The following is a 72,089-nucleotide window of genomic DNA, read 5'->3' as shown; positions in this document are numbered from 1 at the left end:
TTGCTCTGTTTTTTTTTTTTTTTTTTTTTTTTGTTGGCTGTAGTCAACGAACGTTAGATATGGTTGAACTATCTATTATCAAATTTCCACATGGAAAAGACATCTACTATTTATTTTTCTCTCTGCCCCTTCTCATTGTAACAAGGGAGATAGCTAGATGTTTTTGAAGTTCTTGCAAAGTAGACCAATTCTGCTTCCACATGTAGATTGAAGAGCACACCCTTGTTTAAGCTTCTAATCGCACGCTTTTGACATCTTGCTAAAATTTTCCAAACACATGCTAGTTGCCAGTGCAATTTTTATAATACTGCTAGGGAGCAAGGCACATGCCTTGAATGTGCTTGTTTACAGCAAATTAAGATTTCAATCATTTACTACAAAATAGACTCAAATATGGTGTAGTTAAGGTAAAATTGGAAAGTCACAAATTTTGTTTATGAGGTATTGAGGTATGATGTTTCTTTGTGTAGCTTACTTGCCTTTGCCATTGTATAAGGTAGATGCATTTTTCAATTATGTTTCATGTCTATTTGTATCCTTTTCGTCTCTTTATCTTTCCAATGCTGATTTTGTTTGCTCTTTTTATATCTTCTGGTTGGGGAGTGGGGAGACTACATTTATTTTTGCATTTAGAATTTATTTGATAGTTTGATCTTGATATTTCAGCCTAGAGGCGGAACATATACTGTTGGTGATTTTATGACAAAGAAGGAGGAACTACATGTTGTAAAACCTACAACTACTGTTGAAGAAGGTATTACTGATATTTGGGCTTGTACTTCTGGGAATATCCTATGATTAATTCAGTGTTTTTATTCATTGTCTTTTGTTGTTACAGCTTTGGATGCTCTTGTAGAGAAGAGAATAACTGGTTTTCCTGTTATTGATGATCAATGGAAATTGGTAAATCTATTTTTGTTTTAATTATGATAGGAAAGAAAATAAATAACACACATGTGCACACACACATATATGGCATAATACGATGCAACATCTTTTGGCATATGAACAGTTCATTATTTTAAATCTTGAATTGTAGATATGTATAGTTGACAACATAAATTATATTGTTGTTTGATGTAATGTTTTAACAGCAGCTATGTTTCTTGGAGATAGTTATCTGTGGAATGCTAAAGAATGATATACAGAAAATTATGATATTTGGTTTGTGCTTGATATATATTTCCTAAAATAAATATGTCTGAGTGCCAAGTGCTGGAAGCAAAATGTTGGCTACCATCTTATTGCATTAGAATAAAAATTTTGGCACTTCAATTATGTGTTAAGCACAGTAAAACTTGAGAAAAGAGAGGAACAATAGAACCTTTTTATGGGGTTGAATGCCAAAATCATCTTCTCAAGGAATCCATTTTAAGATCATTAGTAGCGTCTGGATTCAATATCCACATCCCACGTTTTGCATTTTTGGCTTTTTTTTTTTTTTTACTAGCACCTCTTGGTGCATTAAGGCAAATGAATAGTAACCCAGCAGTGAACAGTAACTTTATTATTATTATTATTTTTTATTGTTTTCAGTTTTTAGCAAAATAAGTAGTATCCAAACAGACCCTTTGTATGATTAATTGACGACTTTGGATAGTATCCCCGCATCATCTTATCTAGAGTTTTTAGATCTTTTGAATCTTAATTACCAAGGGAAAAAAAAAAGGTTCAATGCACATATTGTGTATCCAAACAAGCTCCTCTTTCAAATAAAATTATTTATCTTACAAAAATAAAAATTTGAGAAACATTTTCTGTTGAAAATAGAGATTAGGAAATTTTTACTTATGAGAAAAAAAAAGGAAATAGTTACTCTGTTTGGAAGATCTGGGGAAAATGCCCTTTTGCTCTATGGCTGTGAGATATCTCCTGTAGTCTTGTTAATATTGTTAGGACTATATGAGTTAATGAAATATTAGGAGAGTGCACCAAGTTAACTGTGAAAATGTTTCTTTTAGAGTGTTTATAGAAGAGGGAATTTGAGCCCTTTCTATGTTGCACCAAGTACAATGTGAAACTTGCATGAAGACTGAGTATCAAACATGTTGAATCGAGAACATTGTTCTGGTGACAATATGGTATGTTGTATATGATCTTAAATTATGTCATTATTTCCTTCTCTCTGCTGGGGCTTTCCCTTGCAATATGAGTTTTACAGATTTTGGGGAGTTCGTTATGCTTTGTAGACAAGGAAGTGATGGGTGTGCTGTTTCCCCTTTACTCACCTTTGCTAGAACTTTGAGTGGATTGCCATGGGTAGAAGGAGATGTGGAAGTGTGGATGTAGGGAATGGGTAGGAGTGAGGATATGAGCTAAAGTACTTATGCCATATAATAGAAATTTTGCAATGATCATATAAATACCTTATCTAAATTGGAGTCCAGAGGCTGGGCATGCTACTTTTGCCAAAAGCAGTGGCACAACCACCCTTCGTGGGCCCCCAAAAATTTTAAATTTTTTTCATAATACACACATATATAAAGGTTGGCCCCTTAAAATAAGAGCAAGTCCCCAAGAATTTGAGTTTTATTTAATATAAATCCTACATTTACTTGATTTTATCTTTTGAGCAAACTTAGGACTAACAAAATACTTCTGTCCAAATTGTGAACTCCCTTGGGTTGACTTGTTAGTTTTAGGGTGGTATGATATTGAATTAAGAACCTACTCAGCTTAGTATGTAGATGATAATTAGATCCCTTTTAAAATATAACGAGCTAGTATCCAATTTTTCTTGTTCAAGATGGTACCTTTAAGTGACTATGGATGATTGATTTTCTTTTATTTTATTTTTGGTTGATGAGATTTTTATTATTGTCCACTTCTATTGGTAAGTTGATTAATAATAATAATAGTAATAAGTTGATTAATAATCAATTATAAAAGTTGATTAATAATAATAAAATTATTATTATTATCTGAATGGGTCAAATAATTAGTTCATATGAGTTTGATTTGCCTCAAGGCGTTGACTTGTGGTTGTTTTTATGAGGCAGGTTGGTGTCGTTTCAGACTATGACCTGTTAGCACTTGACTCGATATCAGGTAGTATGGAAACTATGACGCCAAATTTGAGATGTTTGTGGAATAATTAGATACATTTCATTAACTTCAAATAAATATATATATTTTAATTACAATATCAGAAGACACATGATTAGAAATTAAATTTACTAATAATTTGTCACAATAACAATTTAGGCCTGTCCGTCACAATAACAATTTAGCTATCAATTTTTTGTAAAACAGCTACTTATTTGTTCTTTTATGAATATTAGGTGGCAATCAAAGTGACACAAATTTGTTTCCTGATGTCGATAGTTCATGGAAAGTACGTAAGAATGGTCCTCTTCCAAATACTAGTTCTCTATCATGATTAAATTTTGTCCATTGCTTGTGCTGCTATGGGATTCTTGTTGGAGGAACTTTGGGAATGGGTAATACTTAGGTGCAATACATTTGGTTCCCCAGTTAGATTCAAACACATGTTTGTATTATCCAATATAGTGCAAACAATATAATTTTTTGCCAAGTAGAATTAAAATCTTAAAATCCACTTATGTGTTTAAATTTAATTGGGGAACCTTTTGTATTGCGCCCAAGGACCTGTACCTAAGTTTTCTCCTTTGGGAATATGGTTGAAGTTGATGTTGTAAATCTGCTAATATTCATAAAGATGCAGTATATTGACCCGCCTTGGACATGAACACACGTGCAAGTGCATTGTGTACACAATGTACACATGTGAACACTTGTGCATGCACACATGGTCCTCTTCAGCAAGACTGTTGGAATTGAGAATCTTCTCAAGAGGAACTAACTTCTATGTTTAGGGGTGTAGGCTACATGATAGGGGGCACCATGAACTTAGAAATAAGAAGTCAAGATAAAAACCATGGTTATGCCAGCATTTTATTGCAGCTGCCATCCGTTGATATTTTGAAGTAGGGTTGTGAGTCATACAGCCATTAGAATTGCCTGCTTAGAGACTGTAAATCATTAAGATTTTTTTACGAGTTCTATATATGCAATGAGAAAGTTAAACATCAATTTTCCTAGTCTTATAATATCATGGATTTTTGTATAAACTATACCATTTGGGTACAAGTGATAGACATACCTTGTTACAACATGACTATCTTTTTTGCATGTTTCCTTTCAAGTTCTTGGAGCATTGCAGTAACATAGTTGCTGCCTAATCTGTTTGAGGAGGTGGTATCTAATGAGACCTTCCTCTCACAGCATGTGGGACCTGTAGATGTTGGATATCTAATCTGCAACTTAACTATTCTTGCCTTTGTTCTGGCTATAGTCCATTAGCAGCCTTAAACTCAACTGACTGGGATTTGTTATATGGATCATTATATAACAGTATTCACTGTTTAGGGCCATATCGCTAGTTACCTCTCTAAAAAACCTTAACTTTTATTTGTAAGTTCTACCTGTCATTTTGGCCTTTGTTTTGCTTTTTTTACTACTACATCACAGCATTGGTAAAAGGGGATTTAAGCGCAATGTGGCAAAGTGCCAGGGGTGAAGCGCTTTTTACACCTAAACTGAAGTGAATTTGAAAAGGCATACCTAAACTGCACTTTTGTGCACTTTTTTTGTTCTTATGAAAAAGATAAAGAACTTTTTAAATGTAATTGTTAGATCTTAATACTAATGATATGGGCCCCTGATTTCTTACATGAGTTACATCTTTTTTATGGACTGGCTCAATCTCTCTCAAATCCATTCCCCTGCCCTGCCTATTTTGGACTGGCTATATCCTTTCTCTCTCTCCCAAAATCCAATCCCTTTTTTTCTTCAAGAATTTTATTTGGGTGCACCAGACAAATTTCTAGGAAACCTGCCAGCCCCATTATATAACAAATATTGGTCTGTTTGAAGCTGTTTGGATGCCATGAAAATTGTTGGAATAGAAAAGGATCAGGATTATGAATGTGCTATTTCAAGCTTTTTTTTGAAAATTTGTGTTTTTTATTTTAAATAAATTTATTGTTTATTAATAACTGTTTAAAAAAAATGTGTTGTGCCTAGGGTCCTGGAGGCCTTCGCTAGTGAGTGCACCTCACACTTCACCGCCTGTATTGCACATATCTAAACCATCTCAATCAACTCTTGCTTATTTTATCCATAATTGGTGCCATCCCATGTTATCATAAATAAAAAGGGTCATGAAACCTTTGGAATCCCAATCACATTATTTTTATAACTTATAAGTAATGAAATTTTATTTAGAAAAAGGGGATTATATGAGAGCAATGCAACAAATTAAGACCTAAAATTACAAAGATCCATGAACTCTAAAAGAGAAAAACAACTAACATTTCCAATATTTCTCTACCAATCAAACAAAGATCTAAAAAGGCAGAGACTCAAATGAAGCAAAGATGCTTCAATCCCATCAAATGATCTAGCATCGCATTTCTTCCAAATAGACCATATTGCACAGGGATATAAACTTCCACATGTCATAGCTAAAATTGCCTTTGAATCTGCTTCTTGAACAGACTAGGAGGTCTTTCCTCAAGCAAGGCATAACCTAGGAAACATCAAAACTAGAGAAAACCATAGACTGTACCTCCCAACCAATGGCACAATGAAGGAAAAGATGATTTATATTCTCCCCATCCACTTTGCAAATATAACTCAATCCGTAATCCATTGTAAGTTTTTACCACATGCAGCAGTCCAAGTGGAAATCAGTCACAATATTCTCAGATAACATGTAAAACTTGAATTTATTTGAGAATTTTATTGCCTACTTTAGGGATTGCAATGGACTCATGCCAGTTGGTTTGATATGTTACAGCAAGTTTTTTTTTTTTTTTTGGAAAAAATATAAACATTAAAGAGCAACTGAAAGTTATGAAACATGTTTGGCCTAGTTCATGCTATATAGGTTTTATGTTCAATTCTTATTTGATTCAATTGGTACAATCACTTTCATGATGACTTCGTAATTTTATTTGTAACTTATTTTGTCATTTGGGTGGATTTGGTATGGGCAGCTATGTCACTGCAGTTTTGACTGTGTTAGAAAATTTCAGATGTGAAGTAATTGACTTATATAACATGAACATGACTTTACTCAAGTGCTTGATTTAACTTTGCAGAATAAAATATATTGGTCATTAGTATCGTCCCTTTTTTTGTCAAGCCAGAATCTTTGTATATGCAAAACAGTCCTAATTAATGTAGGCTGCACTTCACTTGCTAAAATCATATGCCATGTGTGAGTCCACTAAGATGGAGTCATACCCTAGCCTAGAACCTAAAGCCATCTTGTTGCTCTTTGTTTTGTAATTCTTGAGCTTACTCCTCAGATAGAAGAGATTCCCTCTCAATGAATTCAATGAATTGTGTGAATAATTTCTTACTTCTTGCAATTCTGGATAATTTTTGCAGACATTCAATGAGATACAGAAATTGATTGGTAAGAATAATGGTAAGGTTGTCGGGGACTTGATGACTCCTGCTCCACTTGTTGTTCGTGAATCCACCAATCTGGAAGATGCTGCTAGGTATTATTATTGTTATATATTGTTGATTCTATAATATATATATATATATATGTATGTGTATATATATATTTTTAAATGTTTTTAAAGAGAGTTTTCTGTGAATTTGTGAGTGTATATGTTTAGTTCTCTGTCACATCATATTTTTTACGTGATAATTCACTTGCACAGCACCATATTTTGCACTTTCTCAAACATTCTATGAACTGTAGCAGGGATGGGACTTATTGTTTCTTACAAATTTGTGGTTTTGTCATTACTATGCATATGTTTTCTACAAATTGTGACCCCAAACCACATGTTTAATATGAAATTGATGATGTGCTGAAATGTGCAGTTTGACACAGTTTATGGTGTTGGTCTTTTTCCTGTCTATGTAAAAAATTGGAACCCTGAATGCTCTAAAATTTTGTTCCCAATTCCAGGTTGTTGCTTGAAACAAAATACCGTCGATTGCCTGTAGTAGATGGTGATGGTAAACTGGTAAGAATTTTACTCTCATGCTTTTCTGTTGAAATTTCATTTTAGAAGCTTGGCAGCAGTGGGTAGTTTCTGAATGGCATGTGATTAAATGTGGAAGGTTGGAATCATAACAAGGGGAAATGTTGTTAGAGCTGCGCTTCAGATAAAACGTGCCAGTGAGAAGTCAACATAGTTGAGCATGATTTTGGTGGAATTGCTCTGCTGATAGAATGCGAGTCTGAATAGTTGCCATAATTCATAGATGCGAAAGATATGTAACCTTTGAATCACATTGATGCAACAATCTTTTGGCATCGCAGTTGTGCAGTCTCTTGCTCCAGAGTTGTTTGTTGAGCCAACAATATCATTTGGAGGAAGGTGTATAATTGCTGTCCTAGTTATCTTCTTGGCCATTATTTTAGAGGTAAGTGATTGATTGATTCCCGTCCCTAGGCCTTTTTATTATGCAGTGGTTTATAGCAAGCTCGCGCTAGTCATCTTCAGTTAATGTCCTTTTTAAGTTTGGTTAAATTGCGAAATATTGGTTAGGAGCAGAGTTGATTTGGTGCAGTGTAAGCTGACTTTTATATTGTAATCTGCAGTGTGTTACAATTTACATTTATGAAAGTATATATATATATTTGTTATAGTCCAAATTAGTATTACAAATTTAAATAAGTAAAAAAAAATTGCAAATTTAAGTAAAAGTTCAAATCTAGCTGACTGCTACTGCATTAAGGTCGCTGACTCCAACCATACAGGGCTAGCAATTTTAGCTAGACTGACTCTCAAATGGTGCAGGTAAAAAGGAAACGATTGTAAGAGTGGCCTCTGCAGCAACCTAGTGATACATGGTATAGTTATTTCATTTATTTAATATAAATAAATACTAGCCATAGAAAGAATCTAGTCTGATATTTTGAACGATCCCTTGATTTTCAATAGCAAAACTTCTGTCTAACCCATTCTTCAATCGAGGTCTCCAAGAGAAGGCACTTTCTATTTCTATTTCTATTGAAGAAAAGCGAGAAACCTCTTTTAGATATGAAGATTATTAATTCTTAGGTGAAACTTAGTGAGTTGAAAGTGTCACATATGTAGCCTTTGACTAAGAATAAAAAGGAAAATCGACCATACTTGTGCTGATAAGGAAGGAAATATAAAAAAAGACAAATTTGAAATTAAGATGGTATATGAACTTATTTCTGCAAGTGTGGTCATCCGCATAATATTATAGATTTTTTAAATGCAATATGCCCAAGTTTTACCATTGAGATTATATATTATCACAAGTATACTCAGCGTAAGAACTTAACCAATTCAAATTGCCTAAGGATGCTACTTTGGACGGGCATGTTCAGACGTGACTTTCTTGGAAACTTGCCTTGCTTAGCTCTGGCACAGCTCCTAGAGATCGCTTATGGTCTTGAGGCTTCCAAAGCCAGAAGAGATTGAAGATTGGCTTCCCTTGGGATATGAAGAAAGGCTACTGAATACTAAGAGAAGGCTGTTGATAAATGGTTGGGCACCACAGTTGCTGATATCAGAACATGCGGCTGTGGGAGGGTATGTGATGTATTGTGGATGGAACTCTACCATGGAGGGTGTGAGTGCTGGTGTGCCAATGATCACGTGGCCGCTTTCATCAGAGCAATTCTTCAATGAGAATTTTATCACTGATGTGATAACGGTGGCGGGGGGGAGGGGGGGGGGGGGATTTCAATAGGGAATGAGGAGTGGGTATCATGGCATGCTGAGCCTTAGGTGACTGCGAAGAGGGAGAAGGTGACCATGGCAGTGTATGGATTAATGGGGTAACAATGAAGTTGAGGTGGTGGAAATGAGAAAGAGAGTGAAAGAGTTGGGGGAAAAGGCAAAAGAGAGCTGGTGAAGAAGATGGCTCTTCTTATGTCAATGTGGAGTCTTTCATAGAAGAGCTCAGGTCTTTCCTGCAAAGAGAGAGTCTGGAAACTGCCGGAGATCAGATCAAGAATGATTTGTTGGTGGTTTAGTGAGTAACTGCTTACACTGTCGTTTTTTGCTTGATTAGTAATTAGTAATTACTATGGTCTTGAAAGCATTGCATTTTGTTTTTCACGACATAATTTCTTACGAGGACCACTACTGCCAGTGGCAACTAGATATACGGGATTTCTCTTCCTTCAATAAAACATTAAACAAGATGAGGATATGATCATGTGACTGACTAAAAAAAATGCGTCCTCTGTCTTATTATTAAAAAAAAAAAAAAAAAAAAAAAAAAAAAACCCAACTGGTGATGTCTATTTCAACCTCTTTTTGATTGCATTAAATAAGATTGTTAGGCAGGGACGACCCAACATAATTTGGAGCTAGGTAAAAAAATTTATTCAGGGTCTTTAATATGTAAATATTAATTAAACAAAATTATTTAATACTAATCAAATTAAGGTTAATTTGATACATTAAATACATAAATAATACCAACTAGACTAATGTTAATTTCATATAGAGAATTGAATATCATTGTTGAATTATAAATATTAATAAAAAGAAATAAAAATATATTGCGATTGAAAAAGATACTTTATTTTGGATATAAGACGATGCATAGTTAAATAAAGTTGTAATCTAATTTTTAATTTTATAATAGATATTATTTGATGTATGGTTTTGTAGAATATTAGTTTACAAAAATCAAAGTCTCAAACTATTAGGGGAGATTAATCTATAATTGATGATTTAACACATTTGCAATATCTTTTTGAAATATTTTAGGGTTTTAATTGAGTTAAGGTTCTATTGGTCTTGTACTTTGAGAGTCTTAATGGAAATGAAAAAGAAAAATGCGCTAATTAAAAGTACTATAAAATGTTCAAAATATAAGGTGATATTGTTTCTCATTGATGAACTTCATCAATTTAACTAATGAATGTTTATATCACATTTTTTGTGATTAATAACATGACAATTTGGAAGCTAATAGTAAAATTTGTACATCACTAATAAAAAAAATTGTACAACCTTTAGAAAATATATATAATTTTATAAAAATTTGGGCCTTTAACTATGAAAAATGGGGGTCTTTTTTTCCAAGGAAAATTTTGTTTTTTAGTGGGGCCTTAGGCCTAGGCCTTGAGCCGGCCCTATTGGTAGGGGACAGAGGGCCTCCCTCATAATATACTTGAGGTCCGTTTGGATATAGCTGAAAACTGAAAACTGAAAAACACTGTAGCAAAATAATTTTTAAATGTGTAAATAGTACTGTGAGACCCATTTGTAATAAAAAAATTGCTGAAAAGTGAAATTTGTGGGTCCATAAACAGTACACGATGTGCACTGATTGGTCCAAAAAAATTTGAAAAGTCAAAGTTTGCGGCTACTGTTCATTAAACAGTGCATGAACAGTAGCTGCAACACTCAAAACGCTCAAAAACACGTGAAAAAAAATAAAAATAAAAACCAAACAAAACGCAAACGCAGAAGTTTTCATCCCAATCCAAACGCAACCTTGGTCTCCTAAAACTGAAAATTGCCCAAAAGAACCCAACAAATTATTAGTTATACTTAAGTTATATTTGGTAATTGTTTTCATTTTCTTGTTTTCAAAGGAAAAAGAAAAAAACATTTTTTTTTTCTTTTCTATTTTCAAAATGAAAAACATGCTTGGTTAGTTGAAAGGAAAAACACATTTTCCAAAAACAAAATTCAGAAAATTTGTTTGGTAGTTGTTTTTGAAAAAGTTGAATATTGTTTTGTTTTGTTTTTTTTTTTTTTAATTATTTTTATTCTAATTCAAAAACACATTTGTTTCAAAGTATTTAAAATCCTTACACCTAGAGGAATTATAAAATCAAATGTTTTGTATATAACATTCAAGCTTGAAACTTTAATCATATAAGTAAGACTAAAACTATAACACTTTAATCAAGTGTTATAAAAGATAATCAATAACTAAAGTTTACAATGTGGCATCAATGACAGAGAATCAATTTCATCCAAAAATTAAAATAAAATAAAATAACGTGGCATCAATGATGCCTATTATTTGCTAACATTAATCCTGCGATCTGATCCTTATAAGTTGCCATAGCTTCAGCGGCTTGATCAGTTAAGTCAATAGTGTGCAATGGCTCACCCGAATTATTCCTACCTTGGTTATCAAATATTGAACAGAGTAAACAAGTGATCATTTCTTGTTGCCATTTGAATGAAGTTATGAATTGTGCAACAAGCTCTCATTACATTCCCTTATCGACATGGTTTATAATAGGGCATCATTTTTAAGACTGGAAATGGTGCCTTTAAAATGCCAAAACATCTTTCAATTACATTACAAAGAGAGGAATGTCTATAACTGAAAAGCTTTTTAGCACCTTCAAGACAATCCCCACCTCAAAAGTCTCGTAGATGGCATCTTTCAATATGATACGGAGGTAGAAACCCCAAGGTGCATGGATAACCAGAATCCACTAGATAATAGCCACCTAACAAAAAAAATAATAAGATAGAGACAAGTATGACATGGTGAATGAGGAAAAAAACGGTTACCAAACATAGTTTTAGTCTCCTAATTAGTTTGGTGATTTATAAGAGAATATATGTATATTGAATGATGAGTCATTAAATCATCTAAATAAGTCATGTGATAAAAATACAAATGACTGGTCTTATGAATCCCATGTAGTGAGTTTAGAGGAATTCCCTTTGATCTATAAGTGCTACGATCTATTGCATGTTGTCACTCACTATCTTGTTTTTGGTGGACTGTAAATTATTGACCTTGAGATCCTCAAATGGTGTTACGGAGAATAGCAATCATTGCAAGGACTAATGCACTTAGATGTTTTTAATTTTTAATTTGGCCAAACTGGTTAGTTTTAGGGAATGGCTTGTGTCCAGTGGCCACTGGCCACTGCTCCCCCCTTAGTTTTATAATTTGATGAATATTAGATATATAAGGATAAAATAAATATGACTTTTACTTAATTTTTGTAGATTGTGGAAAAACCAAGTACAATATTTATCATTTTCTAAAGAAAAATACAAATAATTCAAAAATCAATTCTAGTGATGCCATAATGTCAAGCTCTAATTGTTGATATCCCAAATTTTGAAAATCCTAATACAAAATCTTGATAGATTGAAATAAATGAAATTAGTTTGTTGGATTGTGATCCTTAATTGTTAGGTGTTTGTTTTGTTTTTGTTTTTCATAACTTATGTTCAAAATGATGTTGTTTCAACTTTTATTTATTTATTTATAAAGTTTAACTACAAAATTGGTTGTAACATAAGACTACAACCTTATTCAATAAAATAAATATGATTTACATATTTTGAAAATCTAACCGTTAAATTGCATATTCTTTATGTTTTTAATATACATGTCAAATTTTATATCAATCAGATATTATTTACTATATGATCTATAAGTTTATATTTTATACACAATTTTAAACTATAAAAATTTGCAATTTAAACAATTTATTGATGACATAACTATTAATCTTTAATTTTCTAGAAATTTTGTAAGTATGTAGGATGTAAAAAGAAGACATAATCTAATAGTGAATTGGTAAAAATTCATCTCTAATAAAAAAATATTGAATAAGATTATAACTTTTTTTTGCTACCAATAAGATTATAACTTTAAATTATAACTAATTTTATAACTAAATTTTATTTTATTTTATTTCTTAGAGAGGTTGCAATGGTTTTGACTGTTTTGGGATAAAGAAAGTTTGGAGGAGTGAAAAGCCAAGATTGGATTATTATTATTATTTTTTTCCTTTTTTGTGCTAAATAAGCCAAGCTTGGATTGGAATGCTTGGTATGTGGGCGGGATTAAAGAAAGTTTGGAGGAGTGAAAAGCCAAGATTGAATTTTTTTTTTTCCCTTTTTTGTGCTAAATAAGCCAAGCTTGGATTGGAATGCTTGGTATGTGGGCGGGATTAAAATTAATAGCTCTTTGCCGTCTTTTATTTTTCATTTTTGTAACGCACGTGAAAGCCACTACTGTGGTCAACTCTTTCATGTGAGTTTAAAGAGGAGTCCAAATCTTCTGTCTCATCAATTGTGCTCCACTTTATACTCCACCAATAAAACTTAAACAACTAACCTCTCTCATTAAATGAGATAACTTTGACTTTAACACACACCGTTAACGTTAAAATCCCTTTCTTTTTCTTTCTTTCTTTTTTTTCTTTTTTTTTTTCTTTCCGTAGCTTTTGTTCTTCTCTCTGTTTGCAGCTTTTGGTTTCTTCTTTTTTTTTTTTTTTTTTTTTTTTTCCCCTTTCCGCAGCTTTTGTTCTTCTCTTTATTTGCAGCTTTTGGTTTCTTTTATTTCCTCTTCTCCATGTGGCTGACGTTAACAAGGAGTCCAATAAGTTTTGTCTATTGAGAAGCAAAACCCATGTTACTTGCTTTGCATTTTTGCCTCTACTTTTCTCTACAAGCCTGAAGGCAGACTTTGGACCATCAATCTCCACAACTGAGAAATCTGGGTTATCCATTGTGACTACCACTGGGTTTCCTTTGCAGGTATCTTTTGCCCACCAGTTAGAAAAGTCCAATCTTGGAGCCATTAAAGTTTGGAACTTGGAACCTCAAACTGAAAAAGTAACACAAAAATTAAGAACCTTTGAAGAAAAAAAATTTCAGAATCCAGATCTCAAAATTGAGAAATGAGCAAAACCCATTTGAGAAACCAGCTAAGAATCTCGAACAAAACTCATTGGACTCCTTGTTAATGTCAACCACATGGAAAAGAGGAAAAAAAAGAAACCAAAAAAAAAAAAAAAAAAAAGGAAGAGGGAAAAAAAAAACCAAAAGCTGCAAACAAAGAGAAGAACAAAGCTGCAAACAGAGAGAAGAACAAAAGCTGCGAAAAAAAAAAAAAAAAAAAAAAAAAGAAAAAAAAAGAAAGGAATTTTAACGTTAACGGTGTTAAAGTCAGAGTTATCTCATTTAATGAAAGAGATTAGTTGTCCAAGTTTCATTAATGGAGTATAAAGTGGAATACAATTGATGAGACAGAAGATTTGGACTCTTTAAAGAGTGGTCGACCACAAAGTACACCTTGACACTTTTTCTCAAAAAAAAAGTACACCTTGACACACTCACCTCTGCAACCGAAAGTCTTATTACATAGGATTTTGGTTAATGTTTGGCCTTAGGATCCATATTAAATTTTCTATTTTTAAAAATATTTTTTTTTAAATTAAAATAGCAGTCATTATTTTTTTAATTTTCAATAAAATTTTTTCTAAAAATAAAAATTAATGCGTACCTTAAAAATAAACATTAGTAAAATCCCATTACATAACATAAATCTGTGTCACTGAATGTGAAAAGGATCCTATCAATTTATATTACAAACCAATCATAGCATGACTTTTATTAGGCATGAAAACAAGCAACCAAAAAAGACAAAAAAAAAAAGAAAAAAAAAAAAGCAAGAAAACTGAAAATCTCAATCAAAGTATACGTCACTAATGACGGTAGCATCAAAGTTCTTATCTGCTAACTGATTGAGCATTCACGTCGGCAGAGGCAAAAGTTTGACTATTTTAGCATTTATAAAAGTTGTTTTATTTATTTTATATTTTTACTTTTTAATACACCAAATCTCAATAAATTTGTATTTTTAACTATTATATTAAAATAATATAAAAAATTCATTAAAATATAATATAATAAAAAATATCTTTCACCCCAGCCACAACATCCATGTGCCAACACATCCACAACCATAACCCACTGTTACAACCAAGCCCAACACAGCCACAACCACCAACACAACCCATGCCAACCATAACCACAGCCATCAAACCTACAGGAAAAAAAAAAAAAAAATTCAAACACCCAAATTCCGATCTGAGCAAAGATCAACCAAAAATCAACCAAGCACACACAAAAAAACCCAATCAACCAAATTCAGATCTAAGCAAAGAGAGAAAAGAGATGGATTCAAGGACGGTAGCAAGGGCTTGATCCACGGGGTGACCCACGGTGTGATCCACGGCGTGATCCATGACATGATCTAATCCGACACGAGAGAGAGAGAGAGAGGGATGAGAGAAGGAGGAGCTCTGGTCAGAGTCTCAGAGAGGGGAGTAACGGGAGAGAGAGAGATGAGCTGAAAGTCTGAAAGAAAAAAAATAAATAAAAAAAGAAGCAAAAGAATAAAAAAAAAAAATTAAAACAAGTAGCTACAGTAAGCATGTAGCTAAAATTTTTTAGCTATAGCATCACTAATCTACAATATTAAAAAAAATATTTTGTAGTTTGAGGAGGCAAAAATATCATTATAGTAATATGCTTCCATCAATGCTCTTATATATTTGTATTTAAAAAAAAAAATTAAAAAGTTATACATAATAATCTGTAACTAAATACACAAGTATAATGGTAAGATTACAATTTTTATCATAATTTCTTCTTCACAACTATGTATCTGCTGTCAAGACCCATTACTTTTTCTACATGACTTGGGGCTTATCGCATTACATTTATAACATAGTTGTGGTAGAAAAGGTGTGATCCTAAATTTTTTTTTCTTCATTTAAACCTATGCTTTTTATCTCCATTGAAACGAAAATTTCTAAAACCATGTCCTTTTGTGCCACAGTTTTGTCATAACTTAGCACACGGTAAATACTAGTGGACTAGTAGTAAACAAAAATGTCGAGTGAAAGTGCAGTGAGTCACATTGTAACACATAAGATTGTGAAAAATAGGTGTAATAGGGTACGGTACCAGAATGACTCCTATCAAAACCGGAACACAAGGATTTCTCATTTGTTATACTCTCTCAAAAGTCAAAGCAGCCATGGACTCAAAAACTCGTACAGTCGAAATGTTCTTCTTTCCCTTCGGGGGTGGAGGCCACCAGATCCCAATGGTAGACATGGCAAGACTTTTTGCTTCCCATGGAGCCAAATCCACTATCATAGTCACTCCCACAAACGCTCTTCACTTCCAAAACTCCATCCTTCGTGACCAAAACTCTGGCCACCCAATTTCCATCCATGCTCTCCAATTACCAGACGGTGTAGTTTCATCTGAATCTGCCATGTCTGCAACCCCTTTCACTGACACCACAGTCCTCCAAGAACCTCTCAAACTCTTCCTCATTGAACACAAACCCGACTGCATTGTCTTCGACATGTTTCACCGTTGGGCTGCTGAGCTGTTCGATGAGATTGGTATTAGAAGGATTATCTTCAATGGTAGTGGGTGCCTCCTTGGTTGTGTTGCAGAGAGTTTAAGAAAGTATGAACCACATGAGAAGGTGGGTTCAGATTATGAGCCTTTTGTAGTGCCGGGCCTTCCTGATCGGATCGAGCTCACAAGGTCTCAGCTTCCTGACTTTGTTAAAGACAAATCTGGGCGTTTAGATAAGATGGCAAAAGATGAAGAAAAGAGCTTTGGGTCTGTGGTTAATAGTTTCTACGATTTGGAGCCAGCTTTTGCAGACTTTTCCAGAAAGGAGATGGGAAAGAAGGCTTGGCTTGTAGGACCAGCTTCTCTATGTAACACAAATGTTACTGATAAGGCCGAGAGAGGCAAAAAAGCTGACCAAAGTTGTTTAGGTTGGTTGGATGAGAAAGAACCCAATTCAGTTCTTTATATTAGTTTTGGAAGCAAACCCAGTTTTGCTCCAGGACAGTTTGTTGAGATTGCTCATGCTCTCGAGGCTTCCAACCATTCATTCATTTGGGTTGTTGGAAAAGCCTTCAAAGATGAAGAAAATTTCCTTCCTGGTGGATTTGAAGAGAGGATTAAGGAATCAAAGAAGGGTGTGATAATAAAAGGGTGGGCACCCCAGTTATTGATATTAGAACGTGGTGCAGTGGGAGGGTTTTTGACCCATTGTGGATGGAACTCTATGTTGGAGGGAGTTTGTTGTGGTGTGCCTATGATTACATGGCCACTCTCTGCTGAACAGTTCTGCAATGAGAAATTGGTTACTGATGTGTTGGGGATTGGAGTTCAAGTTGGGAGCATAGAGTGGATGTCGATTAAGTCTGAAAAGAAAGCGTTGGTTGTGAGGGAGAAGGTGGAGGTGGCAGTGAAAAGGTTGATGGGTGGTGGTGATGAGGTTGTGGAGATGAGAAAACGAGCTAGAGAGCTTGCAGAGAAGGCTAAGAAAGCTGTTCAAGTTGGTGGATCTTCGTATATGGATGCTGATGCCTTAATTGAGGAGCTTAAATCCTTAAAAGAAAAATGAGAATTAATGGAGGAATATTGTATTCACTTGCCAAAAGAATAAAGTATGCTGTACTACTAAGGTGGAAAAGAAATAATGAAGATACATGAAATGAAGTTTGTATTGTTTTTCTGATGAGCAGTTGACTCTTTTTTTCTTTTGCTATTTGATGTGAAGTTGACTCCTGGTAAAATATAATCGAAGGACTAGTAAATTTTGGCATGTTAAGTACAGTTGATTAACACTGTAAGCTGCCACTTTGAGATTCAGTTAACAACAAAATATTTATAGATATGCAAGAGAAGATAGTGCATGGTCCAAGACAATTGAGTGTCTAATGTTACGCAAGCCAAATGTTCGATAATATGCCCCACATCTCAACAGCCCGAATAAATGCTCACAAGCATTCTAGAGTGAAAAAGCACAAGAAAATCCCGTTTTGGTTGGGCCCTTCTCTCTGGGGTGTATCTCCTCTAGATTTGAACAAAGATCCAACTAGCTGCTGATTGTTGTGGGATTCGTACCAGGCACTAATATGTCCTAATGCCTACTGATCTGATGGAAGGTGATTCGGCCTTAGTCCAATGGTAAATTTGGCCCGTTCTTAGGTTAAAAGAGTAATAGATTTCAGTTAACTTAATTAGTAAAGTTTTTTGTTATCAAATAAGAGATTTAATTTTTTTTTTTTTTGAAATAAGAGATTTGAAGTTTAAACCAAACATATATCAAATATTAATTAATGTTTTTATCTGATGATAAAGAAAAATTATTATTAAGTAGGCGTCATAGAGGTTGAAATTCTATCCTACTGATAAGAAAGATTTAAAAAACAAGAAGAAGGTCAATGAGTTCTTGTTGTGGTCATTAGCGTGACTCAAAGGAGAGAGGCAGGTGAGCGAAGAAAACAAGGTAACTTTATAGGCAGAGTGAGGCTTTTAAGACACAGCTAAATCTTTAATTTTAGCTTGTGCAACACGTGCAAATGGATTGCAATAGGTAAGCAAGTTGCTTATATTGGCCATTGTACCCTAAGAGACCATTCTTAAATTGGGCAGCGTGAGTGTCTAATACTTTCTTAGTCTATAACATAACATTCAAACTTAATCCTTTTTCTTTTTTTTGAGAATCCATCCAAACTTAATCTAATAGACATAAATTAGGATTATCAATATAATTTTCTATTTATTTTTTTATTTACTATATTGTAATTACACCATAAAGTAGGGGTAGCTTTACATGTAAGCCATGGTGTTCACATCAACACTATACATAATTATTTTTAAACTAACCTATTTTGTATATCCTGAAAAAATATTTAACACCTTGATTTGAAAATTTCAAGAATTTGAGTTCAACAAAAATAAGAATAATGTTAGCCGCACAACAAAATGTCACAAAATTTTTAGAATATTCTTAAATTAGCTTGCCAATTAACACATGGGCCCACCATAATCTCTAATTAAATTTTTTTTGGAATACTAATTTAGAAATGTCAAATTGTTGTGACATTTTGTTGTATCCCTACTTACAAAAATAATATTGGCACCTAAACATAATCCTTAACCTCTTAAATTAAAGAAGGAGTACAAATAATAACAATAAAAATAGTCCAAATAACAGTAAAAATAGCTCAAACAACAATAGATGACCTAAAAAAAAAAAAAAAAAAAAAAACAATAATAGATGACCTAAATATTTAACAAAAGTCCATTCAAATTTGTAACTCATTCAACTCATTCCATATAATTAATCCCCAATTTTATTTTTCCTAAAAAATGTTATCAAGAGAGATACTGTGATTTTGAGTTCTTCTTGGTGGCCTTGACAACTTTATTCTCCTTGCCAACTCGGCTCATAGTCACAGTAGGTTTCATTGTTGCTCTCTATCTTCTTCTCACATTCTCCATTTTTTCTCTTCTCTATTGTCATTTTTATATTATCTCTCACTTTATTACTCTCATCTTACCATTCTTAGTTCTCACTTTATCTCTCATTAGTCCCTTTTTTAGTTTTTGATTTTGTTAGTAGAAGGACAATTTAAATCTTCATGTATTTGCGTGTTTTTTTTTTTTTTTTTGGGTGTTGATATATTTAAGTTCTTTTTTGGTTAGATTGTTTATAGTTTAAGGTTCTTAATGACTACTTTAGAAATAATTTTTAGAGCCGCCACTAACATTATATCTTTTTACTAGATTGTATTCAAGACTAAGGCCATGTAATTTTGATTTATATGATATTTCATATAATTTTTTACTATTCATTAATCAACTTTACTTTGAGATTTTCTCAATTTTTCATTTAATTAAATTAAATGCCGACTCCATGTAAGTCCCTAAGGTTAGAGGGAAATGTTTCTCTAGTTGAATGTCCACTTTGAGATTTCTAGAGAAGGATTTTGTTTTACCATTAGAAAAGAGTCTTAGTCCCATTAGGTCACAGTTCTTGTAGTAGGAATAAAGATAATAAATTCAAATCGACTATGATTGCAATCTTAGTGGTTATAAGAACTTTGTAGACTTTTTTTTTAAAATAGACTTCAAGCTCATTCCAATTTTTGGGAGACTGAGGTGGAGAGTAAGAGTGGGAGAATGAAGTTTTGGGGTTGAGAAAGAGTGGAAATTTTGGGGGAATTGGTCATGTGATTACTTAAACAAGTGGGCTAGGTATTTTGGTCCATGTTTTTTAAAGAAGTAAGGGTTATTTGGTAATTTAGCATTGTGCAAGGGTAAAAGAGGGAAATTTATTTTAAAATGGTGAAGTGACTTGCATGCTATAGGTCATTTAAATTGACTATGATTGCAATCTTATGACAGTCTGAAGTTGCTGCAATAAGTCATTAAATTATGGGCTATGTTATAACCTATAACGCCGGTTTTAAAACTGCCATAATAAGTGATTTAAATTTTTTTTCTTAATTTTGAAACCCTATAGCGGTGGTTTTAAAACCGCCATAATAGGTCATTTTAAAGAAGAAAAAGAGTTCTTAATGTAAAACCTATAGCAGCAATTCTAAAACAACTGTAATAGGCTATTTAAAATACAAAAATAAAATAAAATAAAAATATTAATTTCAAACCTATAGCAGTGGATTTAAAATTGTTGTAATAGGTCCTCAATATGGGCAAACCTATAGCAGCAATTCTAAAACTGCCATAATAGGTTATTTAAAATACAAAAAAAAATTAATTTCAAACCTCTGGTGACGGTTTTAAAACTGTCGTAATAGGTTCTCAATATGAGCAAACTTATAGTGGCGGTTCTAAAACCGCTGTAATAGGTCATTTAAAATATCCAAAAAAAAAAAAAAAAAAATTCAAACCTATAGTGGCAATTGGAAACCATTGTAATAGCTCTACCTATTGTGGCAGTTTTTTAAAGTGTCGCAGTAGTATATTTATAGCAGTGGCTTAAAAATTGCCGGTTTTAAATTGCCGTAATAGGTTAACCTATTGTGGCAGTTTCTAAAAGCACTGTTTTAGGTCTCCTATAGTGGCGTTTTTAAAACCATTGTGAAAAAAATGTGGTTGTAGAACCAATTTTTTGTAGTGATATATGTGAAAGACTTGAAATGTGCTGCATACTTGCACGACTCAAGCCTTAAGTAGATGTTTAGAATGGAAAACATTGAGCTTAAATAAATAAATAAATAATCAAAAGGGAAAATGTGTGGCCATACTTAAGAATTTGATAATAACGTCCTTTAGTGGTTCAGTTGGCTCCATATGGTCTCAGTATCATCAAATCTTATCTTTTCTCCCTCTGCTGCACATAAATGGATATGAAAATGTATCAAACTTTTCTTTTCTCCCTCTATTGCACAATTGGGTACCATGTGCATGCTGCTCCTTGACTAGCTGACCCATCCTTTTCACTCCTTTTGCTGCTCCTTGACTAGCCGACTCGGTCAGGGTGTTATGTAGGGGTGTTCGCTAAATCACAAAAACCGCACTAAAACCGCTTGATAAATAGCATAACCACACCACAAGTAACACTATTATGGGTACATTAATGTATGCCAGACATGCTCTATTAGAAATTTGTGTGCTTATAAATAGCCAGAAGTCACCCACAATACTCTTCAGCTTACCGAATTCGGAAAAAAAAAAAATTGTTAAGACTTAAAACACAACCCAGAGCTCTATCATTGTCCTAGACCTCAAAACAGTACTGTAAAACACAACCAAACTTGTCAAAACACAACCCAGAACAATGTCCTCGACTCTCTCTGAGTTCTCGGATCCCTTTATTTCAGTTTCTTATTGGCCCTCTTCATTGCCACGTTTTTTCACTTATGAGTCAAGGATAGATGGCTTAAAAGATGCGCGGCCTTTAAATTTTAAAGAGGAGAATGCTGGACTTGGTGAACCACACCTAACTCCATTTATTAAGAGTGAGCTACAGCCAAACTATTTAATACGTTTACCCTTTTTTTTTGCTTTGTTTTGTTTTTTGCTCTTGTTCTTTTATTGCACTTGTTTTATTTATTTATTTTTCAGAATTCTCCTCAATTCTTGCACAAAATTCCGTTTGGTTCCCCTAATATTACATGGCAATGACACGCAAAGTTTGGTGTCAAAAGCTTTGGGCCTTTTTTCCTAAATATTTTCTTCGGTGCTACTCATGATGTCCTTTTCTCCTTCCATAGGAAAAATTCTTTTTCCGGAGATATTATTAATAGGCTAAGAATCCGTTTGGATCTGAGTGTGAACCATCCATTCTTACCTATGAAAGGATATAAGTGTCATATTCAAGGTTGGAGAAACAACATGATATAGTTTCAATGGCTTGTAGGTCAGACTATCAAAAAGTTTATACCCAAAGCAGAGAGGTATATCTACTTACTGCTTGTTTTCTCTGAGATATATCTCCGCAGAGGTTTAGATAACCTTTACCATATGTTTTAGTACTACAACCTCGTCTTTTACTTAGATCTGGAAAAATTTGTTCTTGTTCATGCATTGAGGTACATCATAATTCAAAATAGGGAACATTTTACAACATTATTTGACCTTGAAAAATATTGAAAAAAGTGTAAAACAATGTGATAAAGCTGAGTCAAAATGACCTGTAGTAGAGCTATGATAATAGACTAAATTGTAGGTAGCTTAAGTTAGGTGTTATTAGTGGAGTTAGTTATTGATACAAGTCCACGTGTCAGCATCTGATTCATCTATGCACGTGTCAGGGCCTGATTAGTTTATGCTATAGTTTGTTAGGATGATTCCACACTCTACGGAGTTGGTTATGTATATATTGGAGTCTGTAAACAGAATCGAAAAGATCAAGAACTAAAAATTTCATTTTATCAAAATCTCTCATTTTCTTTACTCTGGTCTTCTACATTTTCCTTTTCCTTGTATTTGCTTTTCAAAAAGATCCCAGTGATTTATCTTGGAACACAAAAATAGACTACTATGGTTATTAACCGATAGTGGGGTATTTCACACCAATAGCCACAAAAAAAACCAATTAAATCACTCAATTGAAATGGTTTGGAACATTATCCCATTTTCCTGGTTAGAACATCAGCTTTGGTGGTCTTAAAATATTTAGCATTTAACAACTCAAAAAGATATTTTATCTATTTTAACACCCCACTTTATAATACATTATTCTATTTTTTTTTTTTTTTTTACACTTCATTTAAATATTCATCCTTTAATATTTTTTATTCTCTCTTCCTCTCCGTCTCTTTCTTTTCTTTGAACTAAGATCAACGAAATGCCCACTGCCCACTGCCCAGCCACCCATAACCCACACATCACATCACAACCTAGCCATAGCCACTGCCAAATACCCATTGCCCAGCCAAATACTCATTGCCCAACCCACTGTTGGATTGCCTAGCCAAATACGCCATTGCCTCACTTGACAAAAACAATCCCTGGTGTTGTCTAGCTTCAAACTCAAAACCCCCACCACCACCAACACCACCTCCTCCATCTCCATCTCCTCACCGTACTTCGAACCCAAACTTGGAACCCGAGTCTTCATCTAGCTTTAGGATCCAATTATTTTTGGGTAGTCTATCACCTGTAATGGATTTCACACCCATTTCAACAACAATAACAACAATGAATGGTCATTATTCATTCCTGTCAAGCTTCACCAAATTCAACTCCGCACTCATAGTGGGTCTACTATACTTGGTGTCACTACCTCCCCTACTCGATAAAACTCGATCTAGCCTGACCCTTTTCGAAATGATGGCCAGTGAACTCGATATCCATCCCATTTCACTGTCTCAAATCCCACAATACCAAAATGTGATAGAGGAGGGGAGAGATGCTTCAGGTAGAAAAAGAGAGATAAAGTGAAGAGAGATTCTTGAGGTGGAGAAAGATGGAGAGAGGGGAGGAGAAGTGAGAGAGGATAGAGAAGAGACAGAGAAAGTGTGTGCAAGAATAAGAGAAACAAAGAAATAAAAAAAAAAAATTTAGCAAGTTGCTATGGTAAACTGGTACTAATACTGGTTTACTATAACAACTTGCTAAGTTTTTTAGTTTTGGCACCATTGATGTTGGGCTCTTGTTGGTGTTTGAAGTGGTAAAATAGTTGCTATTTTACCACCGTCAATACTGATGCTCTTATAAAAACTTGGAAGTAGTTAGGAACTCTATAGCTTAACTAGTATGAAATGATATATATATATATATATATATATATATATATATATATATATATATATAAAATATATTTTTTTTCTAGGACCAAATTGCCATTCCTTTTACGTGTATTTATATATATATATATATATATATATATATATATTTATATAAAACAACTTATAGAGTAAAGAAAAGGAAGAGAAAGAGAGTAATACTTAGGTATTCTCAAAGTATGGAGAAATGATACTCTCTCTTCTTACATTTATGGTCGACCCTATCATGAATTTAATGAGTGGATCCTACCATAAATGTGAGAAGAGAGTACCATATTCCATGAACATTAAAAAAAAAAAAAAATCATTCATTGGAACACATATAACATGTTGCATTAAATTTAAATTATTATATAAGTTTAGAATTGTAACTTTTTTCTTTTCTTTTCAAATATAAGTATAATATCTATATTATATAGAAATCTGAATTTTAAGGTAATCTTTTGATTATTTATTATGTTTTTAAGGTTCATATCTCTAATTTTTAATGACTATATTTTTTTAAGCCCAAAACTAAAGAGTTTGACTCAAATAAAATAAAAATTTTCATATTTTTCAACCCTTTTTTTTTTTTGAACCCAAAACTAAAAATGCAACATACAAATAGAATTAATTTAATGCTCAATTAGACCGAAATGGACCGAAGTGAACCGAATGGACTGAAGTGAACTTAATTAAACCAAAATGTTACGCTGATGTGGCTCACGAAACAACAATAAATATTGCGCTTCAATTTTTAAATATTATATAGATACTCCTGAATGTATGGGTAGTAGAAAAAAATAACATCAAGTGTATGAATTATGTTAGGTAGACCTTTAAAAAAAAAAAACAAAAAAAACAAAACATTTCCAATTCCCATTCAACCATTTTGTTCCATCTCTCTCTTCTTCTTTTACATTTTCTCCATGTAATCTCTTATCTCTCCCATCCGATGCCTCATCCTTAATCCCATATATATATATATATATATATATATATATATATCGAAGTTTTCAAATCCACACACACAAATTGTATTCCTAAACTCTCTTTTTGTATATTAAGTTTAAGATTTCCAAACCAAAAACCAAGCCTCACTTTAACAGTTAAAAACACACACAAAAACACAAAAACAAAAGGTAAAGTAGCAAATTTTGTTTTAATTTTTATTTCACTATTCACCATGACAAATACTTTTATGCTATGTTTGGAAGTTTGGAAGGAAATGAGAGTAGAGGGAAGTAGAGGAAAGGAGAGTAGAAGTGAATAATTATCCCCTACCTTATTTGGATGCTTTTAAAATTAAGTAAGGAGAGAGGAATAATTAGCCTTTTTATAGTTTGTAATTTTGTTAATATGGTTAGAGTAAATTTGGTAATTTATTTGGTCAAATATTTCTATGCTCTACTTTTCCTCCAAATCTCTCTAATTTGAGAGAATTGAAAATAAGGGGTTAGAAGTAGTTAGAACCTCTCCAAATCCCCCCTTCCTCCCTTAAAAAATATCTAAATAAGATAATTTAACTTACTCTCCTTCCCTTTACTCTATTCTCCCTCCATCCAAACAAGCTATTAAGTTTTCTTGTTATCCCCTTCCCCAAACTGCAAAATAATATTAAGACTAGACAACCTACATTGAAAAAATAACACGCAAAAATCTAAAGGACAATAAATATACATGAAATATGGTTAATATTTTTGTACATCGAGTAAACTGTTGTATTAAGGGCACTACCCTAGAAGTGGAGCGATAGCTTAATAATCTATTACCCACCCACCCGCTTCATCTATTGTTTTCTTTGCAACCAAAACTTCTTTGCTTGGAAAACACATCTATATGTGTCTTTCTTTCATTTTGTTATTAATGGTTTTTTTAAAACTCATGGTTTTCTTTTTTAATTTTATGATAAAGTTTTAATCTTTTGGATGATATGGGGGTGTTTGTTATTGTTATTTAAACAACAGTTTTCAGTGTTTAAACAATATTACATGTATTTCTACACATTTTTTCACTTATATATATTTTCACAAAACAACGATATTATTAAAAATCTCTTACCAAATTAGCCTAATTATATCCTGTGCAAGGGAGAGAAGGTTTTTTTGAGTTTTTCCTTCTAAAAAAAATCCATGATCAAATCGCTTACCCACCAAGAACTTATCCCAATAATGATAAAGGCTTCAAAAGGATTGATCTTTTGTTCTTTAAAACTTACCTGTATTTGTATTAAAGGATAAAAAAAGAAAAAAAGAAAAAGATCTTTTGTGCAAAAAGTTGTATGAAAATCACAATCAAAGTATATGTCACCAATGACGTTAGCATATGTCACCAATGACGTTAGCAAGCATAAAAGCCTGCTTGAAATCTATCTACGCCCTCTTCAAATCAAAAACTCTATCCTGTTAAATCAGATTAACCTGGAACATACAAAAGATTCTCTTTTTATTTTTCTATTTCCAACTCTCTCTGTCTCTTAGAACATCCATGGACTCAGAAGCTCCTCAAGTAGAAATGGTCTTCTTTCCCTTCGTGGGTGGAGGTCATCAAATCCCAATGATAGACATAGCAAGACTTTTTGCTTCCCATGGAGCCAAATCCACAATCATAGTCACTCCCACAAACGCTATTCAGTTCCAAAATTCCATCCTTCGTGACCAAAACTCAGGCCACCCAATTTCCATTCACGCTCTCCAATTACCAGAGGGTGCTGTTTCACCTGACTCAGACATGACAGCCACCCCTTCCACCGACACCACAGTCCTCCGAGAGCCTCTGAAACTCTTCCTCACTGAACACAAACCCGACTGCATTGTCTTCGACACGTTTCACCGTTGGGCTGCTGAGCTTTTCGATGGGCTCGGAATTAGAAAGATTGTTTTCAATGGTAGTGGGTGCTTTCCTGGCTGTGTTTCTGAGAATATAAGAAAGTATGAACCGCATGAGAAAGTGGGTTCGGATTATGAGTCTTTTTTGGTTCCAGGTCTTCCTGATCGGATCGAGTTGACAAGGTCTCAGATTCCTATTTTTGTTAGAGACAAATCTGGGCGTTTTGCTAAAATGGGAAAAAAAGATGAAGACAAGAGTTTTGGGTCTGTGGTTAATAGTTTCTACGAATTGGAGCCTGCTTATGCTGACTATTACAGAAAAGAGATGGGAAAGAAGGCTTGGTTTGTAGGCCCAGCCTCTTTGTGTAACACAGATGTTGCTGATAAGGCTGAGAGAGGCACACAAGCCTCAATTGATGAACAGAGTTTTATGAAGTGGTTGGATGATAAAGAACCCAATTCTGTTCTCTATATTGGTTTTGGAAGCAAACCCGGGTTTGCTACCGGACAGTTTGTTGAGATCGCTCATGCTCTTGAGGCTTCCAACTGTTCATTCATTTGGGTTGTTGGAAAAAACTTAAAAGATGAAGAAAATTGCCTTCCTGGTGGATTTGAAGAGAGGATTAAGGAGTCCAAGAAGGGTGTGATAATCAGAGGGTGGGCACCTCAGTTGTTGATATTAGAACATGGTGCGGTGGGAGGGTTTATGACTCATTGTGGATGGAACTCTATGTTGGAGGGATTTTGTTGTGGTGTGCCTATGATTACATGGCCTCTCTCTGCTGAACAATTCTACAATGAGAAATTGGTTACTGATGTGTTGGGGATTGGGGTTCAAGTTGGGAGCAAAGAGTGGATCTCCTTTAAGTCTGAAAAGAAAGGGTTGGTTGGGAGGGAGAAAGTGGAAGTGGCAGTGAAAAGGTTGATGGGTGGTGGTGATGAAGTGGTGGATATAAGAAAAAGAGCTAAAGAGCTTGCAGGGAAGGCTAAGAGAGCTGTTCAAGTAGGTGGATCTTCGTATATAGATGCTGATGCCTTAATTGAGGAGCTTAAATCCTTAAAGAAAAATGTGAATTGATAGAGTAATATTGTAGTCACTCACTTGCCAAAATGAAGATTCATGAAATGAAGTTTGTATTGTTTTTCTGATGGGCACTTTTAACACTTTTTTTTTAGCTCTTGGATGGGCGGTTAGACTACTGTAAAATATAATCTTAGACTCATAAATTTTGCTACGGTTGATTAGCATCGTAAGCTGTCACTTTGAGATTCAGTTGGCAACAAAATATTTATGGATATGCGAGAGAAGATAATGCGTGGTCGATGACCATTGAGTGTCTAATGTCACGCAAGCCAAATGTTCGATAAAATGCCCCAAATCACAACTGCCCAAAAGCAAAGAGTGAAAAAGCACAAGAAAAAAATCCCGTTTTGGTTGAGCCCTTCTCTCTGAGTTGTACCTCCTCTAGCCTGAACAAAAATCTAACTAACCGCTCGATTGTTGAGGGATATGTACCAGGCAATATGTGCTAATGCCTACTGATCTGATGGAATCATGGAAGATGATTTGGCCTTAGTCCAATGGCCAGGTTCTTTAAGTTCAACAAGTTGTGGATTCTAGTGAGTTTAAGTAGTAAAGTTCCTTCTTGTTAAATAAAAAATTTGGAGTTTAAACATTGTATATACCAAAAACTAATTAGTGTCGTTATTTGATGATAAAGAAAAATCAGTACAAAGTGAGTATTATATTATTGCTTGATAATAAAGAAGAACCAGTACAGAGTGAATATTATAAGTTGAAATTCTATTTGACAATGTGACTCAAAAGGAGAAAGACAAGGTGAACAAGCAAAACAAGGTAGGAGAAAGACAAGGTGAACAAGCAAAACAAGGTAACTTACGTTACTTAACAAAAACTAAATATTTAATCTTAGCTATTGCAACAGGTAAGCAAGCGAGTTGTTTATACTTTATATTGACCATTGTACCCTTGGAGACAATTTTTAAATTGGGCAAGGTGGCTGTCTAATCCCTTCCTACTCTAGAACATAGCATTCAAACTTAGTCCCTTTTTTTAGAGGCATAGATTAGGCTTAATTACATCATTGAATTACATCATAGAGTAGTGGCGACTTTACACATAAGTCATGGTGTTCATATGAACACCTTGACTTGCAAGCAGAACAGGAAAAAAAAAATTTATAGACACACACACTAACATAATTCTCTTTAAACTAACATTTCTTGTCTACCCAACAAAATATTGAATACTCTAAGTTTAGAATCCCAAGAATTTGGGTTTAACAAGAATAAGAGTAATGTTAGGGATATAACAAAATGTCACAATAATTTCATAATATTCTTCAATTAGCTTGCCAATTCACACAAAGGCCCACCAAAATTTGGAATTAATTTTTTTAATATACTAATATTAGTTAATGTTGTGTCCCTAGCATTACTCACAAAAATAAAGTTGACACTCAAACATAATTCTTAACCCCTTAAAAAAAAAAAAATCTAATTATTCAAATTCTTAATAATTCAAATTCAGAACTTCTTCAACCCATTTCATAAAATTAATCCCTAATTTTATTTTTCCTAAAAAACAGTACCAAGAGAGATATTGTGTCCATGAGTTCTCCTTGACGGCATCGACAACTTTGCTCTTCTTGGCAGCTTAGCTAGCTTGCATCTGCAATAGGTATCATCTGTTGCTCGTCTTTGTCTCACTTTCTCAAATTTTCTCTTCTCTATTATCATTTTAGATTATCTCTTACTCTATTTCTTTCTTTCAGACCAGTTCTTATGTTATCTATTATCAGTCCATTTTTCCTTTTAATTTTGTTAGTAGAAGGACAATTTAAACACTTCAAGTATTTGCGTGTTTTTTGTTTTTGTTTTTGTGATATAGATATATATTCAAGTTATCTTTTATTAAATTTTGTATAATTTAAATTTCTTAACGACTATTTTAGAAATAATTCTTAGAGCTGCCACTAACACAAAGTATTGTATCTTTTTACCAGATTGTGTTCAATACAAAGGCCATGCAATTTTGATTTATATGATATTTCATATAATTTTTTATTATTCGTTAATCAACTTTACTTTGATATTTTCTCATTTTTTCATTAAATTAAATTAAGTGATGACTCTATGTTAGTCCTTGAGGTTACGGGGTAATGTATCCCTAATTGAATCTCCACCTTAAGATTTCTAGCGAGAGATTTTGTTTTACCATTAGAAAAGAATCTTGGTCCCATTGGATCACAATTCTCATAGTAAGAACAAAGCTAATAAATTCAAATCGACCTTGATTGCAATCTTTATGGTTGTGAGAGCTTTTTATACTTTTTTCTAAATCGGGTTCAAGCTTGATTTCCATTTTTGGGAGACCGAGTTGGAGAGCAAGAGAGGGACAATGGAGTTTTGGGGTTGGGAAAGAGTGAGAATTTTGGGAGAATCAATCATGTGATTACTTAAACAAGTGGGCTAGGTCTTTTGGTTCATTTTTGAAAGTAGCGAGTGTTATCTAGTAATTTAGCATTGTGTGCAAGGGCAAAAGTGGGGAATTTATTTTAAAATGATCAAGTGGCTTGCACATGAATGTTAATTTGAATTGTGAATTAGACTATGAGATACATTTACAAACTTTATTACAATTGGAGTGGTGATTGTAAGTTTTCTTAATTTAGATTACAAAGTACGAGTACCTTTATGATTTAGGGTATATTAGCAAGGTTTTTGAATCCAGACCGGACCGTACGGTCTGACCCGATTAATCGTGAACCTCTCTACTTCGCAGTTCTTTTAGCCTTAAGAACCTTTCTATGCAAGAAAAGTATGAACCCGTGTGAACTGCGGTTGAACCGCAAGGTTCTTAAAACCGTGAATAGTTCTCACAATTCTCAAGGTTCCTTTTTTTTTTTAGCAAATACCAGTTGAAATTAAAGATTTGGCCGGCATGCTTTGGACTTTTTTCAGATCTGGAACCAAAAGATTTATGAGGGAAAAAAAAACACTAAGAAGAAGAAGATGACAAAGTAGAAACTGTGCGAAGTTAAAACAGCAAGTTAGCAACCGAGCACAGATCACTAGTCACAACTTTCATCTTTGTCTTCCACTTCTATTTCTTCTTCTCTCTTCTTTTTCTCCTTCTCTTTCTTCTTTCCGTCTCCACTACTGTTGTTTCTCACCTTCTCGGTTTGTGTTTGTTTGGAATTCGTTTTTATGTTTCTCATGTGACTTGGCATTGGGAAAAGAAGAAAACTTTATGTTTCCAAAGCCCCCTTCACGTGACTTTGGCATTGGGAAAGAGTAAAACTTTTGATTTTTGAATTAAAAATGGCAAAATAATTCAGCCATTAGCTTTGAGTCCGTGATGTGATGTGACTATGGATGGAGTGATATGTAACAAATAATATATAAGTACTTTTAATTAATATTTATAATTTTTTTTAAATAAGAAAATTTAGTATTATAAAATACTTCACAACTTTTTTATCATAGTTATAATGTAGCAAAGTTTAAATAGTAGAGAAAAAATAGTGAGTCAATGAATACAATTAAGTGTGTGTTTGGTTCCATGTTGCGTTGCTGCGTCTGCATTTTCACACTTTTTATTTTATTTTATTTTAAATTTCACGCGTTTTGCAGAAAAGGGAGACAAACGGCACTGTAGCGGTACTGTAGCAGTACTATAGCAGTACTGTTTATGGGACCCACAACCACTTTATTCATTAAAAAATATTAAAAATGGGTCCCACGGTACTATTTACACATTTAAAAATTATTTTGCTACAGTATTTTTAGTTTTCAGTTTTCAGTTTCAGCAACAATAAGTTTAATCCAAACACACCCTAAATATATAATAATTATTAAATAATTATTTTAATTTAAAATTACTAAGTGTCCTTCTAATTCCTATATTATTACAATATTACTATCACAAATTTAACTAATCAAAAAATATATAAATAAATATTATATCTATGTATGCTTAAGATATGATATTTCTTATTTATCCTCAGAAAGTATGATATAAAAAAATACATTTGAAAGATAAATTTCTATATTTAATTGGATCATTTAATTTAATTTTTCTATTTATACTAATATAATATATTTATTTATATTTAAATAATTATTAAATTAATTATGTCGTTATCACAGTTTGACCCCAGTTCAACTTTAAAAACCTTGGACCTCTTTCTTGTACGGTTCAATGAACAGTCTGGGTCTAAAAATCTTGTATATTAGTGCAATTAAATCTAATATTTAAATGAAATAAAGAGAAAAAAAGAGAGCAAACTGAAGGATGTATTTGAATAAGTGGTTAACTAGAATTAAAAAAAAAAAAGAAAAAAGAAAAAAAAGGTGAACTTGGATTCTCTGTTATTTTTAGTAGGGAAAAAAAACTTGTGATGGTTTTTTTTTTTTTGGATAGAAAGAAAGTTTGGGGGGCTGTGAAACCTAAAAAGCCAAGCTTGGTACGTGGTGGCTGCCGCGGCTCAATCAAAATGATTGTGTAGACTACAAAATTTAAAAGACAAAAAAGACCCCTTAAAATTAGTATTTCATTACCTTCTTTTATTTTTCATTTTAAATACACTTGAAAGTTACTAGTGTAGTAGAAACTTACACGTAGATTTAACGCAAACTTATATTTGAAAAAAGTTTTATTATAACATTTTTAGGCGTTTGTCGAACTATCAAATTTTATAAGCACAAACCATCAAAACGAATTACTCCCAGCCACCATCGGTGACCTAGTCCATTGGAACGTAGACCAACCCATAAGATCCCCATAAGATCGGCAGCCTGCCTCCAAATGGAGGAGAGAGCTACTATGTATTTTTGTAAATTTTCCCATTTATTTTTTGGTAAAATATTCTACAAAGTTTTACAGTCAACAATTTTTAATTTTTTTTTAATTTTTTAAGTTTGACATAATTTTACGATAAACAATAAGATAAAATGGGTAAATAAAAATACAAAAGGAGAGTAAAGGGTGGCTGACCACAAAACACATCAATCCAAAACTTGACACGAACTCTAGGGCCTGTTTAATTTGTGTTTTCAAACAACAATTTTTAGTTTTAAAACAATATTACTCGTATTTTTACACACTTTTTCATTCACACGTATTTTCACAAATATTTTCAAATAACAATTTTCAGTTTTTTAACACATGTACCGTACAGACCCTAAGTCTTACATAGAAGAGAAAATTTAGAATCACAAACATTTTTACCATAATTATGATGAAGTAAATCGTGCGAAGTGCAAAAAAATATTGTAAGAGCATCTCTAACAGATGCTGTATCTCTATTTTTTAAGATAAAATGCAACTATTCACACACTGTTCACCTTCCAACAACCTCTCTAAACATAAGCTGGTCACGTGTGGAGGATAAAAACAAGAAAAAAGAAATGAAAACTAATGAATGAGAATGAATTGAAAGAAAGGAAAAATAATATAAAAAATAAAAAATCTTAATTGAGAAATGTTACCACAATATTTTCATAATAAATTTTAAGTAATAGATTCTTATTAGTTAATATTAGTGAGTAAAACAATAATTTCAGTAATGGATTCAAATTAGAACCAGTAACAACTTTCTATATAAGATTTTGATGTGATTCTTGTGAAAGTATTACAAAACATGTTGTGAATATAACACTTTCATTAAAAAATATAATGGTCGGAAATGAATATAAGAAGAATAAATAATAAAAAAAAAAGAATAAAGAATAAATAAAAAATAATATTTAAATGAGATAAAAATAAAATAAAAAATCGGTTGAAAAATATATTTTTAAAAAATAAATAATTAAAAAGTAAAAATTATTACTCATTCTCTGAACCGTACCGAAATATGGAGAATGTGCTAGAGAGGATGTGTGAAAATGGTTAAGTGGTTATTAACAGTCACAACAAAGTCGTCTGTGAAAAAAATCGTGTTCATAAAACCTAGAAGGAAACTAGTTCTCTGTCACTGAATGTGAAAAGATCTAGCCCTTATTCCGTAAAACCAATCATTGATTGACTAGAGAATGTATTTTTGTGTCCAAAAGTTAGTGTGTATGTTTGACACACATGTGTGCTCAAAGCAGTGTGAAAACAACCCCGAAAGTCACAATCAAAGTAGAAGTCACCAATGACGTCAGCATAAAATCCCTTTAAAATCCATGCTTCTGCAACTCTTAATAAATCAGGTGCATAAAGGTTCATCTTTTTTCATGTCAAACTCTCTATCTTAGAACATCCATGAACTCAGAAGCTCCTCAAGTCGAAATGTACTTCTTTCCTTATGTGGGAGGAGGTCATCAAATCCCAATGATAGACATAGCAAGACTCTTTGCTTCCCACGGAGCCAAATCCACAATCATAGTCACACCCACAAATGCTCTTCAGTTCCAAAACTCCATCCTCCGTGACCAAAACTCTGGCCACCCAATTTCCATCCACGCTCTCCAATTACTAGACGGTGCAGTCTCACCTGACTCAGACATGTCAGCCACCCCTTCCACTGACACCACAGTCCTCCGAGAGCCTCTGAAACTCTTCCTCATTGAACACAAACCCGACTGCATTGTCTTCGACATGTTTCACCGTTGGGCTGCTGAGCTTTTCGATGAGCTCGGAATTAGAAGGATTGTTTTCAATGGTAGTGGGTGCTTTCCTCGCTGTGTTAAAGAGAATATAAGAAAGTATGAACCTCATGAGAAAGTGGGTTCGGATTATGAGCCTTTTTTGGTTCCGGGTCTTCCTGATCGGATCGAGTTGACAAGGTCTCAGCTTCCTGTTTTTCTTAGAGACAAATCTGGGCGCTCTGATAGGATGGCGAAAGATGAAGAAAAGAGTTTTGGGGCTGTGGTTAATAGTTTCTACGAATTGGAGCCAGCTTATGCAGACTATTTCAGAAAGGAGATGGGAAAGAAGGCTTGGCTTGTAGGACCAGCTTCTCTATGTAACAAAAATACTACAGATAAGGCTGAGAGAGGCAAGCAAGCCGATCAAAGCTGTTTAAGGTGGTTGGATGAGAAAGAACCCAATTCAGTTCTTTATATTAGTTTTGGAAGCAAACCCAGCTTTGCTCCTGGACAGTTCCTTGAGGTTGCTCATGCTCTTGAGGCTTCCAATTATTCATTCATTTGGGTAGTTGGAAAAACCTTCAAAGATGAAGAACGTTGTCTTCCTGGAGGATTTGAAGAGAGGATTAAGGAATCAAAGAAGGGTGTGATAATAAGAGGGTGGGCACCTCAGTTGTTGATATTAGAACATGGTGCTGTGGGAGGGTTTATGACTCATTGTGGATGGAACTCTATGTTAGAGGGAGTTTGTTGTGGTGTGCCTATGATTACATGGCCACTCTCTGCTGAACAGTTCTCCAATGAGAAATTGGTTACTGATGTGTTGGGGATTGGAGTTCAAGTTGGGAGCATGGAGTGGATGTCTTTTAGTTCTGAAAAGAAAGCGTTGGTTGTGAGGGAGAAGGTGGAGGTGGGAGTGAAAAGGATGATGAGTGGTGGTGATGAGATTGTAGAGATGAGAAAAAGAGCTAAAGAGCTTGCAGAGAAGGCTAAGAAAGCTGTTCAAGTAGGTGGATCTTCGTCTATAGATGCTGATGCCTTAATTGAGGAGCTTAAATCCTCAAAGAAAATGAGAGTCGATAGTGGAGGGTAATGATTATTACACTCTGGTATTGCACACTCAATATACCCGTACAATTACACGGGCTGAAATCGTATTTTAAAAATATGATTAAGTTAAAATTATAAAATAATGTTTTTACTAGTTCATAATTTTAATTGAAATTATGAAACACGATTTCTTAGGTGTATACAAAGTGTGCAATGAAGATTATGTAATCAGATTGGAATGCAGCAGAAAGAAAAAGGAACTCTGTAGGTTCTATTTAAGGTCGAAATAATGAAGATGAGTAAAAGAAAGTTTGTAACATTGTAAGTCGAAATTGTGAGATTTATTCATTTATTGAGAAAAGCCGAAATTGTGAGATTTAATTTGACAACTAAACATTAATTTATGGTTTTGTAAGAGAACATAAATGCATGGTCCAAACCATTGAGTGTCTAATGTCACGCGCAAGCTGGCTTGGTATTTTGGTCCATTTCTATTTTCTGTAAGGAGTAAAGGTTATTTATTTATTTATTTTTGAGAAGGAAGTACTTGCAGCTTTATTAATCAAGAATTTGGCTCCTCAAAAAGAAAAAAAAAAAAAAAATCAAGAATTTGGAAAATCAGACAAAAAAGGAAGACAGAATATCTGGTGGAACAGATTTCATTCAGACTAATAATGGAAAAGAAAGTCTTGCTCTTTGAGCTAAGGCATGAGCAACTGCATTACCTTGCCAAATAATATGAGAGAAATAAAAACTCTACATAGAGTTTACGTAAGACAAAATGTCTTTTATAAGATGTCCCCCTTGGGAATTTTTCATACCCCTACCCTGTAAAGACTTAACAACTGGCTTAGAGTCCCTTTTAAAGGTAGAATTTTTGAAACCCAATTCTAAAGTGAAACTTACTACTTGCCTCGCAACCAACAGCTCTAGAACTTCCACAAAAGATGGTTTTTGAATCTTCTCAGAAAGAGCAGCCATGACTTCACCATCGAAGTTTTGAATAACCACTCCAATACCTGCCTCATCTGACTCATCAAACATTGCGCCATTATAGTTTGTCTTCATATTCCCTGTAACAGGAGCTCTCCAATTCTTTTCAGCAACATGTCAGCTTCTGTGAAGGGGACTGCCTAGATTATTAAAGTCCTAAATGTACCCTATTGCAAGGGTCAATATTCTGTCCAGTGGCAAAGAGTGTTCTTGCAGGCAAGTTTTATTTCGTTGATACCAAACTGACCAAGCTATAACAGCAAATAAAGGAACTAGTTGTGGTTTTTCATGGATCAAATTGACCACCTCCGGGAAGGAACTCGATTGCATTCTTGTCCTATCAACCCAACCTGAATTGGTTGCCCAAACAGATTGCAATTTTTCACAACCCCACAATGCATGAAAGACATCCTTAGATTCTGCAGAATAGCGATGACACACAGACTTTTGGAGGATTTTCACTTCATTAGTTTTTCTTTTGCTGGCAAAATATTTGTGCAGGCTTTCCAGAGAAAGTGTTTGATCTTACTTGGTACTTTTAATTTCTAGATACTCTTCTAGAACAGCTTTTGGGATTCAGGCATTAGAGGTCTGTCGATGTAACACCCCACCTAATTGCATAATTAATTTTATGGGTTTATATGCTTGTTATAATCTTAATTACTTTTAAGTGCATGAAGCTTTGATATTGTGATATTATAAAACATATATGCTCTTTTAATGTTATGGAAAGAAGTTTATAAAGATAAGGGCTTATATGTAAAGTTATATTATTGTTTGGGTTTTCTAGAAATATAAGCTTATAAGGGGGTGAAAAGTATATATGCTAAAAGTTGAAAAAGTGGGTTGTGATATTTTCTTTCCCTAGCATTACATGTGCCCCCACCCCAAAGTCAATTCCCTTATCTTTTCTTTTGCTGTACCAGAAGCTTCTTGCCTCATCTCTTTTTGCTCTTTCTTTTCTTTTTCCTTTGCTCTTACACAACTGCACCTTTCTCTCACTCTCTCACCAAAAATTATAGACATCTCTCTCTAAAGAAGAAACTGAAAGAGTAACACTAAAGTTTCCGCTTCAAAGTTTGTGGGTAAGTAAATTAAACCTCATTTGATTTTGGGTATTTTGATAATAATATTGTTTTGTTGATTTTCCCTTCTTTATTCTCTAATCTGATTTTAGAAGTTGAACTTGTAATTTTGTTTTAGTAATTTGAAAGAGTGATGATGTTGTGGTCTATTGAATGCTTATTAATGTATTTTAATGTGTATAGTATAGGTATAAAAATACCCAAATGAAATGAAAGCCTATTGCTATTAGTTGATGATTTTGTAAGAACATGTGCTGAAACTGTCACTGTGACAGATTTGATGTTTATAACAAGAAAAATCTGTATTAAATCATATTTTGTGAATTAGGATGCTAGGAGTATTTTTTGTGAATTTTAAGACAAACATGGTTGTTATGGAAGTGGCCTCACATCATTTGGATGAATATAAAAATAATGGTTGAATTTTTAAGTTGCAAGAAATTATTTCAGGATAGATTCGAGCATTCTATCTTGTATGATTTTTAATAAATCATGATTTTATTCTTTGACTCTAAAATTTTTATGGTATATACTAGACATATAGGGGAGTGATTTTGTAAAATTTCATGACATTTGGATGTGTATGGATAGCCCATTTTTATTTTACAAATAGGGCATATATTGCTGAAATGAGCAGTGAACAACATATGCTACACCTGACTTTGTGGATTTAATTCTCAAGTTAGGGTGAATTTTTTGAGCTATAATTTAATATGCTTATCCTTTGGTATGTTTGGATCATATATAAATTTTATACCTTGGTTTCTCTATGGTTTGGGTACATAATGTGTTTGATGATTGTATCATGTGCTTTGGGGATCCTTGTGTGATGGAAAGTGAGGATTTTCTTGAGTTTGAGAGTTAGGTTGTGTTTGAATCTTGAGTTTGAGAGTTAGGTTGTGTTTGAGGTATAAATTTATTTATTAGGAAGAATTTGCTAGTAATAAGTTTTGGCTTTTCATTTAGGTAGCGAGAACGAGAACATGGACACTTGAGGAGCTCCTCTTGTACAATCTCAATCTCTCGCGTCTTCTGTTTTCAGGTAAAGGATATGTAACATGTGTGTTTGATAAGTATTAAAATTGTTTAGAAAACTATTATACATTAAACCTTTTAATTAGAAATATTAAATATAAGCATGATTTAAGTAAACTATATGTTCGTGAGTTGCTCAATCTTATATATATGATAATTTTAGCATATTGATGCTATTATTTATATTACGAACATAATATTTAAGAATGAAGTGGATATGCTACTGTTATGAAACATTTATGTAAAAGCAAAGTTATCAGGAAAATATAATTTTCAGTTATTTCATTGTTATGATCTGAACTCAGCTAGTAAGGGTTATAATACTGGTATTTCCATGGAGATTCTGATTGGCCATTAAAAGTGGGACTGGCTCTGTTGTATCCGCCCTTGTTGGTAACGACCAACTTGTGGAGGATGCCAACCTACCCTCATGGTTGAAGATATGTATTATGATATGATCCTGGGATTACCTAGCATTGTAGGGAATGCTGGATGTCTGGCACTCTGTGCTGGAAGCCTCTCAAAGTTGTGACAGACTTATAATTGAATTAACTAATATGTATTATAAATGAGCTATTAAACTATTTGTAAATTATAAGAAAAGTATGATGATAAGAAAGGTAGGTTGAATGTGTTAAAGTTTGATAAGAAGTTTATGATTAAGTATTTTATAGTCTATTCAAAGATAAGATTTCTAAATTATGTTTAAGTTCCTTATTATGCCATTTTATTATTATATGAAAGGAAAATGAAGTATTTTAATCTAAAAGCTCGTAAGTTATTTTAAGAACAATATGAACAGTGTGAAGGCTATTTTATCAAAGCTGGCATATCCATAAAATATTTGATTTACATTTATTCTTATTAAAGGCCCATGGAGCTTAAAACCTTACTGGACTTCGTAGCTCACCCTATTATATTTCAGCATAGGTTCTTTTTGGAAGCAGCGAGAGTATTAGAGGTGGCAAGGATTTTATGATTCTCGTTTGTTAGATTGTATAGTTTTTGTTGTTGTTGTTGTTGTATAGTAGTTTAGCTCTTTTGTTGTATAGGAGGAATTAAGATGTATTTGATCATTTGAGTACAAATGTAATTCGGAACCTTAATTTGTTTTGAACCCTAGTTGTATGTCTTTGGGGTTAGGTCTGTAATAAGAGTTTTGCTAAACATTTAACTATGTAATATTTACACGGATACCTGATGTTTCAGCTAAGTGGTAATCTTTCCAAGTTCAAAGGAAATGAAGTTTCAAAGTTTTCATCATTTTTATATATTGTGGCTTTTATGCAAGAAATAAGCAAGAATACAAGAAACAATTCTCGATAAGCACCTTCAGTTTAGGTTGGTTCGTGTTAGTATTGAGGTAAACTTGATATTAACATGCCGGTCATGCTTTAAATTCTGGAAAATAGGTTTGGGTTGTGACAGTTGAGATCAAGACTAGAGAGTTCACATAGAAGCTTATAATCGGATTTGACTGAATAGGTACCATGATTTTCTTTTGCCCAGAACAAGATATCAAGCTGAGGAGTAGTGCAAAGAGGTAGTGATTTGATGTGTTGAGCTTCAGGAGGATAAAAACATAAATTGATCAATTGGACATTCCACCAATCTATTTGAGGATTGATTAGAGTATCCATAATTGCTTTAGGTGCTAAGACACTTGGGGGCACTACAACAAAATGTATTTTTAGCGACGAAAATTAGTGAGGAAATATTTTTTGTTGCTAAAAATACAGATTTAGCAACGAAAATTGAATTTTGTCATTAATAATGGAAAAAAATTATAACTTTTAGTGACGAAAAATAAATTTCGTCACTATTGTGATCCAAAAAATGGGAGCCATCAAGGGAAACGTTGGCGTGAACATAATTAATCTATAGTGATGAAATATTTTGTTGCTAAAAGTTGAAATTTTTAGTGACAAAATATTTCGTCACTATAGGTATTGCTGTGGATAGTATTAGCGACGAAAATTTTTTCGTCACTAAAAGTATGCTATAGTGACGAAAATGAATTTTGTCTCTAAAAAACTTAACAAAATATCTGAGTACTTTAGTGACGAAATTAACCTTCGTCACTAAAAATGTAAAAAACTGATACCTTTTGCAACGAAACAGTAGGCAATAGTGACGAAAAGAGTCGTCGCTAAAGACTTGACTATAAATATAGTCCCTTTATTTCACTTGCCCCTTTATTTCTTATTCTGTGCACCCTCACCAAAGCCATGAACCCACCTGAGCACGCCGATTCTAACACCGACTTTGGGCATGCTGATTCAGGAGCACGACGACACCGATTGAGCACGCCGATTCTAACACCGACTCTGGGCATGCTAATTCAAGAGCACGTCGTCGCCGATTGAGCACGCCTCCGATTTGAGCATAAACCTAGCGAACCATTCGCAACCGATACCTGAACCATTCGCAATGATTCGCAACCAATACCTGAACCATCGATACAAACCCATTCGGAACGAACCATTCACAACCGATGCTGATATGAACCATTCGCAATGATTCTTGAAGTCATCACCGCCGGACTTCGAAACACACCCATTCGCGACGATTCTTGAAGTTGTCACTAGGGGTGTGCGTGGTTCAGTAAGCTCGGTTATCTTTCAAATTTGTTACCAAACCGATAGGGATCGGTTTTGTAATAATTAAAACTGATGCATACCGATTAAGGTCGGTTTTTCGACCTATAGCGGTGCGGTTTGATTGGCTCGGTTTAATCGGTTTGGTCGGTTTGGTTTGAAACATTAACAATCTGTTTTTGTTTTTGTTTTTTTTTTTTAATAAAAAAAAAATCTCTTCAACCTATAAAAAAAATCTGTTCAACAAAAACATTTCTGTGCCAAGTTTTCTTCAACCAAGGCAATGCCAAAAACCGTTGCACGTATATAAATGGGTAGGCAGACTTAATTTTTTTAACAAAAAGAGAAGAAGGAAGAGACACTGATAAGGATCAATAAATGACATGCACAGATATTAGGTTTAAGAACAACTACAGACATTACATTCCAGTAAAATTTTGAAGAATACAACACTGAGCTTGGTTGCAAAATCAGCCTTCATATTTAATTATAGCTAAACCCATGGAAAACGATGCCTGCAAAATCAGCCTTCATATTTAATTAAAGCTGTAACACATAACATATATCATATATGACATTTGTAATGAAATTCTCATATTATGCCAGATAAATATTGTGTAATCCAGTCAGTACACATAGACTTTATAGTTACATAAATTCCAGAATTTTCACACATTACACAATCATGACCAAATTTTCTTACTTACTAAACCCACACCATCCTTTTCTATTCAAATATTGAACTTGGGTCTTTTGCAAATCTTTCACAATATTCCTTAAACTAATCCAACAACGACAAAAACCCATTTCTCAAATTTGCAACTTTTTACATAAACATGTCACATTTCACATCATAATCAAAATATTAACCACTAAGTATAAATTTCCCATATATCAAAACACCTTCAACAAAACGAGAGCTCAGAGGTGGCTTACCATTGGTTTGCCGTGACTGGTGAGCGAGTGTCATGCTGGTTACTGCAGAGGCCAGCTGAGCCGAGCGGCGACAGTGAGAGCTCACAAGCAAGGCGATGCGTTATAGTCAGGCGAGAGAGAGAGAGAGAGAGAGAGAGAGAGTTAAAGGGTTATGGGAGACAAAGAATGAATTTATAGTAGGGCAGAATCTGAAAACCTAGACAAAAACGACATAGTTTTGTTTTTGTTTTTTAATAACACCCATATGAGTATGACGACGTTTTATTAAAAAAAAAAAAATTCAAATGAGATTTTGAGAAGAGAACCTGTAGAAAGAGTCAACGACGCCGTATCTAAATAGAATTACAGAACTGAGAAGTGGAGATGCAGGTATCGGTTCGGATCGGTGACTTCTCGGTTTAGGATTTCCAGCTCTGGTGACTGCACCGCATCGGCATCGAAACTCCCTTCGCACTCCGATCACCAACATCGGCTTCGTCGGTCGGTTGTAGTGGCGGTGCGGGACGATCGGCCCCGGTTGGTTGGATTGGTGCCGGTGACTTTTTGCTCACCCCTAGTTGTCACCACCGTAGACTTCGAAACACACCCATTCACGACGATTCCTAAAGTCGTCACCGCCGTCGACTTCGAAACTCACACCATTCGCGACGTTTCTTGAAGTCGTCACCGTCGTTGACGATTTGGACATCTTGATGATTCGGACCGAATCGGGTTAGATCCGAGCTTTGGCACTGCTATGTTCACCCATTCAGACTCTTGCAACTCCTTCACTGACCGAATAGGGTAAGCCTCCTGACTTCTCTGTACAATGCCTTTTATTTTATTTATTTTAATTTTTTTTAAACAATAAATTCTGGGAACTATGAAAAAGAAAGTTGCTTCAAAAAATCTTTGTGAATGATTAAAAGCAAATGGAAACAAGTTGCTGGGTCATTTGTTCAATTTTTTCAATTTTTTTGTTCCTTTGTTCTAAAGCTTGTGAAGTTGTTGGGTCTTATATATGAAATTAGTAATATGGGTAAGTTTTATTTATTTATTTATAATGCTTTGGATTATTCCCTGTAATCTTATACAAGTTAGTTCATTTTGTATGTGAAAGAGTTTTATATAAGAAGATGTTAAAATGCCATAATGCAGAAATTGAGAAATTGAGAAATTGAGGCTTTTGTGAATAAAGTCTACTTTTTTATATGTTTAGAGCAAGTTGGGATTTTTTTGTTTAGTCTTAAACATTGCTGTGCTTGTGCTTTTTATGCTATACTCATATTGATATTCATTTTGTAGTTAGAGTATTTGGTGGCTTTGGTAGCAAGGAGTGGGTGGCTATTAGAATAACCAAAACATTTGGGTATGTCTCATTCATGGGTTCGAGCCATTTCAGTTCGGAAGAGGCAATGTGGTCTTGTTGGTTTACTTCATTAAAGCACTTCTTTACACAACTGTGTGATTGACCCAATCCCATATATTTATAATTTAAGAATAATGCATCATTTAATAGATACAAAATTATGTTTTATTTATTTATTAGTTTGAGTATTATTAGAAATTTAATGGTTTTTGGTTGAATGTGATGACAAGGTTAGTGATTGTTTGGGTTGCAGTGGGGGAATAGAAAAAGGCTTAGATTTGTGAAAGTCAAAGACTAAAGCTTAGACAACAAATCAGACTTGTACGCTTAGCTTGATCATAGTAAGTAAACTCTGTTTAAATACCTATAAAACTCTATACTTGTAATGTTTGTGATTGGTTTTGTGGTGGGTTGTTGTGTTGGAGCAAGCGGGTGGCTTGCATGGTGTTATAAGGTGGTTTAAATTCATATTGGGAGTGTTTTTAATTTCTTACAAATGTGAATGAACCTTGTTGATTAGATGTGATGAATAGTACTTTAATTGATTTTAATACTTGTAAAAACTCTATACTTGTAAAGTTTGTGATTGGTTTTGTAGTGGGTTGTTGTGTTGGAGCAAGCAGGTGGCTTGTATGGTGTTATAAGATGGTTTAAATTCATATTGGGAGTGTCTTTAATTTCTTGCAAATTTGAATAGACTTGTGCATTCATGAATGAGATAGAGCTTTATCTAAGCAGCTTATAGACTTAGATATTAGAATACATTATGCATGAGTTGTCTTTATTTTACTAAAGTAGCTTTCACCTTACATTTGTAGTCAAATATGGATAAAAGTTGGATGACAATGGGTAAGACACCTGATGGCAGATTAAGTCATCCATATATTGAAGGGGTCAATGCATTCATTAATTTTGCAAGAGCGGTTGTGGACTTGAGTGGTAATATTCCATGCCCGTGTATTCACTGTGCAAATTGCTATCAACAATCTCCTCATATTGTGCGTATCCATTTGCTTCATCGTGGGATTATGCAATCTTACATTAATTGGTATAATCATAGAGAACCTCGTGTATTGAATGAGAACATTTATGATAATGAAGTGTTGGATGGTGGTCATACGGATGGTCTCGATGCCTTGGTAGTGACCGAATTAGAGGGAAACCAAGAAATGCAACCGAAGATGAGGAAGTGCGTAACTTTGACAAATTTGAGGAAGATGCAAAGGTAATAACCAACTTGAATAATAAGGGACTTGATATGATGCTAGAATTGCTGACAAAAGTTTTACCGAAAGGTAACTTGGTTTCAAGGTCAACTTATGAAACAAAGAAGATATTACGTGACTTGGGCATGTCATATGAGCATACAGATGCATGCAAAAATGATTGTGCACTATTTTGGAAGGAAAATATAAATGTTTGGTGTGTGAGGCGCCTAGGTATAAGGATACACGTGCCCAAGGTAAGAAGATTCCTCATAAGGTATTGCGTTACTTCCTGTTGACACTGAGACTGAGGAGATTGTACATGTCAAGCCAAAGAGCTAATGATATGAGATGGTATATAGACAAATGTGTGGATAATGGGATAATGAGGCATTTAGCTGATAGTGAGGAGTGGAAGAAGTTTGATTTGCAACATCTTGATTTTGCCCTCGAACTTCGCAATGTAAGGTTGGGGTTGGGTACAGATGGGTTTAACATTTTCGGGAATAAGAACAACAACTATAGTATGTGGCCTGTCATACTTATCCCCTATAACTTACTGCCTTGGCTGGTTATGAATGAGCTATATTTTATGTTGTCCTTGCTTATTCCTAGTTCCCATCAACCGGGAAATGAGATTGATATTTACTTGAAACCATTGGTTAACGAGTTGAAAGAGTTGTGGGAAGAAGGTGTAGAAACTTATGATACTTATAGTAAAGAGCATTTTCAAATGCGTGCAACTTTGTTGTGGATAATACATAACTATCCTGGATTTGGTAACATGTCTGGGTGGAGGACAAAGGGTTATCATTCTTGTTACACTTGCAACGATGAACCATATTCAGAAGCTTTGGAAAGTAAAATTGGATTCATTAACCACTGAGCTTATTTGCCTATGGAACATCGTTGGAGACATAGTCAGTTGCATAATGGTTTATTGGAGAAACGGAAGAGATCTTTAGAGTTACAAGTGGGAAAGATACAAGAGCAATTAGATAGAATGTCAAATATAATTTTAGGAAAGCATCCAAGTAACAAGAAGAGAAAACTCATTGGGGAGCCAAATTGGTCAAAGGTAAGTATTTTGTACAAGCTTCCATACTAGAAGAATAAGAAGCTTAAGCACAACATTGATGTCATGCATGTGGAGAAGAACATTAGTGAGAGTACTTACGGTACTTTGTTGGACATTGAGGGAAGGAATAAGGATACTGATAAGGCATGGATAGACTTGCAAAATATGAACTTTAGGCACATGTTGCATTTGAACCAACGTCCTGATGGATCATATGACAAGCCTTGGACTTTCTTTTCATTAAGGCTGTGTTTGGTTCATGTAAAATATTTTTCGAAAAATAATTATTTTCCGGAAATGCTATTTTTGGGAAAGGAAAATATTTTCAATTGTTTGGTTCCATTATGAAAATTGTTCTAGAAAATATTTTCATGTGTTTGGTAACATTCTGAAAATGCTATTTTCCACTGCTACCCACACAAAACCCACTACCACACAACAGGAAAACCACCAAAACACCACCACCCACACCACCACAACAAAAAAAAAAAAAAAAATCAAAGATCAAAGAGAGAAAGTAAAAAATCAAAATCACACAGAAACGTAGATTGGTTCGTGGGTCAATCAAAGTCACACAAAAAATCAAAATCACAGAGAAAGAGAGAGAGAGATCAGTTCGTGGGTTTGTGGTGCAAAGGCTCTGGGTTGCCGACGAAGTCGAAGGCTCGTGGGTTGAAGGCTCTGGGTTGAAGATCGGTTCGTGGGTTTGTAGATCGGCAAAGTTGAAAGTGTGATCTAGGCTCTGGGTTTGTGGGTTTGCCGGCGAAGTCGAAGGCGTGATCTAAGCTCTGGGTTCGCTGATGAAGTCGAAGGCGTGATCTGGGCTTTGGGGTCGTGGCGTGATCTCGGTTCGTGGGTTCGCTGGCGAAGACGAAGGCTGCTCTCTCTTCTTCCTCTCTCTCTCTCTCTCTCTTTGCGTGTGAGTCCGGAAATGGTTTGAAGTGAAAATTTTGATTGAAAATCATTTTCAGCTCTGGAGGGGTATTTTATGGTCAACGCGGAAATTGATTTCCGTTTGACCTAATTTTCTATGCTTACCAAAAACCCACATTTACGGAAAAGTATTTCCGAAAGTGATTTGAAGCCAAAACAAACACAGCCTAAGCCCAAATGAAAGGGATGGTTTCGATGACTTTTTGAAATTAGTCAAGTATTCGGATGGCTGTGCAGCCAGCATATCAAGGTCAGTGAATGCAAAACATGGTAGATTATTTGGTTTGAAAAGTCACGACTGTCATGTGTTACTACAACGAATTCTTCCAATTAGGTTGCGAGGATTTGCACATAAAGAAATTAGTATTGTATTTTTTAAATTGGGCAGCTTCTTCTAAGACTTATGCTTAAGGACCCTAAAGCGGAGTGAATTGGAGAAACTAGAAGAACGTATAGTTCTTATACTATGCAAGCTTGAGAGGTTTTTTCCTCTAGCATTCTTTGATGTTATGGTTTACCTTACAGTTCACTTGCCTTGAGAAGCAATTCTAGGAGGCCCGGTACAATATCGGTGGATGTACCCAATTGAAAGGTAATTAGATCCTTTGATGCGTCCATTAATTGCATCTTTCCCATGTGGTATAAAATCACATAATGTGCGTATTTTTTCCTTGTGGTACCTTGGAAAATTGAAAAGATACGTTTCCAACCAAGCTTGACTAGAAGGTTTGATTGCAGAGGCTTACATTCTCAAAGAATGTATTAACAACTGGTCTTTGTATATTGATGGAATCAAAACTGTGCATAATCGAAGAGAAAGAAATGAAAATTTTTGTGAATCTAGCGAAGGATTGATTGCGCCCGACCTACATGTGGTAGGCAGAATGATGGCAACTTGTCTCGTGCATTGCTTGATACTGCTCATTGGTACTTTTTGTACAATAGTCCTGAGCTAGAGCCTTATTTAAAGTATGTGATTTCATATGCATGCTTAGCTGAAAATAAATCACCTTATTTTTAACAGTGAACACAAAAGCACATTACATAATCCTACTGGAGAAGCCATAACTCAAATCCAACAACAAAAGTTTTCCAAGTGGTTCAGAGAACGTGTAAGACATTTGAAATTTAATCACACACTAATAAAAATTAAACATTTAAATAGTTTCGTCATTACTTATTAGTTATTACTAATTGATATCACTTATTTTATGTCATTATAGATGACATTTTGAGTTATTGTATATGTTGCAAACAATTATTGTATGGAAGGAGTTTGAATTGGATACTTGTTTTATTTTTTACTTGTGGAATGTATGGATTTTTATTTTTTATTTTTTATTTATAAATGTGCTGTTGAAATAAATGTATTATTCAAATGTGAGGTTTTAATAATGTAATAACATGTTACATGTTAATATCAAAGCCATGAAAAAAATAAAAACAGAAAATAAGTTTTAGTGATGAATTTTTTCGTCACAAATATAGCAACAAAAAATTGTTTTAGTGACGAAATATTTCGTCGCTAAATGTAGCAAAGTTTTGTAAGAAATGGTTTTAGTGACTAAAATTTTCGCCGCTATATGTGCTTGGATTTTCTTAAAAATAGTTTTAGTGACGAACTTTTTTGTCACTAAATATGATTTAATAAACTAAAGTATTTTTAGTGATGAAATATTTGCGTCACTAAATGGTGTTTTTAGTGAGGAAAACATTTAGCGTTTTTTTGATTTAATAAACTAAAGTGTTTTTAGTGATGAAATATTTTCGTCACTAAATGGTGTTTTTAGTGAGGAAAACATTTAAAGTTTTTTTCGCTAAAAGTTAAAAAAAAAAAAAAAAATCAAATTGGATTTTTAGTGACGAAATCTTTCGTTGCCAAGACTTTTAGCGACGGGGTTTCAGCGATGAAATGAGTTTTGTCTCTAAAAGTCCAATTTCGTCACTAAAGGTCCTTAGTGACGAAAAATTGGATTTTTAGTGACGAATTTTTTCGTCACTGAAAATACATCTTATTGTAGTGGGGGGAAAGGATTTTGCCTCTATTTGAATTAGATAACCATGCATCAAGAAAGATCCACTTGGATTTTCCATCCCTAATCCTCCATTTGGATCTCTTCTCAATCAATTTTCTAGACCATAAAATACTTTTTCAAGCAAAAGAGCCTGAAGAAGATTTAGCTTTGAAAATTGAGCAAGTAGGGAAATATTTTGCCTTAAAAACTTGATAAAAAAGAGAATGCCTATCATGGATCAAAAGCCAAACCTATTTTGCCAACATCGCTTCATTAAATTTACATAGGTCCTTGAAACCTAGGCCTCCCTCCATCTTTGGTTGACTAGCACTTCCCATTTTTTCCAATGGATCTTTCTTCTGTCTCCCCTTTGACCCCACCAAAATTTATGGATCAAAATCTTAATGTCTTGACAAAGGTCCCCTGGTATCCTGAAACAACTCATTACAAAAGTGGGGATGGCTAGAACCACTGCCTTCAATAAAACTTCATTTCCCGCTTGAGAAAGAAGCTTCTCCTTCCATCCCTGTAGCTTTCCCCACCCTTTGTCTTCTTATTCCTCCCTACCACTGTAGGCAAGCCCAAATATTTTTCATACTCCCTAATTTCCAAAACCCCAACAGTTTTTTAACTAAAACATTCTTACTATAGAAAAAAGTAGTCTTATCAGAATTTATTTTTTGACCCAATGCCACTTGATACTTGCCCAAAATTTCTTGAATTTTCCTGACATCCTCCAATCTTGCACGATAGAAAAGGAGGCTATTATCTACAAAAAAAAAAAAAAGAGATATTTTCAGGCTATTTTTGCAAAGAGAGAAGCCCTTGATATGCTTTCTATCAATTGCATGTTCAATTAGGCCATTTAAATCTTCTGAGCATAAAAGAAAGAGGTAAGGGGAGAGAGTATCCTCCTGACGGATACCTCTAGTAGGGATAATATAGCCTTTAGGTTCTCCATTAACCAACACAGAATATGTGACTGAGCGAATACACTCTAAAATCCAGCCTATCCAAGTAGAATGTAAGCCCATTTTCTCCACAATCTGTTGAAAAAACACCCATTCCAATTTGTCGTATGCCTTGCTCATAAGTAGTAAAGGTTATTTAATAATTTAACATTGCACAAGGGCAAAAATGAGAAATTTATTTTAAAATGGCTACAGAACATACATGTATAAGCTTCATTATAATTGGGGTGGTGATTACAAATTTTCATGGTTTAAACTTTAGATTACAAAGTAGAAATATATTTATAGTTTAGGATGTATTTATGTAATTAACCCTAATATTTAAATGAAATAGAAAGAAATAGAGGGAGTAAAATGAAGGATATGTTAGAACTTTGTATAAGTGGTTAACTTAAAAAAAGAAGAAGAGGTGAATTTTAACTAAAAGTTAGGAGAAAATTTGTAGAAGGTGCTGGACCTACTATAATAGACCAAAAAACCTAAATTCTATATGGAATTGCTTAAAACATTCACAAACATTACACTTGATCCCGAAAGAAAAAATGTCATTAAAAAAATAAGATCACTTTAACATGTTGCTCTTTATCGATTTTTTGACTTAACAGATCATCATATTAACAAAGGACAAATATGCATCAAACATTTCCTCCCTAGACTCCCAAATATTTTTTGTATAGGTAGATACGCCCTTAAGCTGCAAGGCTCTTAGTAGTTAAAATTCACTATAATTCCATAACTTTTACTTCAATTGTTATATTATTCTTCAAGATTTAATTTTTTTTTTTTAAATTTTTTTGTAATTGGTATATCCTTTGACAAAATGCACTTTACTTGTATTTGGGTAAATCTAAGAAGGTTCAAGATGATTATTACAAGTGGTTAAATTGAAGACATGAAGATTACTCAAGAACTGAAAAAAGAGAATGCCTATCATGGATCAAAAGCCAAACCTATTTTGCCAACATCGCTTCATTAAATTTACATAGGTCCTTGAAACCTAGGCCTCCCTCCATCTTTGGTTGACTAGCACTTCCCATTTTTTCCAATGGATCTTTCTTCTGTCTCCCCTTTGACCCCACCAAAATTTATGGATCAAAATCTTAATGTCTTGACAAAGGTCCACTGGTATCCTGAAACAACTCATTACAAAAGTGGGGATGGCTAGAACCACTGCCTTCAATAAAACTTCATTTCCCGCTTGAGAAAGAAGCTTCTCCTTCCATCCCTGTAGCTTTCCCCGCCCTTTGTCTTCTTATTCCTCCCTACCACTGTAGGCAAGCCCAAATATTTTTCATACTCCCTAATTTCCAAAACCCCAACAGTTTTTTAACTAAAACATTCTTACTATAGAAAAAAGTAGTCTTATCAGAATTTATTTTTTGACCCAATGCCACTTGATACTTGCCCAAAATTTCTTGAATTTTCCTGACATCCTCCAATCTTGCACGATAGAAAAGGAGGCTATTATCTACAAAAAAAAAAAAAAAGAGATATTTTCAGGCTATTTTTGCAAAGAGAGAAACCCTTGATATGCTTTCTATCAATTGCATGTTCAATTAGGCCATTTAAATCTTTTGAGCATAAAAGAAAGAGGTAAGGGGAGAGAGTATCCTCCTGACGGATACCTCTAGTAGGGATAATATAGCCTTTAGGTTCTCCATTAACCAACACAGAATATGTGACTGAGCGAATACGCTCTAAAATCCAGCCTATCCAAGTAGAATGTAAGCCCATTTTCTCCACAATCTGTTGAAAAAACACCCATTCCAATTTGTCGTATGCCTTGCTCATAAGTAGTAAAGGTTATTTAATAATTTAACATTGCACAAGGGCAAAAATGAGAAATTTATTTTAAAATGGCTACAGAACATACATGTATAAGCTTCATTATAATTGGGGTGGTGATTACAAATTTTCATGGTTTAAACTTTAGATTACAAAGTAGAAATATATTTATAGTTTAGGATGTATTTATGTAATTAACCCTAATATTTAAATGAAATAGAAAGAAATAGAGGGAGTAAAATGAAGGATATGTTAGAACTTTGTATAAGTGGTTAACTTAAAAAAAGAAGAAGAGGTGAATTTTAACTAAAAGTTAGGAGAAAATTTGTAGAAGGTGCTGGACCTACTATAATAGACCAAAAAACCTAAATTCTATATGGAATTGCTTAAAACATTCACAAACATTACACTTGATCTCGAAAGAAAAAATGTCATTAAAAAAATAAGATCACTTTAACATGTTGCTCTTTATCGATTTTTTGACTTAACAGATCATCATAATAACAAAGGACAAATATGCATCAAACATTTCCTCCCTAGACTCCCAAATATTTTTTGTATAGGGAGATACGCCCTTAAGCTGCAAGGCTCTTAGTAGTTAAAATTCACTATAATTCCATAACTTTTACTTCAATTGTTATATTATTCTTCAAGATTTAATTTTTTTTTAAATTTTTTTGTAATTGGTATATCCTTTGACAAAATGCACTTTACTTGTATTTGGGTAAATCTAAGAAGGTTCAAGATGATTATTACAAGTGGTTAAATTGAAGACATGAAGATTACTCAAGAACTGCTCAAGAAAAGTGCAATCTGCAGGTCTCGATACCTCCTCGACAGAAGCTTAATCTGTCGAGATTCACTGAAGCTTGACACATGTCTCGATCTATTGAGCTTACGGGATTCAGACTATAGCCAGCAACGTTTTTATTCTATAAGACTATTTGTTTATGGGTTTTTATAATCCTTATAAGACTAGGAAAACCTAAGGTTTGTGGGTTTGTATAATTTTTATTGAATTAGGAAAGCCCAAGGTTTGTGTAAACCTATTTGGAATCGGAGAGCCCGTTAAGCTCCTATTTAAAAGAGGTGGAAAAAGAAAAACTTAACCATAGAGAGCTTCATAAGATTTTATTTTTGAAACCCTAGTTTCCACCTACAGAAGAAAGAGTTCTTACTGCGTTTCTTGTACGCCTTTGGGTTCTGTAACCAAATAAAGTCTCTTGCACTAACATTGAAGATCTTATTGGTGTTTCTATGTGAAGTTGTTGAAAATCAACTACATCAATTAAAGGGTTGTTGTGGAGTTAGTCACGTACTGGGATTCTTGCAAAGGAGTTAGTTACGTACTGGGATTCGTGCATCATTGGTTAGTCACGAACTAGGATCTCTGCATCATTGGTTAGTCACGTACTGGATTCGTGCATTGAAAGGAGAGATTGCCTCTACATCACAAGTCCAATTGGGTATTGAGGTAAGGGTTCAACTGTAGGTTGGTATTAGGTACTGTGATTCCTTTTATTTGTAACCACTTGTTTTGATAATAGTGGATTCTCAGGAGTGGTGACCTTAAATTCACCCGGTGGGGTTTTGTCTCGGTGGTTTTTCCCATTCGCAAACAAATCACCTATGTCAAATTTATTTTCCGTTGTATTTAACTTAGTTGGTGATTTGTTTGTGTTACCACACTTATTGCATGTAATTGAATCTAATTAATTAACTTGGCTAATTAATTGATTAATTTACCAAATGGGTCAATACATTTTTGGCCTATCATTTTTTTTTTTTTTTAGAAACAACCTATCATTCTTATTAACAAATAAAGCTGGTTCAAATTTTTAATCTTTTAAAAATAATACTTGTCAAACGAAAAAATCAATTATTGACATATAATGTTTTTAATTAAAATTTTCATTTAAAAAAAGATTGAAATTATATTGTATACTAATAAATTTGGATTGGAATGATTACATATGTGCAGTGGCGACTTCAGGAATTTTTTTCAGGGTGTTCCTCAACAAGCATAAATTACACAATCTAATGAAAAGAAAAATTTGTATATTGACAATAACAACAATAAAAAAACATGCAAATACATAAAGTTTACCATTGCCTTCTACGAGTTTTCGTATTTTGAAATCGTTGCATGATAATCTCATTATCAATGCTACAATAATAATAAAATTATTAATTATTGTTGTTCAATTTTTTCATTAATTTGTTTGTCTTTTATAGACTATAATTTGTTATATTGTTGTTTTATTGGTTAATTAAATTGTTATTTATTAGTTGCACTAGTACACCCCCCATGTTCATTTACTTCCCCCAATTTAAGACCTAGAATTGTATTATTTTCTGAATTATTATATTTCTTTCTTTTGAAGAATAAATTAATGATTATTATCTTTACCCATATTATCAATTAAATTATAACCCACTAAGTATAATGACTGAGATTCAGCAAATACCAATAGTAGACAAATTGTTTTTCAAATTTCAATGTCTAAAATGCTAATAAAAAATTGAAATGTATAAAAAATCTTATTAAATACAACTAATTAAATTTTCTAGTATTATTTTAGATACGATATACTGTAGTATATTAAATTTTTTGAGAAGCTGTAGTATATTATATTCATTCATAATGTTATATAATATAAAATACTGTAACAACAAATAAGCATGAAAAGTAAAGGAAAAATCATATGGCCCATACCTAACCACTTGTGTGGGTATTATTAATTGCTTTTGAAGACTTCAAGTTCAACCATACACGTGGTAGAGGAAACAGGCAATTGATAAGTGTTTCTTGGTTGGGCAAAATGTAACACTCTAGTACTTTACTTCGTAAACAACGGAAGAACCAAAGAAATAATGAAAAGAAAGACAGAAGAAAAAAAAAAGAGCAGATCAGATTAGGATACTAGAGATTGAGAAAAGTGTGAAGACTCACTTGTTATGGTTGCCACCGTTGCATCATGCGTATGTTGCTCTATTGCTTTAGGTACATTGGAATGTGATTCTTGCGGACTTGCGGCAATGGATGAAAAGCTAGATGAATCTGTTGTCGTTGATATGGCTCCCCCCTCAGCCCCATTGTGGCTCTGCCATTGGCGCCGTCCGTTGGTTGTTGTCGTTGATGTGCTCTGTTCTGGTTTTGCTTTACTTGATGAATTTGTTGCTTTGGTTTCTTTAGGTTAGGTTGTAATCGCGTATATTGGGTTTTGGTTTTTTATTTTATTTTATTATTATTTTTTTGAGAATTTGTGGGCTTGCTACCATGTTGGGTTTGCTTTACCTTATTTTTTTCTCTGTGGTGGGCTTGCTTTGTTATTTATTTATTTATTTTTTTCAGATTTTAATTCAAAATTTTTTTTGCTTGAAAGTAGAACAAATATATTTTATTTATTTATTTGAGGTTGTTCCTAATTTTGGTTGAGGGTGTTCTTAAATTTTTTAAAGGGTAAACCAAAAAAAAAAATTTAATTATTATATATAATTTTTTTTTCCAGGTCAATGTGTTCCTGGGAACACCCTGAGTTGAACGTGGCGTCGCCACTGCATATGTGGGCATCATAGTCACAGTCACAACTAATAAAGTTTCTTGTCGTTTAATAAGTGAATTAAAATTCAATCTCTGCATACATTAAAAACCAATTATTATTTAGATGATAATAGCAATAATTAGGAGTAAATGCTATAAATTGAAATTATCTTTATATATATATATATATATATATATATATATATATATATATATATTCCCATCCAGTACATTCTGGTTAATAAATTGGATAACGCACCGTTGCTTTCCATTCAACACCGAACAGAAGAATCCAAAATTTTATTTCTAGAAAGAAGCCAAGTTTTCTTTCCGAAGTCCTTGTGAACATTGTAAAATAATATAGCCTATCTTTATCTCCGCCTGTGCTTAGTGCATTCCCATTGGCAATTGTTATATAACATTAGAATTAGCATTTAGGGAATCCTTAATTAGGATAAAACCTTACTTTTCTTATTTTAGCCAATCACTTTTCTAAATACCCACATGGGCCACATAAAATTTCGTATTCTAAACTTTATTTTATTTAAATATAAATTTCTTCATTCATTTTTTAAAACTATTTATCTCACATTCAAAACACTAACTTTGTTTTCATTTAAGTTACTGAGACACAAATAATACAGTAATAAAATACTGAGTAATGTTTCAAACATAAACTATTTTATAGCATTTTACAAACTATTGATGTGTCCAACTTCTTATTGAGTTTTATTTAGACGTACCATTAATATCAAATTTTCATTTACCAATAATCACTCACCACATTAACAGTTTGTAAATTTTTTTTTTTGTAAAAATGTCTGTGTCTCTAGCAATACTCTAAAATATTGGGAAATGAATGTAGTGCTTCCCTAAATATAGGAAAATACCTTAACATTTACCCTAAAATGGGAACCGATAGGAAGTCTAATGTGTGAGTGTTTAGAGAAATTATAAGATCCACATAGTGGACAAGTAATGTGGTCCATCATTCCACTAAAAAACTTCCATTTGTTTAAAATTGTTAGTTAGAATTTTTTTTTTTAAATAGAAATCAATTACTAACTCAGCAATTTTAAACAAGTGGAAGTTTTTTAGTGGAATAGTGGACAAGTAACGTGGTCCACCAGAGGACTCTATAATTTCTCGAGTGTTTGGGCTTTATCTCCCTAAATTGGGGTCTTACCATAAACACAGAACATGATACTAATGCCAAGAGCAAAGCGTCAAGAGAGAGATGTTGGGAGTTCCATTAGCAATGAGTTGGGCTTGGAGGTAAGTTGGTTTTTAATTGATATGATAGGTTAAAATTGGGCCGATTTGGACTTATTTGCAGGAGGTATATATCAATACAACAGTTAGTCTTTAGACAAAAAGTTTCACAAGAGTTATTTCACAAAGTATTATTGGGCCTGTTATTTGAGTTTAGTTCAAATGCAAAGGACAGAAACATCAATTTTGTGAAATTTTTGTGATTTTTTTGGGTGTATACTCTTGATGAATTGTAGGTGATATGATATGATCCTATGACAATATAAGATTTTGTGAGGCTTTTTTTTTTTTCCGAAAAATATATTGCACAAAGTGTATTTTATACCTACTATGATATGATCCTATGACAATATAAGATTTTGAGGCTTTTTTTTTTTTTTTTTTTCGAAAAATATATTGCACAAAGTGTATTTTATACCTACTTCAAAAATACATTAAAATTCTAGATTCTAGATTTAACATTACCATCTATCAATACATTTTAGAATTTATCAATCACATCGTTATTATACACCCATCACAATATGCATAGTTAGTAAAAAAATGTTGGGCTACTAGAATTATAGTAATTTTATGTTGCGAGTCCCAACAAACATGACACACCAAACAATATAATTTGTAGGGCAATTCGTCATTTCTAAATTTGTGTGAACTGCAAATGAAGATAAGTTTCATTACGCACTAGGCTACAAATTAGACCTCTTAGAAAACGTGTTTGATGGAAACATCCTGTCAATCTATGGTGTTCTAGATGGTAGTTGTCTCTTGCTAGCCACCAAACTCAATTCAATTATTTTTTTTGATTTCGTTCAAAAACTCATATATACATAGATTCCGTGCGAGTAATAGCTTTCGATCCCGTTGGATTTCATTTTTAGAATGTCTGATGCTACTCTAAGACTCGTTTTCGATCACGTTGGATTTCATCTTGGAAGCACAAAAATGAGCTTCACAAGTATACATGATTCCAGTCGCATTCAATAATTTTCTGGTCAACAAGATGACAAAGAAAGTTAATGTGGATAGGATTGGACAAGAACGTGTGGCACTAAGAATCACTGCGTTGCATTCACTCAGCACCGGATAGAACACAAATCAAAATTCTTTGCAGAAAGTAGAATTATAATTACAAATTTGAAATTTCTCAAACAACACTGAAAAATATAGCCTTGCCTAAACTCTATTTCGCCAGTCTTCGTTATCATCCTTGGCAAACACATGGGTAGCAAAAGTGGCCAGCTTCACATATTCTTCTTCCCTTTCATGGCTCAAGGTCACATGATACCGGCCATAGATATGGCCAAGCTATTTGCAGCGCGAGGTGTGAAGGCAACCTTTGTCACTACTCCTCTCAACATGCCTGTAGTCTCCAAAACATTTGAAAAAACCAAAGCTCGCGGCATCAATATTGATATCAAAATCATCAAGTTCCCAGCTGTAGAGGCTGGCTTGCCAGAAGGATGTGAGAACATTGACTCATTGAATTCCTCAGATATGATTCCCACTTTTGTCCTAGCGACTTCAATGCTTCAACAACCACTTGAGGAACTAATTCAAGAGTACCAACCTAGTTGCATTGTGGCTGACATGCTCTTTCCATGGGCAGTTGATGTTGCAGCTAAATTTGGTATTCCAAGGCTTGAATTCTATGGTACCAGTTTTTTTTCAATGTCTGCAGGACATTGTATCAGGCAATATGAACCTCACAAGAAAGTTTCATCTGATTCTGAAACTTTTGTCATTCCTAACTTTCCGGGGGAGATAAAGTTGACAAGGATGCAACTGCCAGACTTCACTCGGCAAGAAGTTGAAACAGACTTTTCCAAGTTCTTGAAAGAAGCTTCCAAATCAGTGTTGAGGAGCTATGGGGTTGTTGTTAATAGCTTCTATGAGCTTGAACCGGATTATATAGATCATTACAGAAACGTCTTGGGAAGAAAGGCATGGCATATAGGTCCAGTTTCATTATGCAACAAGGATACTAAAGATAAAGCCCTAAGGGGAAAGGAAGCTTCCATTGATGAACATGAATGTTTGAAGTGGCTTGCTACAAAGAAACCCAATTCGGTTGTATTTATTTGTTTTGGGAGTACATCAAAATTTAGTGATTCTCAACTCATGGAGATTGCTATGGGTCTTGAGGCTTCTAGACAACAATTCATTTGGGTTGTGAGGAAAGGCAAAAATGAAAAAGCAGAGGAAGATTGGTTACCAAAAGAATTTGAGAAAAGAATGGAAGGTAAGGGACTAATTATACGAGGTTGGGCACCCCAAATATTGATTCTTGACCATGAAGCGGTTGGAGGATTTGTAACTCATTGTGGCTGGAACTCGACCTTGGAAGGAGTGACGGCAGGGGTGCCCATGGTCACATGGCCTGTGGCAGCTGAGCAATTTTACAATGAGAAGTTAGTGACTCAAGTACTGAAAATTGGCGTTAGTGTTGGTGCGCAGCAATGGATTAGGATGGTTGGAGATGGTATTAAGAGGGAAGCAATACAGAAGGCGGTAAGACAAATTATGGTGGGCAAAGAAGCTGAGGAAATGAGAGGCGAGGCCAAGGTACTTGGGGAGATGGCAAGGAGGGCTGTTGAAGAAGGGGGATCATCCTACTCTGATTTGAATGCATTAATTGAAGAATTAAAGTCACATTGCCCTTGACCTTGATGCAAAAAAAAAAAAAAAAAATTGCCAATCTTCTTTTGTCGTAAAACAAAATATTTATCTTTGTCGGTGAGATGTGTTACTCTTATTTGCTTAATTGTTCTTCAATACCTTTTAAGACATTGTCCCAAGAATTGGTGATCAACTAGGCAAATCGCTTGTGCTATGCAGAATATGTGAATTATCAAATAAATTAAGTCTTCTATCCATTCCTATAACCCTTAAAGAGAACCTAATAATTGCATTTAATTTTGTAATTAATGTCTTAAGATAAGAACTTGACTTCAATTGGGGTCCAGTTGGTTGTAGAGTGAAAAAGTGTGAGGATGGAAAATGAGAAAAAGATAGAAAAGTAGGAGAATTAATACGTGAGAGTATGAAAAAGTGGAGGGATGAAAAACTCATTTGTTTGGTTAAGAAGAAAAATAAAGTTGGTATAAAATTATAATTATGTCCCTATTAAATAAATAAAAAAATAACACATTTTTTCTAAATTAAAAAATTGTGTATGTATACTTCAATATTTAAAAAAGGAAAAAAAAAAAAAAAAAACACACAAGCCAAAGGATACCAAAAAAAAAAAAAAAAAAAAAAAGAAGAAAACCAAAAAAAGAATGAAAGGAAAAAACTGAAACGGATGGGTCGTTGGTATAATAGAAAAAGACAAAAATCAAAGGGGAAAAAAAAAGCTGTTGGGTTAAGAAAACTTGACCTCAGTTAATTAATTCAATTACCCAAGTTGATTAATTAGGCTTAATTGCATGCAAATCGTGAAGACACCAACAAATCACCAAAAATACTAAGTGCAACGGAAAATAAATTAGACACGGTGATTTGTTGACAAATGGGAAAAACCTTGCAAGGAAAAAACCCCACTAGATAATTTTAAGGTCACCACTCCTAAGAATCCACTAATCAACAATCAAGTGGCTACAAGTATAAGAAATCTTACCAACTACCCTAACCTATCTCGAAATACCAACCTACAATTGAACCTTTGCTCTAATACCCAATTGGACTTGATCTTGTAGTAGTCTTCTTTTCTTTGATACACAAATCTTTAATTTGTGACTAACCCCTTGTACGAATCCCAGTACATGACTAACTCCAGCAACTTGAACAGATGTTGGCTGCAAAGTTCTTCATTTCATCAAATAAGAAGATCAAGAAACACTTGGTTACAAAACCCTATGGCACACAAACGCAATAGCATCACACAGAGAAAATAAGTCTTTTGGTCTCTGTATTCGTGTGCGACGACTCTTAAAATAAGCCTTACAAATACAAAAGTCTATGTCAAATTTTAGATCTAGAAATTCCAAAATCGTAATTATCGATAAATCAAGCTGCTGTCGAGCTATTTATCGAGCTTCATATTAAGTCTTGATAGTAGGCTTCTGTTGATCTATCTGTCGAGACTTAATGAACAGCTTTTCTTCATTTGTTTCTTAGACCAATCTTCATGTCTTTAATATTTGTCTTGAATAACATGTTTCTTGAAGTACTAATCCCATCTTAGATTTACCCAATTATAAGTAAAGTGCATTTTGTCAAAGGATTAACTAATTACAATAAAATATGACCCTAACAATCTCTCCCTTTGGCAATCTGTGAAAAAACCTCAAACAACAATTATGAGAGAAGTCTAACACAACTATCTCGTAATTTACAAAAGTACATAAGTCTAACCCTATAACGAACTCTTGAAAACTTTGCAAAAAGAGAGATCATGGCATGATAGACTTGTAACCTATCTTATCTGAAACAGTTAAACAAGATTCATCAAGGCATCAAGTGTGAAACATAGACAAGTTGTATATAAGAAGAACATGTGTATAAAGAGAGAAAAGAAACAACACATGTAAGTCAAAGGTGAAGAAAACATACATCATCTCATATATATACAAAAAATACAATGTATGTAACAAAAGTGGTCACAAGACCATTATACATGTAATGGAAAAAAAAAAAAAAAAAAAAAAAAAAAAAAAAAAACCAAAACCTCACCACATCCCTTAAAACACTCTTCCCCCTATCTAGTATATCTTATGCTAGCTCTCCCCCTAACAAAAAGACTACTTTCAGAGCATCCACAGTAGTGGATTTATAATTTTAGCTATTTAGTACCAATAAAAGTTATTTTATCTATTTTACCTACACACATGCTACAGCAGTAGATCTATTTTAGCTTTCAACACAATAAAATAATATAAATATCACAATAAAATAATATAACCACTACAATAAAATAATATATCCCACTAATCAAAAAATACATACACAGCACCAACAACCTCTACCATCAGCCACAACCATAGCCACAGCCACAGCCACCACCACCACCACCACTGGCCACAACCACCACTCTACTTTGGCAACCACAACATAACATAGAGAAAAAAAAAAAAAAAAAAAAAAAAACCACAACCACAATCACAATCATAACCCCATCGCCCCCGGTCACCACAACCAAAATCCACAAACCCACTGTCAAAATCATCCACCACCACTACCATAGCCAAAATCAACCATCACCACCATAGCCATCAAACCCATATGAAAATACATTAAAAAAAAAAAAAAACAAACAAACTCAATCACAGCAAAGAGAATAGAGAGATGGCGTGGGTCTGATTGGAGGATTGGGCGGAGGCGTGGATCGGCGGAGTGGGAAGGACTGGGCGGAGGCGTAGGTCGGAGGCGTGGATCGGCGGCTTAGGGCTTGGGTCGGTGACGTTGAGGCCGGCGGAGGGGCACGGACTGGGCGATGGGGCTTGGGGAGATCGGCAATTGGGCTTGGGGAGATTGGCGATGGGTCTTGGCGTGGGTCGGTGAGCTGGGTCGGCGGAACAGGTCGGTGGTGAGGGAGCTGGTCGGCGAGCTGAGGGATGAGGGAGATGAGGGAGGCCGGCGAGCTAGAGAGAAAAAAAAATTGAGGAAGAAAGAAGAAAGAAGAGAAGTCGGAGAGAGAGAGAGAGAGAGAGAGAAAAGGAAAGGATTATTTTAATGAGAGAGGAGAGAGAAGTGTAATAAAAAAAAATATATTTTTTTAGCTTTGAGCTACAGTGCACATCTAAAGATAGATGTGCACTGTAGCTGAGGAGCTAAATCTTTTAGATTTAGCTCCACTGCTGCTTAATGGTTTTTTGGTGTTTGAGAGCTAAAAAATACCATTATACCTATATAGCACCATTGCTGTGAGTGCTCTCATCTACAAAACTACTTTCCTTTTTTATCACGAGTGACAAAGGGTAAATCACTGAGAGGCATTCATCTCATCATCAGTCTCGGAGCAAGATGCATCATCACCATCATCATCTCCACCATCCGAAGAAGACTTAGCTGGCTCGGGTGAAAGTGAGGATGTAAAACCACCAAGGCGTGACTGGCGGCGAGTGATGCGACCGATTTTAGTGTTCATCTGACACATCTCATTGGATAGATGGTCAAGATAACTACCAAAATCAGCACGCATGTGCTGAAGCTGCTCCACGATGTCAGCAAGGGAGACAATTGCCCTAGATCAAGAAGTGGGTCGAACGGAAGGGGCTGTAGGAGCTGCATTCGTAGGCTGCATTCGTAGGCTCCACTTGAGGCCACTTCGCAGCAAGCTGCACTGCACTCCTCTGAATAGAATCCTTGCTAATGGCACCCATGACGAGGAATAGGGGAGAAGGAGGAATGGTGACGTGCAAGTGTGTGAGGATGTGCATGATAGCCAAAGGAAAAATGAGCTTATCATGTGCGGTAGTGTCTCGATAGCAATCTATAATAGATGCTATCATGTGTGATGGAAAGTTTATAGAAAGACCTTCCAAGAGAGAAAGAAGGAAATGAGCACGAGGCTCGATGATAGTGTTTTAGTGAGACCGTGGAGTGAGTACAAATGTCATCACTAGATTAAGGATCTGTAAATCCTTAGAAAATTTAGTTGTGGAGAAATTTAGGGTACCTCCCCACAACATGGCCTTCTCATAGAAGAGTGAGGTCAATTCGTCTCTAGAGATGGAAGAAAGACGACGATGACTAGGGTAATCTGGACGATCCACCCTAGGGACATGTAGTACCTCGAAAATGAGCTCTGGGATAACTATGATATGTGTACCACAGAATATCGTAGTAAACCAAGGTATAGAGGTATCAATGGCGTGCATGTTGGAGTAGAACTCCTGTATGAACATGTCAGGACACCTCGAGGGTTTCTCATAAAGAGAAGCCTATCCCTGAGAGCTAAATGCATCGGGTAGAGGAGTGTTTCTGGGAAGTTCATCTCATGCCTTCTCATCATGGAACTGAACGAAATCAGAGGAAGAAAAAGAAGAAGAACCACGATGAATAAGGTTTTTACATGGAATAGACTTCTTAGGTGCCATGATAAGGAGACTAAACGAGAGAGAGAGAGAGAGAGAGAGAGAGAGAGAGAGAGAGAGAGAGAGAAGGAAGAGAGAGAATCACAACAGAAGGTAAGGCATAGGAAAGAAGAAAGAAAAAGACATGTGCAATGCATGAACATGTTACGTGTTAATGAAAATTGCATCATGGGTGGAAACCTAATCTAAACTAACAGCACTCACAAGGTATAATTAGTCACACAATCCTAGAATGCATGAAACATTGTTATAATGAACATGGAATGCAATGCATGAGCATGTGAGATTATTTTAACAGAACCTAACCCAAAATTTTTGACACAATCATATAAACCCCAAAAATTTCCCAAAACTAAAACCTAGGTCACAAAAATGCATGAATGCATGAAAGATGAAGAAAAAGAGAGATTAGAGAGACTTACCAAAAAATCAAAGCTTGGAGTAGGCCGAAAATGAAGAGGGAAGAGGATTTTTCTTGAAAAGAAAGGGTTAGGGTTGAGAGAGAAGAGAGAGATATCAAGATATTTGAGATAGAGAAGAAATGGATCGGACCTCAGGTATATATAGAGAAATGCAGCTCGATAGATTGAGAAGGTATCGAGCTGCTATCAAGAATAAAATTTAGATAGATCAAGAGCTATTGACGGAAAAAAGTCTCGATAGATCGAGGAAGGTATTGAAAATCTATCGAGTAGACAGAGACTCCAAAGAATTTGGCTTGATGGATCGGGTTATCTATCGAGAGGTATCGAGAAGAAACCTAGAAATCTCGATAGAAGAGGCTTGTATCGAGGAGGTGTCGAGCAAGTATCAAGGAGTTATTGAGGTATCTGTCAAGAGGCCTAAAGAAGAGTTTTCAAGGAGGAGAAAGAACACAAGATGAATGCAAACAAGATAACCATCAAAGCAAGCACTCAAAGAGCATATTAAGCATAAGAACACAACCTCAACTCTAGATGCAAAGCATTCCTAGATCAAAACACACTAAACAAGTTTAACCAAATTTTATTTCAAAACAAGTTTAGACAGTTTAGAGAGCATATACTATCACATGTATTCCTTGTGATGGCCAAATCACATTGTACCTGTACAATAGTATCAAGAGTAGCAAAAAGTACGCGTGTTGTGTGAGAAACTTTTGCAAGAAAGCATAAGCGTCTCATCATATGACAATAATGATATAGAAGGATCAAATACATTCACACACAATCATAACTATTTGATAGGGACTATAATTTTCAAGGTACATCATATAACTCCCACATCTCTTAGAAACATGCTTGCAACCTTATTAAAAGCATTTTGATTCTTTATGGTTTTCATGTTTTTTACATATATATATTTTTTTCTTTTAAGCATATCATGTACGGGCATATAAGAGAAAAAAGAAAGTATCCAATTATGTAAGCTTGAACATCCTTATTTTGCTATGCAAGTGCTACACCTTACCGAGCATGGCTTTTATGAATTGCACACAGATGTCTTATGATTGACGAGTTTTAGTGGTGAAATGGTTATTTATGTCTTTTTCTTAAGATTTTCTAGTCCTATCCGTCAAAAAGAGTGATTTGAGATATGAAAGATAAGAGATTAACCAAATCATATAAATCACATAAAGAGCCACAAAGCTCACATTACATAGTTGTGCATGAAAATGCTCATCTAAGCTACAAGAGATACAAAGTTGGGAAACTTTGTTTCAAAGGCCATCTAAGGTACACAAGTACCAGTATACACACATTTTTTTTGTATTTTTTTGATTTTTTTTTATTAAAAAAACTTAAAACAAAGCAAAAACAAACAAACAAACAACCAAATCATCAAACTAGATGCATATGCATGAAGAAGAGGAGAGAGAGAGAGATCAGTCAATTGATATAACACCAATGTTTTGGCACAAAAATTCAAAGTGTCAACCAATGGATATGCATGAAGTGATGTCAGATCTCAGTGTGTTTGGTCTGAGAATGTTGAGTAGGATTTTTAGAGATGTTGATGGCACTGATATTGTCACAATCGATAGTAAGATGCTTTTGACAACTACCATAATCAAGAAGGAGTTTTTGCATCCAAAGAAGTTGGGTGTAAAAGCTGCCAGCAGCAATGTATTCAGCCTCAGCAGTGGAGAGAGAAATTGAGTTCTATTTCTTGCTCATCCAGGAGACAAGGTTATTACCTATGTAAAAACACCCACTAGAAGTACTTTTCTGGTCATCAACATTCCCAGCCCAGTTCGCATCAGAATATCCAGTTAAGACATCATTAGTATCTTTATCATACCACACTCCAAAGTTACTAGTGGTCTTAACTAGGGATGGCAATTTCTGTCTGACCTGTGATTACCCGGCCCAGCCTGACCCGATAAAGAATAGGGTCGGGTTTGGGTTTAAAAAAAAACTGAGCAGGTCTGGGTTTTAGTAAAAACCTGGCCCAAACCCAGACCCAACCCGCTTAGAATAAAAATAAAATTACAAAAAAACCTATATATATATATATATATATATAACTTATAACTTATATATATATAACTTATAACCTAACCCTAACCTCTCTTATTCTCACTCACTCATTTCAGCCTTACGCCTGCTGCCCCCCCCCCCCCCCAACAAACCTTGAGACCTTGGTCACAGCCCATAGATGACCTCAAGGCCTCAAAGACCCTCCCTTTTTTGTCTCTGATTTTTGCTGCGAATGGTTCTGCAATATGTGATTGGAAGAGCAAATTTTTTTTTTCCAATTTTACCCCCATTCTCCATGTGGGTTTGTGTTTTCGTTTTCCTTTTTCGGTTAATTGAACTCTAAAAGCGTGACAACCACTGTATTTGTCAATGTCCTTTGTTTAATTTAGATGGCTTGTACCTGCTGTATCTTACTAATTTAGCCTCCAAAAAAACATTTTTATTATTATATGAGCAATAGCAATATACATGTGCAATGGCCTGAATTGGTCCTAGCTTCTCTCGTCATCTCTCATGTCCATCTTTGGAAGTTTCGCATACATTGAACTCCTTAATTGAGTCATTCATTCCCATAAAAGTTTTAGGACCACCTCGTTCTCTATCTTTTTTTTCTTTTTCCTTTTTTCTGGGTTCATTTCGTCTCAATCATGTGAGTTGTTTGTGTTTGTGTTTGTGATTTTGAAAGGGAAAATAATAAATCTGAAAATTTTGTGTTTGTGATTTTGAATGGGAAAATCATAAATCTGAATTTGTGTTTGTGATTGTGATTTTGAATGGGAAAATCATAAATCTTTGGTCATTATTCATCCATAATTTCTTGGTGTGTCTTTTTATTTTTCAAATTTTCAATTGCATTCTTTGATTTTCTCTGCCAATCCTCAAATCTTTATTATTTTTCAACAATTTCTATATGTGGGTATTTCATTCTTTGATTTTCTCTACCTAAGTATAATCCTGCTAGTAAAAAAAAAAAAAAAAAAAAAATTTATGTTTGCCCAGATTTAAGCCTTGAATCTGGGCAACCACATTCTCAAAAATAAAGAATCTGGCAAACACATTTTCAAAAATAATGAATCTGAGCAAAATTTTTTTTTAATGATTGGGCCATTGTATAGGCTTCAGGTAATTTTTTTTTTTTTTTGGATTGGGCCACGGTTTGGGCCTAAATTGTGGCATGGCTGGCAAGGCCCGTGGGTGTCTGACGGGCCAGGTTTGGGGTTAAGAAAAAAATCCGTTTAATAAATGGGTCGGGTCCGGGTATGAAAGAACCCGGCCCATTGCCATTCCTAGTCTTAACATATTTGATAATACGTTTTACCACAATGATGTGAGATTCTTTAGGATTAGCTTGATATCTAGCACACACTCCCACATTGTAGCTAATGTCAGGCCTACTAGTAGTAAGATAAAGGGGACTATCTATCATGCTTCTATACAAAAAATGATCAACACTCTTTCTTAATAAGTCAACAGTGAGTTTAACATTTGGACTCATAGGTGTTCTAACAGAGCCAGCAGATTCTAAACCAAATTTATTCACTAGATTTTTAGCATATTTAAATTGAGTGATGAAAGTACTTGAGTCACTTTGATGAATCTGCAATCCAAGGAAGTAGTTCAATTCTCCAATCATGCTCATCTCGAATTCATTTTGCACCATGCTTGAGAAGGAGTGAGTTAAGTCATCTTTTGTAGATCCAAAGATGATGCCATCTACATAAACTTGAGCTACGACTAGTTCTCCATCAACTTTCTAGATGAACAATGTTCGATCAGCTTGTCCTCTTATGAAGTCATTTGACACCAAGTATTCAGTGAGATGATCATACCATGCTCTCGGTGCTTGTTTTAACCTATAAAGTGCCTTATTAAGGTAAAGCATGTGATCTGGAAAGTGTGGGTCAATGAACCCTTTGGGCTGAGTTGCATAGACTTCCTTTTTGAGAAAACCATTCAGAAAGACACTCTTCACATCCATTTGATATAACTTGAACTTCAAGTGATATGCCAATGCAAGTACGACTCTTATGGATTCAATGTGAGCAATAGGAGCAAAAGTTTCATTAAAGTCCACTCCTTTTACTTGAGTGTATCCTTGGGCCACAAATCTAACTTTGTTGCGAATGACATTTCCTTCCTCATCAGTCTTGTTGCGGAATATCCATTTTGTCCCAATGATGTTCACTCCCTCCGATCTAGGTACCAATGTCCAGGCATCATTCCTTTGAAATTGATGAAGTTCATCATGCATGGATTCAACCTAGCTTTCATCTTGAAGAACATCTTTAACCTTGGTAGGTTCTACCTGAGACAAATAACATGAATAAGAAACAAAGTTAGCCACATATTTATCAACTGTACGCTCTTTCAAGGTTAGTTCATTCATGTTTCCCATGATCATTTCTGGAGGATGATTTAGTTTGATTCTAGATGTAGGTTCTCTTTCCAAGTGATCTTCAGGCTGAGGAGATGTAGCAGAGTCTTCTGGGACTTGAACAGCATTAGGTGAGGCAGGAGTAGAAGAATCTTGATCACCTACTTCTTGATCAGTCTCTAAAGGTGAGGGGAGAACTGACTTTGGTATTTTCTCAACAGCTTTTGAAGACTTTGAAGTTAATGCTTCATCAATCACAACATTGACAATTTCCATGACCTTTCTATTCCTTTTGTTCAACACCCTGTAAGCTTTGTTGGTGGAGGAGTACCAAAGAAAGATTCCCTCATCACTTCGAGTGTCAAACTTTCCCACATTCTTTCTATCCTTTAGAATGAAACAAGTACTACCAAATATTCTGAAGTATTTCACATATGGTTTTCTTCCTTTCCATAGTTCATAGGGAGTCTTCTTTATCCTTGGTCTAAAGTACACTTGGTTCACAATCTGACATGTAGTGTTAATTGCCTCTTGGTGTGTTGTCACAGGCAACTAAAAATAAAACCTATATTTCTAAAAATATATGTAGTAGTGCGAGTAAGGATCGTTCCCACAGAGAGTATCTAGCCCAGTTTTATGCTACGTGAACAAGGAGGGGGGGGGGTGTTTGAGTATAATGAAAACAATTTTAAGAAAAACAATTAAGGAACAATTCAAATTAAAGTATTGAAATCAATCAAGAGAACAAACCTTGGTCCAAGTCATTATCCACCATTGGAATTTTACAACTGATCATCGATGCAAGTATATATCAATTCATACTTTGAATATTCATTGTTGGAACTATTTTCCTATCTCTCCTTAGTCGTAGTTAATTAGAAAACAAGCGATCTAATAAACCCTAACTACTAAACAACCCAAGACAAGCACTAAAGGTTTAATCTAGTAGCAGCCTTAAGAATTAGAGAGATCGATGAAACTAAACAACACAAACACAAGCGGTTGCATTTAATTTAGTTGAGCATTCTTCCTAAGATTTAATAATTTCTGACGTAGCAAATCATTAAATCTTGGTTGCTTCACAAGTTAGAGAGATCAAACAATTACAGATTTGATATCTAACCTAGCAGTAGATTACAACGAATAATAAACTAGTAGGCCTCCTAGTGATTAAACGAGAAAATCATGAAAATAGGCACAAAAGAGCATCCGATATTCAAAGCATAAATCGAACAATAAAAACAAATTAGATCTCACAGTTTTATTGATTCCGAGGCTTTAGTTTCCTTTGACCAAGTATAAAAGTTTAGCCATGCAAGGCCATGATGAAAACTCAAAGGAAAAAATTAGAGAAGAGGGGAGAGAGAGGCGTTTTTGTGTGTCCAATTCTGATTTCTCCTCCCCCTTTTACACGTTAATTCCCCCTTTCCCAAGCCTACAAAATCTCCTAAAAATATTCTCAATAATAATATCCAAATCTTACTAATTAAGGAAAAATATTAAAAATAAAACAAAGTCCTAATATAACTAGGAAAGTGGTGTTTTTCAGCTGGAAATATCGTGCATCAGATCTGGAGGCTTCCAAAAATAAACCACATTAGATACGCGTATTAGAATTTCAGGCAAAGGAACATTCCAGAACGTCAGCAGTGCAGGTGCAGCAACTTCAAGCCCGATTTCGACCTTGATAAAGCCTGTATCTCTCAAAACTCAAAACATGAAAGTTGTAGAGCTTTGTCTTGGCGTTCCATAGAATCTTGAATCATCTCAATCAGAGCTTGTATGAGAGAGTTATGCCCTGATTACGAAGCGATATCAAAGCTGTCCAGAATCGCTCAATTAGCTACGTTTTGCACTTAACGCCTCCATTTGCATCCTAAATCATATTTAGGCACCAAATAAATATAAAAGAATAAACATTAAGGGAGAAAAATATGACATTTTGCATTCTTATCACCTCTCCCCACAGATCTTTTGCCATATCTTTGTTGTGTACAACACTTATGAGATGCTTACCTGACTCATGTAATATTAGAAACTTCCTTTTGTTGAACAACACCATGAAGTATTGATTACAAATCTAACTAATGCTCAATAGATTCACTCTTAGCCCTTTCACATATAGCAAATTTGCAATATCTGGTAGTCTTGGTAAAGAGATGGTTCCCTTTCCTTTTATCTAGGATTTGCTTCCATCACCAAAGGTGACATTTCCACCTTTCTTGGATTCAAATTCTTTGAAAAGAGTGTGGTCTCTAGTCATGTGTCTTGAGCAACCACTATCAAGATTGCTAGTACATATGTGGAACTTGTTCGAACATATGTTATTGTAAATTGGCTAATCTTTTGACAAAATTTACTTTACTTGTAATTGGGTAGATCTAGGATGATTTAGTACTTCAAGGAACAAGAGTTTAAGTTTAGTATTGAAGTTGTGCAAGTCTGTCCAAGAAATAAGTAAAGAAGTGTTGTTCATTAAAGCTTTACAGATAATATCTATCGAGGTTTAATAAGAATTCTTAACAGCTCTCAATAGAAGCTGTATCTATCGAGAATTACGAAATTCAGATTTCTAGATATGTTTTTCATGCATATCCAAGTTATTTGTGTAGGGTTTCTTGTCTCACAATCCTAAACATATATAAAGATTATTTTAAGGGCCGTTAAAGGTGATGCAAGATTATGCAACTTGATGCAAAGTCGTTGTGCATGCATATTGTGACTGGAGACAATTTGCCCTAGTTCATCATATTCTTTGTAGAAGCTGTTGCGTCTTTGCGCCAAGGGTTTTGTAATCAAGGAGCTTCTTGATCTTCATCGTTTGGATGAACTAAAGAACTTTGGAGCCAACATCTTTTTGAAGTTGGTGTGTTAGTCACATACTTGGATCTGTGCATCGATTGATCAGTCACGTACTAGGAGCCATGCATTAAAAGGAGAGATTGTCACTACATTACAAGTCCAATTGGGTATTGGAGTAAGGGTTCAACTATAGGTTGGTATTAGGTATTGGGATTCCTTTTACTTGTAATTGGTTGTATTAATAATAGTGGATTTTCGGGAGTGGTAACCTTTGTTAGGACATATGTGTTTCACATGTTAGGAACATATGTCACTATTTTATGTAATTGACTAATCCTTTGACAAAACGCACTTTACTTGTATTTGGGTAGATCTAGGATATGTTTAATACTTTAAGAAACTTGGTTTCAAGTTCAAGTGTTAAAGCTATGCAAGTTTGTCTAAGAATCAAGTGTGAAAAGTGTTGTTCATTAAAGCTCGATAGCTAGCATCTATCGAGACTTAGAGCTGTTTGAATCCCATGGCTTGACAGCAGCTCAACAGATAGGGTATCTATCTAGGTTTATGAAACTCAGATTTTCGAGTCTGTTTTTCATCCAATCCGTGAGTATATGTTTGGGCTTTCTTTTCTCACAACCCTAGACATACATAAGGATTATTTTAAGGGCCGTCAAAGGTGACAAAAGTTGCATAAGTGTTGAATAAAGTTTTGTTTAAGCAAATTGTGATTGGAGATAGAATTTGCCCTAGTTCATCTTTCTTATGAAGAAGCTGCTGTATTTTTACACATTAGGGTTTTGTGACTAAGGAGTTTCTTGATCTTCATCGTGTGATGAACTGAAAAACTTTACAGCCAATAACGTTCTCTAGTTGGTGATTGAAGTCGCGTATTAGAATCCGCATAATTAGTTAGTCATGTACTGGGAGTTGTGCATTGAAAATGAAAGATTGTCACTATAGAACAAGTCTAATTGGATATTGGGGTAAGGGTTCAACTGTAGGTTGGTATAAGATACTGGGATTCCTTTACTTGTAACCGCTTGTTTTGATAATAGTGGATTCTTGGGAGTGGTGACCTTAAAATCACTTGGTGGGGGTTTTTATCGTGTAGGTTTTCCTCATTCATGAACAAATCATCATGTCAATTTATTTTCCACTGCATACTTAGTTTAATTGGTGATTTGTTTGTACTACCACGCATCTTGCCTGCTAATTTGATTAATTAATAAATTTGGCTAATTAATCAATTAATTCATCACAAGGGGTCAATACATTCTTGGCCTATCAACCTTAAATTCGCCCGGTGGGGTTTTGCCTCGGTGGTT

At 34.3% G+C, this 72,089-nt stretch overlaps 5 protein-coding genes and 1 long non-coding RNA gene across 8 annotated transcripts in view; all 6 read left to right on the top strand.

Annotated features, from left to right (window-relative positions):
- LOC115968350 (CBS domain-containing protein CBSX2, chloroplastic-like) overlaps positions 1-7,648 on the top strand; it is a 9,007-nt gene extending 1,359 nt beyond the window's left edge. The window contains exons 2-8 of one of the 2 annotated variants that reach the window (XM_031087730.1): positions 667-754; positions 839-903; positions 3,000-3,048; positions 3,282-3,334; positions 6,418-6,533; positions 6,956-7,013; positions 7,111-7,648. In XM_031087730.1, coding sequence (XP_030943590.1) covers positions 667-754; positions 839-903; positions 3,000-3,048; positions 3,282-3,334; positions 6,418-6,533; positions 6,956-7,013; positions 7,111-7,185 — 504 coding nt within the window. In that variant the 3' untranslated portion in view covers positions 7,186-7,648. The remainder of the gene's footprint in view (positions 1-666; positions 755-838; positions 904-2,999; positions 3,049-3,281; positions 3,335-6,417; positions 6,534-6,955; positions 7,014-7,110) is intronic. The other variant, XM_031087731.1, reaches the window with a different exon arrangement.
- Positions 7,649-15,400: 7,752 nt separating this feature from the next.
- LOC115967525 (abscisate beta-glucosyltransferase-like) lies at positions 15,401-17,437 on the top strand. The gene has a single exon (XM_031086643.1). It carries the CDS (start codon positions 15,736-15,738, stop codon positions 17,203-17,205), a length of 1,470 nt encoding a protein of 489 aa, XP_030942503.1. The 5' UTR covers positions 15,401-15,735; the 3' UTR covers positions 17,206-17,437.
- An 8,777-nt stretch (positions 17,438-26,214) lies between these two features.
- LOC115969120 (abscisate beta-glucosyltransferase-like) lies at positions 26,215-27,887 on the top strand. The gene has a single exon (XM_031088692.1). It carries the CDS (start codon positions 26,312-26,314, stop codon positions 27,728-27,730), a length of 1,419 nt encoding a protein of 472 aa, XP_030944552.1. The 5' UTR covers positions 26,215-26,311; the 3' UTR covers positions 27,731-27,887.
- A 5,987-nt stretch (positions 27,888-33,874) lies between these two features.
- On the top strand, positions 33,875-35,679 carry LOC115968620 (abscisate beta-glucosyltransferase-like). The gene has a single exon (XM_031088054.1). It carries the CDS (start codon positions 33,923-33,925, stop codon positions 35,339-35,341), a length of 1,419 nt encoding a protein of 472 aa, XP_030943914.1. The 5' UTR covers positions 33,875-33,922; the 3' UTR covers positions 35,342-35,679.
- A 1,540-nt stretch (positions 35,680-37,219) lies between these two features.
- Positions 37,220-39,682, top strand: LOC115968926. Of its 2 annotated transcripts, none has more exons than XR_004086825.1 (3): positions 37,220-37,376; positions 38,343-38,418; positions 39,337-39,682. It is a non-coding gene; the product is annotated as an uncharacterized LOC115968926 (long non-coding RNA). The 2 variants fall into 2 exon arrangements; XR_004086826.1 differs by having other exon boundaries at positions 39,282-39,682.
- Positions 39,683-57,190: 17,508 nt separating this feature from the next.
- Positions 57,191-58,757, top strand: LOC115968897 (scopoletin glucosyltransferase-like). Its single transcript, XM_031088436.1, has one exon. It carries the CDS (start codon positions 57,314-57,316, stop codon positions 58,754-58,756), a length of 1,443 nt encoding a protein of 480 aa, XP_030944296.1. The 5' UTR covers positions 57,191-57,313; the 3' UTR covers position 58,757.
- The last annotated feature ends 13,332 nt before the right edge of the window (positions 58,758-72,089 follow it).

This window comes from Quercus lobata, chromosome 11, assembly GCF_001633185.2.
Source record: "Quercus lobata isolate SW786 chromosome 11, ValleyOak3.0 Primary Assembly, whole genome shotgun sequence".
In the NCBI taxonomy this organism is placed as follows: Eukaryota; Viridiplantae; Streptophyta; class Magnoliopsida; order Fagales; family Fagaceae; genus Quercus; species Quercus lobata.
The sequence above is the reverse complement of the archived record's forward strand: the minus strand, read 5'-3'. Positions and strand labels throughout refer to the sequence as shown.

Excerpts from the sequence above, each read along its gene's own strand:
- LOC115968620 (XM_031088054.1), top strand. The coding sequence starts at position 33,923 with ATGAACTCAGAAGCTCCTCAAGTCGAAATGTACTTCTTTCCTTATGTG.
- LOC115969120 (XM_031088692.1), top strand. The coding sequence starts at position 26,312 with ATGGACTCAGAAGCTCCTCAAGTAGAAATGGTCTTCTTTCCCTTCGTG.
- LOC115968897 (XM_031088436.1), top strand. The coding sequence starts at position 57,314 with ATGGGTAGCAAAAGTGGCCAGCTTCACATATTCTTCTTCCCTTTCATG.
- LOC115967525 (XM_031086643.1), top strand. The coding sequence starts at position 15,736 with ATGACTCCTATCAAAACCGGAACACAAGGATTTCTCATTTGTTATACT.